This window comes from Equus przewalskii, chromosome 4, assembly GCF_037783145.1.
Source record: "Equus przewalskii isolate Varuska chromosome 4, EquPr2, whole genome shotgun sequence".
NCBI classification, from domain to species: domain Eukaryota; kingdom Metazoa; phylum Chordata; class Mammalia; order Perissodactyla; family Equidae; genus Equus; species Equus przewalskii.
Genome location: NC_091834.1, coordinates 61,323,031 through 61,392,973, shown reverse-complemented (window position 1 = coordinate 61,392,973; position 69,943 = coordinate 61,323,031). Strand labels below are relative to the sequence as shown.

The following is a 69,943-nucleotide window of genomic DNA, read 5'->3' as shown; positions in this document are numbered from 1 at the left end:
ACACACACCCCACCCCCCCCCCCCACACACACACGAAAGAGGACCCATGCCTCCCTCTCAGCTCAGAGCTCCAGAAACCTTGCTCTGTGCACCCCACACGCAGAACCCTCCATCCCCAGAGGTTGTGGCTTCCCCATCCGGCAGCCAAAACCCATTACTGGCACCCGGTTAATCAACTCTTCCCAGACAATAACTCACAGCAGAGGGGCAGGGGGTGGCCGGGGTGCTGAGGCCTGCCTGGATGCACAAAAGGGAGTTGGTTGAAGTGTTCTGAGCTGGGGGGCTACAGAGGCACATTTATCTCCCAGCTCATCTGCTTAAAGGGACAGAACCCTCTAGAATTCTGTGCCCCTGCCAGGGAGCTGGAATCTGCTCAGATGGAGTTGCTCCCCACGACCTGCCCAGGCAAACGTTGCTTTCACATTCTTGTTGGCGGGCAACGGAGGGACTGTAGTAGTAACAGCTGTCATCATGAAGCACCTACTATGTACCAGGCACTGAATTTCCATTACCCATAATCCCCACTTGAGTTAGGTGCTATTGTTCTGATTTTACAGACAAGGCAACTAAACATTGGTGACATGAAGAAAGTTGCTAAAACTCACACAGCTGGAGAGTGACCTGTCCACGTTGGAATGTAGCCCTCACCCCACATTATCATTACTACAATGGAACCTTCAGGTGTTCCTTTCCTGGGGCTGCTGTGACAAATCAGCACTAGCTTTGTGGCTTAAAACAACAGAAATTTACTCCCTCACAGTTGTAAAGCGTTGTAGAGAGTCAGAAATCGGGCCTCAGCACAGCTGTGCTCCCCAAGGCTCCTTCCTCGCCTCTTCCGGGTTTGACGGCTGCTAGCGATCCTCCCTGCGTGGCAACATAGTTACAATCCTGCCTCGGTCTGCACAGGCCTTCCCCTCTGGGCGTCGGTGTCTTCTCTTCTCCTCTGTGTCTTATGACACTCATCACTGGAATTAGGGCCCCTCCCGGCAATCCAGGACAATCTCAGCTTGAGGTCTGTGCCTTAATTACATTCACAAAGACCCCATTTCCAAATAAGGTCAAATTCAGAGGTTCCAGGGGCTGCTACTCAACTCACTACGCTTACAAGGGTGAGGATCTTGCCTCTTGATCAGCGATATTCCGGGAGACAGGCACAGGGCTGGATTCATCGTCGGCGTTCCATACAGACTTCCTGAACGAGCGAATGAGCGTGAATAAGTGACAAACTGAGAATCGAACCTGAACTGCCAGACTCTAAACCTCTTAAGTGAGGCTTCCTCGATTTCTTAGAGTCCTAGGCTTCAACAACTCACCATTTTTACTTTTGAAAATGACTTATTTCCTGAATCTAATCATGAGGAAACATCAGACAGGTCCAGCTGGGGCACATCCTACAGAATGACCGACCTGGGCTCTACAAAAGTGTGAAGTTCAAGAAAGACGAGAGAAGGCCGAGGGACGGCCCTGATGGAAGGAGAATGGAGAGACAGGACGGTTAAGGCAGCACGTGACCCTGGATTGGATGCTGGACAGGGAAAGGCAGCTCTAACAGACATTACTGGGACATCTGGTAAAATGGGAATATAGAACACACGGATTAGTTAATAGTACTATGTCCGTGTTACAGTTACGTTTCCTGATTTTAATAACTGCCCTGTGGTTATGTAAAAGAATGTCCTTGTTTTTAGGAAATGCAGGCTGAAGTATTTGGGGCATAACGTACACAAATATGTATGGATGTATGTAACATGTAATGTACATATGTGTATGTGTAGGTGTATACACACAAGGAATGAATGATAACATAAATACGGCAAAATGTTAACGTTTGATGAATCTTAGTAAAGGGTATATGGGAGTTCTTTGTACTTTTCTTGGAACTCTTCTGTAATTTGAAATTATTTTTTAAATGATAATAAATTTAAATGTCACATGTGAACATGTAACAAAACTCCAAAGGTAGAAGGGACTCCTTGCAGTCTGTCCCCTCCGCTTGGCCCTGACTCACTCTCTGACACCCAATAGGAGAATCCTCGGTAACAGCAGGGGCGGCTTCTCCAGGAGGGAAGAAGGGAAGGCCCAGCCCTGGAGGAGGCTGAGAAGGCCGCTGCTGTGGTTCTGGGAGTCAGAGGAGTGCATGGGACAGGACACGGGACCCGGCACAGCTCCTTGGCTGGCTCCAGGCCCTGCCCAGGTCCTGCCCACCACCCCCAGCCCCTGCTCCCACTGCTCCCCGAGGCAGCCAGCCCCTCCCAGCATGCCACTTACAGTTCCTCATCTGTGGTCCTCCACTTGGGTGGTACTCCCCGCTCCGTGGGGGTTTTCTCACTATCAAAATGCCCAGGGAGTGCTACTGGCATTTAGTGGGCAGGGCAAGAGATGCAGAAAGTCCTGAATTATTTGGGAAGATTTGCTCCCTGACTCTCACTCCATGTGAGCCCTTCAGAAACATAGTAACTACAGTCAGTCACTCCTTTGCATGGGCTATGCCCTCTGCCAAGAGTGACTTCCCTCCCTGCCGGCCTGCTTCTCCTGACCCCCCGTGCATGCACAGGAGGATTTCCAACACAGTCTACCAGCAGTTGGGAGCCATTGACAATCCTGGATCTTGGTGAGAGAAGGGGAGAGCCCAGCAGACTGTGGCCCAAAGTGTCTGCCCTTGGCTTTCCTGGCCCAGGCCCTTTGTCCTGGAAGCTGAGTCTCAGAAGGAGGAATTTTCATGAAAAGCTCACGGCCTCTCCCGGTTGTCTTTTGCTGAGTGGCCACAGTGTGGGCTCCGAGTCAATAAACTGCACAGGAAAGCCTTTCCAGGGAAAAAGCTCCATGAATCAGGGAAGTCTGCCAAATGGAAAACAAACAGAGTAACCTTTACCTGGGGCTCATTGTGTGTTCAGCCCTGTTTTTAGCCTATATATGTATCTCATTTAAGCATCACAGTGCTGGGGGTAAATACAAACAGATACATAGGATAATAATCCCACCATGGGGCCCCACCCTCCTGACCCCATCTAAATCTAAATCTAACCACCTCCCAAAGGCCTCATCTCCTAATACCATCACATTGAGGGTATCACACTGAACACGTGAATTTTGGGGGACACAAACATTCAGTCCATAGCAGTGTGTGTGCAATCCTTCGTTACCCTTCTGGCTGTCTCATGGGATTTCTCCAAGGAGGGAAAATGTGAGCAGGGCTTTAAAGGGCGGTCAGGGCCGTGAGCTGGGCTGGGAAGTCAGGGCAACATCTCTTCCTTCTCCACAAATCCATCATTCTGTCCCCAGTAGGCGGAACCCCCACATTGGCTAGAGCAACCCCTAGCTGCTGTCAAGTCCCATCTCTGCCTACCTGGGCAGCCTCATGCCGCATAGGCCCCTGGGCAGGGCTGAGCTCCCCATGCAGGGGTCGGGTGGGGGTGAATACAAAGCTCCTCTCCATGCTGGGTCTCGTTTCTATGGCATTGGGCTGGTGCCCCCATCCAGGGCTCACACAAAGGGAAGGTGGCAGGGAACAGGCTCACGGTTCCCTACGCAAAGAGCAGAACAAAAACGTCTTTGTTGAACACAACAAAGTGCCTTCACCCACCCGGGCCTCCAGAAGGGACCTGAGCTCCGTATGCAGCTGGGCTCCTCCCCAGAGCCCACCCGCAGGCAGCAGCAGCAGCGCGGGGGCACCTGCTCCCTGCCAGGCTCTTTCCCCAAAGAACCTCACGGCTCACTCCCTCACCCCCTCAAGTCTTTGCTCAAGGGTCTCCTTCTTGGTGTGGCCTTCCCTCATCGCTTTTAAACCTGCACCTCCTGCCCGTGCCTGGCACTCTCATCTCTCTCCCCTGCTTCATTTCACCCCATAGCACCCATCTCCACGCAACTTACCACCCCTTGACTTCACCACCTTGTTTACTGCCTGCCTCCCCCAACAGAATCTCAGGTCCATGAGGGCAGGGGTTCACCCCCTTCTGTTCCCCAGTGCTACCACAGTACCTTACACACAGTAGGCACTCAGTAAGTAGTTGTTGAATGAATAAATAATGTGTTTGAGGATGTGCCAGGCCTTACCACCTACATCCAAAATCCCAGTGATCTAAGTGGAAAGGAGACAGATATCCAGATGGAGGTGGAAACAGTTCTCATGGGAACCTGAAGACGACGTCGTGGAGGAGGTGGCCTCTGCCCCAAGCCTTGAAGGATGGGAGGATATGCTTACGTAGAGCCAGGGAAGGGGGACATTCCAGGCTGTGGGTCAACACCAGCCAAGGCCCTGCAGAGCAGAGGAGGGGCTGGGGACCTGAAGCACGAAAGTCCACTGAAGCAGGCTCACCCCTGGGGAGGGGTGACTGCGGGACTACAAACCAGGTTTCTGCACAGAACTGTAGGGGAAGGTATGAGGTCAGAGGCAGCCCTGGGGAGTCCCATCCCAGCCAGGCAGCCAGACCCCAGGGAGATATATATAAGCCGTGTCATCAGAGCTGCCAGAAAGATGGATTGCCTTCCCTGAGGAGGCTCAGAAGTGAGCATCACTACGTGCCCTCTTCTCAGAAACTCCGAGTTCTCAGCCCACGCTGGAGCTAGAGCGGGAAGGCAGAAAGCCTGCTGGGATGATTGAAGCCCTTCACCGGCAATGAATTGCACCTGTAAGTGGCCCCCCAGCCACCCTGCATGGCAGGGTGCCACCCGCTCTGAGCAGGGACCAGAGGAGGCTGCTGATTAGGAAAAGGCCTGGCTGTCAGGCCCAGCCCCACTCAGCTCCCACAATTCTGAGTTTGGTGGGGGGCACAGTGGGAGGGTGGCGCTCAGGAGCAGCCCAGCATGAGCCCTGGCTGTGGACTCAGATAGAGGTCCCGGGGTTCTGAACTTGGCTCTGCCACTTACTGGTCCTGGGCAACACCTGCAAAGTCCCTGAGCCTTGTCTTCCACATCTGGGAGGAAACCTGTCCAGGGCTGGACCACTCAGACCCTCTGGATTTGGAATTGAGATTCACAAGAACTTCGGGCAGCTGAGGACGTGGGGGCTGAGAGGGCCATCCTGGGGCAGCCTCGTGGAGTCCATGAACACTCGAAAGCAGGAAAAGCCGGTGTGCACAGGAGACCACGGTGTTCCCAGGGAGGCCAGGGGGACACAGCCTAAGTTTTTGATGGGTTTGCCAATCCGGACCTTCCCTCTGCTGCTTTCCCTGGCCTGGGGTTCTCTGAGACGCCCCGTGTCCTTATAACAAATTCTCCTCTTCTTTCTCAGTCTGGTTGGAGAGGATTTCGGTTGTGGGAGATGGTCTTTCTGAGGCACAACAATCTCTCCCAGCCCATCATGCTCTTCTGCAATGGGCCCTCACCTCTCCCCCTCCAAGAGGGGCAGTCGTTTGCCCTTCCCCCGCCCTGGGCCTGGTTTAGCCAATGGAGTGAGGTGTCAACAATATTTTGGGGCTTCCAGGAACAGGTGCTAAGAAGACCTGACAGCCTCCACTTTTGCATTCTGGGGGCAGCCAGCAGCCATGTAAAAAATGTCACCTTCCAGGCCTGCTGGCCGGGTCGGGTAGTGGTTAAGTTTGCATACTCCACTTTGGCAGCCTGGGGTGGTCAGTTTGGATGCCAGGCACCGACCTACACACCATTTATCAAGCCATGCTGTGGCGATGTCCCACATACAAAGTGGAGGAAGACTGGCACAGATGGTAGTTCAGGACCAATCTTCCTCACAAAAAAAAAGAGTCACTTCCCTGAAACCACCATCCTCTGAGGAAGGCTGACCTGAGCCACTTGGAGAGGCCCCAGAGAGATGCCCATCCAGAGCCCAGCTGATCCCACCAGCGCAGCCCAGGCTCCACACAGGTGGATGAAGAAGCCTTCTTGAATGTTCCATGAGCGAACAGCTCATGGAGCTGACCATTGACAGCTGAGCTGTCCCAGTTGAGCCCTGCCCAAATCGCAGAAGCATGAGAAAACAAATGATTGTTGTTTTGGGGATGTGCATTACGCAACAATAGATAACTGAAACAAGTTGCCACCAAAAGACTCGACTCCTCACTACACCCATCTATTGGATCCCTGAGTTCAGATTGTGACAGTTCCAAGAGTGAGGGACACCCGGTTAGAGAGAGACCCCATGAGCTGAAGAGGTCTTGGGTTCAGGTCCCAGCCTCATCTCTGATGGGCTGACTCTACTGTTCTAAGCATCAGAAACGCCTTCCTCACCCTGCACCCCACTCCCCAGGTCCCTTGAGCATCACTCCTGGACCAGCCCAGTGATCCAGAACCTCACAGAACAATCTCCCCAGAGCTACATTACTCTTCTCCTCCTTTAGCAGTATTTTGACTAAGCACCTAGTTCTTTCAAGGAGCATTTCCTCTACAATGGCCAATAACCATGTGAAAACATGCTCAGCCTCCTGAGTAATCAGGGAAAAGCAAATTAAAGCAAGAATGAGATTCACCTTCCTGTTTATCAGATTGGCAAAAGGAAGAAGGATCCTGACTGCTCTAGACACAGGGGAGGACGTATTGGGGGGGCGTTCTCAGGTGCCGGGGAAGCGAGCAATCAGGAGGGCAGTTAGCAGCATCTATTAAAATACAAAACATCTGTGCCTCCAGTTCAGCAATCCCACTTCAGAGTTTGCACCCCAGGGAAACACTTGCACATATTACACAAAGAGGCATGTGCAAAACGTTCTCGGCAGCGTTGTCAATAACTGAAATTCTGGAAGTGTAGCACCCCTCCATTAACAGGAGCACAGTACCCTTGCCCTGTGGCACAGGCTGCCATTATCGCAACTGATGTCTTATGCCACATTTATGCCAGAGCATAGATGACACACAGATGACATACATAAATGACGCACAGCACAAAAGTGCTGACACTGAAAGTCTCTAAGACACGTTGCTAAGTGAAAGAGCATCCGTACAGTGTATGTGTGTAAACAACCTCACAAAAAATAGAAATATAAAAATTCAATGTAAATGCAAAATTTAAGGTGTGGAAAGGAACTCAGGAAATGGATAAAAAGTGTTCTCTGGGGAGGCTGACGGTATGGGAAGGGTCAAGAGGGATGTCTGTCTCTCTTATTTTAATTTCTTAATAATGATAATGTATTTGTGTTTTTCTTATATTATTAAACATATTTTTTAAGATAAGTATTTATGAATGCCCATGGGTGCTTCTAAGTTGTTGGGGGCGGCTGAGAAGAGTCCAGGCTGGGGAGAGGAAGGGCTGGAGGATGAGGCTCAGACTTGGGGGGCTATGGCAGCACAGAAGTGGGGAGATCTCAGGGGGCTAGAATGGTCAAGGAAGGACTCCCCCTACAAAGGCTGGTCAGACCTGGGTGGCTGAAGAGGAGGAGCTGTCCAAGGAGAAGGTGGGTGCCCAGCCGCCAAGGAGCTACATAGGGAGCTTCCAGCCGGGCAAGAAATGGAATTGGGAACCTTGGAGAGTTGGTCCTGCCCCGGGCCTCTCCCGTGCTCTGATTTCTTGGGCTGCCCAGAAGTCCCTGATTGTTCTGAGGCTAGGGCGCCAGGGCACAGGACAGCAGAGATGTAGGACTTGATGTGTCCCAGTTGCTCAAGCCTCAGGACAATACACATGCACACACACACACACACACAGGCACGCCACCTCTCCTGCCCCACTGGAAGGGTTCCTGCTCATCCTCATATCCCCATGTTGGTTCATCTGTTTATTTGCATATTCTTTATTAGATCATCCATCATTTCCCACCCATCCAATAATGACTGAGGACTCACATGTGCCTAGGGGCCCAGCACCCTGCCTCAGCCATCTGCCCTCCTTCAGAAGTCTAAGCCCCTAGAGCTGGAAGGGCCCTCAGAGTTCATCTAGTCCTCACTTCACCCACTTTATAGATAAGAAGAGGAGAGTGACTTGCCCAGAGGCGCCCAGAAAGACAGGACCAGAACGAGGACAAGGAAAGTGTCACGCCCACCCCACCCCAACCCCCTGGCCATCTGCATCTTCCCTTCAACTCTGTCTCCCAGCACCCACACTGCACCTGCACACAGAGAGAGATTGAAATGCTCTGGTTCAACGAATGATGGAATAAATGAATGAAGGAGCAAGGACCAAGTGAAACAGAGGCAGTGCTGGAGTTCTCATCAGGCAGAAAGGAGGAGAGAGAGGCTGTCTTCTCTGCGGTGGTAGAGAGGAGACTTCTGCCCTCCTCTTCAGCCTGATGAAGCCTGGGCAGTGTGCCTGGACAAGTGGGGCCATGCTGGGAGGTGAGCAGACCCTGACCTGAAGGAACTTAGTTGAAGTCAATAGTTCCCAAACTTGAGCATGCTTCAGTATAACCTGGAGGACTTCTAAAGATGCAGATTGCTGCACGTACACGCCCCGCCCCCCAGGCTTTCTGATTCAGTAGGTCTGGAGTGGGGCGGAAAGTCTGCATTTCTAACAGGTTCCCAGGTAATGCTGACTCTGATCTGGGACAGCAGTGGTTCTCGGTCCTGGTTGCTCGTTAGAATCACCTGGGAAGCTTTGAAACCACCCAGCGCCCAGGCTGCTTCCTGTACCCATCACATTGGAAGCACCGCAGAGACCCAGGCAGCAGAGTGTCTCACACATCATCCCAGGCGTTTTCTCTTATTACTGTCAATCAATTGTAGACCAACACTTTCGAGAAATACAATAAAAATAGATTTCTAGAAAAAATGAAACACACCATAGAGATACACAAAATACACGTTGACGTTTTTATTATTAGATTCAGCAAGCACAACACTAACCTGCTTATTGCCTTAAAAGTTTCCTTATGCTTACTCTCGATTTCTGTACTTATTGCAGACCAGTAGCCAAAAGTTTACAAACTGACAGCATTCACGGACGCCCCCTCTGAGTAGCCCTACGCTGGACCCTCTAAATAACTCTCAGGGCCAGTCACAAGCCAGACAAAAATGACCAACAACCTGACTCTACCTTGCCCCAGGGAGCCCTCTCTCTCCCCTCTCTGTATGTCAAGTCCTCAAATCAGGATGAGGATCAAACCCTCTTTCCCGTGTCTACAGAGCTCATGCTTTATAAGGGCCAGAGTCGGGGGAATTTTCTGAAATATTTTTTAAAACTTTGCCGCTGGGAAAATCACTAAGAGGACGCTGGCTAAGAGAAATACCACCTCCTTGCAGTCAGATTCCTGGTAGGGAAGTCAGCAACTCCAGGTTCTGGTTTTAAATCTATCACCAACTAGCTAAGAGGCAAACAACATTTCTCTGGGCGTCCCTGTCCCTCCCTGTGAACTGGGCAGAAAGGCATCTCTGGACCCAGCAATGGCATGACTGTTGTTCCAGTGATCTGGAAAATGCATATTGCCCCACAGATCCAGTTGCCAATGTCTGGGACAGAAACCATGGTGAGATGCTCTTGGAACAAATTCCCCCGTTAATAAGTCACATAGCTAAGATGTCTGATTCTTAAACTGATGGCTGCTGTCCCTCCCTAAATGAATCCTGGCACCATCTCAGCATCAACCTTGCTAACTTGAGTTGTGTTTATCTTTTCCCAAAGGTGATCTGTTGATTCTTTGACATTCAAACCTACGATCAGGTCACAGGCATGGATAGAGAAACGAATATGGAGAAGCAGTGCAGCCCCCCATCCAGGTGGACTGAAGTTCCAGCTCTGACAGGCTCTCCCTGTGGGGACCCAAGTGAGCCCTTCCCCTCTTTGGGCCTCAGTTTTCACATCTCCGATGAAGGGAATTAAACTAGATGCTCTCTAAAGTCACTTGCAAAACTCTCTATTTTGCATGTTTGCCAATTATCGCTAGACTTTCATCATGATGCAAACATCTATAAAAGATTAACGTCATTTCCGGTCCACGCCAGCAAGAGCAGAGTGGCCAGGGTGACATCCTCCATCCTGGCCACATTTTCCACTCTCTCCCCCATGGAAAGCTTGTCACAGAAGCAGGTAGTCTTAGTTGAGGACGTCTGATGAACCAGGCACTGAACTAAACACTCTGCCTTGGTTAACCCACGTCATCCTCAGAACAACTGAACGAGCCAAGCACTATAATAGGTACTATTCTGAGCTCCACTTTACCAAGGGAATTGTGACTCAGAGAACTGAAGTCACTCGCCCAAGGCCGTGCAGCTAGAACGCAGCAGACAGCACTCTAACCTGGCAAGCTGGCTTGAGTCAACGTCTACTGCGCTCCTACTATGGGCCTATGACATAAGACCCCGCACAGCATCAATATTTGGGGACACCTGTGATGGTATTTGTGTCGTGTTCAAAAATCAATTTCCCCTTCTTCCTGAGCAGCCGGAGCAAACGCAGGACAATTTGACCTCCCTTTGTCAATCTTCTACATACTCGCCAAAGAGAACATTAGGGGATGGTGTGAGGAGATGCAGTTCTCTGCTCAGATCCTCCTATTATCGCCGAATCAATGGCTGCAGCGCTCATTTTGAGAGCACAAGCTTTCTTAAAGAAAGAAAAGGCTTTTGAGTGAAATTCCAATTCTCCCTTCACAAACAGCCTCCCAGGAAGACTGGCCGGAGGGGAGGGCGGTTGATGCCCAGGTGGGCTCTGAAACCCAGCAGGAGGGCTGGCTGGGGTACTTATTTTCATAGCAAATCGTGGGAAAATAAAAGCGGTCTTTCTAAGGACCTGCAGGCTTTAGGTGGCCCTTCCCACAGAAAGACCACCTCAGCATGGTGGTTAAGAGCATAGCCTGCTGACCCAGACTGCTTGGGTTCCACTCCAAGGTGCCCCACCTACTGGGTCTGTGACCTTGGGCCTGTTACCTATTCTCTCCATGCTTCAGTTTCTTCCTCCCTGAAACACAGGCAGCAGTAAGGTTTTACGAGGATTGTGTAAGTCCTACCATATATGTAAAGGGATTCAAATCACGCCTAGCAGGGAACAAGGCTGCATAGGCGGCTGCTGTTTTTACTACAATTTCAAGTAACTCACAAAGCCTGCTGTGTGGAAATGCAGAAGCCAAGGGTTGAGATGTGGAGTTTCACTTCCTCATTATAAATACGCTCCTGTCTAAGAATAGCACACGAACTTCCCTGAACACAAAGCAACAGAAATGACTTTCTTTCCCTGCTTCCCTGCACCGTCCAATCGCATCCATCTCCTCGTCTTCCTTCGCTGACTGTTCCAGCCCCCACGGCCTCCCAGCCCTCCTCATCACACCACAGCCTGGGCTACTCCCTGGCAGTGGTGAGGGGAGGTGGGTCAGCCTCCCTGAGAATAGGGTTCAGATTTTTTCCTCTGCTTCTCCTCCCACCCGCCTCATCCCCTTGGATTGGCCTGGGTCACCTCTTCCCATCCTCCCTGAGGAGAGCTGACACCGGGCTGGGCCCACAGAAGGGATCAAGGGACGGACTAGCTCGTACCAACTGACCACAGGGGATGAGGTCGCTGAGAAGACGTTCTGGGGTGCAACGCTGGCCACAGCCCATCTGCAAAGCCATCTAGGGAGCACGGCCTCCACTAGCCCTAGAAGGGCTGACCTCTTCTCCCTGATGTCTGCAGGACTCTGCACTTTGTCCTGATCTGACCTGGAAGTAGATCTCTCAGGATTCTCTCTCCCACCACTGCCTGGGGGCTTGTATGTGGTGGGGAGAAGGGTACCCCAGTCTCTATTAGCCCAGAGGCCTCACTCTCCCAGTGGCCTTCAGCCTCCAAGTCTCCAACTGGAACTGGAGCCCGTGAGGTTGTGCAGCGAGGTGGGGAAAGGTCCAGGCCCGGGAGTCAGGAGACAGTGGTCTCCTCCCTGGTGGTCTTGCTTGTACGTCCAGCCTAACCCACCCCACCTGGATCCAACAGAATAAGCCATAACCAGTCCCCACCCCTACCCCTGCTAAAGGCCAAGTTCTACATTTTTAAATCATTTTCTTCTTGCTATTAAAAAGTAATATAGGGGGCCGGCCCTGTGGCGGAGAGGTTAAAGTTCAGTGCACTCCACTTCAGCGGCCCAGGTTTGTGGGTTCAGATCCTGGGCGCAGACCTATTCTACTTACCAGCCATGCTGTGGAGGCATCCCAAGCACAAAAAGTAGAGAAAGGCTGGAACAGATGTTAGCTCAGGGCTAATCTTCCTCAAGCCAAAAAAAAAGAGGAGGATTAGCAATGGATGTTAGCTCAGGGCAAATCTTCCTCACTAAAAAAAAAAAGTAATAGATATCCTTGCAAAATTTTGAAAAATACTTAACAGCACAAAGAAAACAGTGTGAAATCATTGAGAATCCCATGACCCAAAATTATTTATATCTAACAACATGGTTCTATCCTCTCATAATAGACACATTAGATGTGTGAACTTCAGTGAGCCTCAAGGGAAGGAGTTGGGCACCCAGCCCTTACCCTCAACTAGCAGCATTGTGTGTTTACATGTGGTCTAGAAGATTCCCAGAAAAGCTCAAACCAAGCCCACATCCGGGGTTCAGACACACAGGCCTATTAGATAAACAGGCAGGGGCTGCATCATAGTTAGTGTTATGTGTCAACTTGGGTAAGCTACGGTGTTTAGATGTTTGGTCAAACACCCACCAAAATTTAGCTGTAAAGCTATTTTTTAGACGTGATTAACACTTCAGTCAGTAGACTCTGAGTAAAGCAGATTACGCTCTGTAGTGTGGGTGGGCCTCATCCAATCAGTTGAAGGTCTTAAGAACAAAGACTAGGGTTTTCCCAAAGAAGAAGGATCTCAGCCTCATGACAGCCACATGGAAGCCCTGCCTGAGTTTCCAGCCTGCCTGGGCTGCCCCACAGGTTTCAGACTCAAGGCTGCAATGTCAACTCTTACCTGAATTTCCAACCTGCCGGCTTATTAATGGATTTCAGACTTGCCAGTCCCCACAATTTCATGAGCCAATTCCTTAAAATCTCTCTCTCTATATATATATACATATATATATATATCTCCTACTGGTTCTGTTTTTCTGGAGAACTCTGACTAACACAGGCAAAAGTGAAATAGCAGGGCTGCTCTGAGACCCTTGAGGGAATGTCACATAGGCCAGAGGCCAGCAGGAGGGAGCAGCCTGAATGTGCCACAGTGGCCCTTATGTGAACTGCCTCAGTCTCCCCTCTCTGGTGGCCGGTGGGCACACTCATCCATTACAGGAGCTGTCCCATCAAACAAGCCCAGTAGCAGCCTGTTGTGGGGCCCCTAGCAGAGGAAAACCAGGAGGCAGGAGACTGCTCTCCCTCCCTCTCTCCCAGCAGACCGCAGGGACTTCAGTGGCCAGCACGGGGCAATGTTCTGGCCCCAGCCTAGTCTCTGCCCCCCAGGCCCGGGCAGGTGGGGCCGGGGCCTGGCAGAGGCGAGGTTGGTGGTGGCAGATCCAGTGCAGCTGGCGAGGTGCAGCAGGCTCCCGGCTCAGTGAGGTGGAGAACGGTCCTGTGACAGAGCTTCCACACAGCGGGAGTGGCTGCAGCCCGCTCCACCGTCGGGGGCTTGGACGACAGCATGTGTGGGTCTGTGCAAGCCGGAGAGAAGGGACAAGACAGGGATCCAGAGGCCAGCAGAAGCTGGGACTCTGACCAGGGATGACCATGAGAACATGAGCTCCCTGGAATTCACTGACCCTCCCCTGGGATGCGGGATAGCGTGCTTCCACCAACTTGAGTTAAATCTCCAAGGACAGCTGTCATCACAGAGCAAGAGATAGATGGGGAGCCGGGGAGAAAGCAGCCTCACACAGTGGGGACACGGCTTCCCTCCCCTCCACAGGCAGACACAGAGCTGCTGGAAGGCAGGGTGCCAAGCGGGCTGGCGTCCTGCTTCAGGCCTTTCTTCGAGCTTGGATTAGTTAAATGTCTCCTTGTTTCTGGCACATTTCTAAGCCCTCAGCACTCTTGGTGATTTTTGCATATCTCAGGAAGGTAAGAGGGGGTGAATCAGGAGGTGCTAGTTTTTAGCTGTTATAACCTCCATGTTCCCTAATTCGTACTTCTCAGGGCCTTGTCCTGTTCCAGGCACAGCGGAGGACCGTGAGGAAGAGTCAGAGGGGAAGGAAGTGGATTCTACCCCATGTCACTGACAGGCTGGCTCGGGCTGAGGGAGCAAAGCAGAGCTGCCACCCACCACCAGGCCAAGAAGGTTAACAGAGGGTGTGCCTGACAGGCCACCAGCCCCCAGCTCAGAGAGTGGCCAAGCAGAGACCAGGGGACTCTGACAAGGGGCCAGACCCCTGGGAGTCTGAATTTCTCCAACCTCTTCCCTCACCTGGGGGCAATGGAAGGCAGCCTGGCCACAGAGACAATGCTCATCCCCACTTGACAGGTGAGAAGCTCGAGGCCCAGAGACTGAAGCTTTTTGCCAGGGCTGACAGCTGGTGAGTTGTGCAGCAGGACTGGAACTCTCCCTCCCAGTCCAGGCCCAGGGCCAAGCGAGCAAGGCAGGGGACAAACTTTCCAGGCCCCTGGCCTCGCTACCACACCCCCCGCCCCATCCCAGAGGCCACCGGGAGAGCAGTCCGAAGTGGACGTGGCGTCCAACTCTGGTTTCCTCCAGCTCGTTCCTTTGTCCTCCCACAGCCCAAGAAGACTCCCTCAGCAAAGGCCACCTCCCTGCCTTACCAATCTGGCACCATCGGCCTTGGCCTTGTCCCCAGATCTGCTCATACTCCCAAGTTCAGTCGGATGCTCCCAAGCCACCCAGCCGCTGGGCCTGACCTTTGCCCAGCAAAGGGCTGAGTCCAGGCCCTGCGAGCCTCACAGACAACTCGCCTTTCACTAACCTGTGTCTCAGGCTCCTGCTCCTTAGGGGATCCACAAGTCAGCCTGAGACAGAGGCAGCCTGCTCCAGAAGAGGCAGAAGGGACACGTTTCCTTGGCTAATGTCACTCTGCAGGCAGAGGGGGGAGAGGAGTGGGCGGCAGAGCGGGCGAGGAGAAGCCTTCCGGGGGTGGCCCTCCTGTAAGTGTGAGGCATTAGGCCTCACGGGCCTTAGTTTCTTACCTGTCAAATGGGAGCAAAATTGAGTGACTGTTAAGGCCTCTTCCAGCTCCAGTGTTCTCTGGGGAGCAGCAGCAGCACCAGAACTCAGGCCATCACCGCTTCCTATCTGCAGCACCTCCTAACTGGTCTCCTGCCTCTGCATGGGTCCCAGCCGAGCCATTCTCCACCCTGTTCTTTCTCCAATGCCGATGTAACCATGTCATCCCCATGACTAATATCACCAGCCCGCATCCCTCCTGGCTGGGGCTCTGCCTGCTGCTCAGCCTCACTTCAGTAGTCCTGCCCCCATCCAGGATCAAATCCACCCCCACAAACTCCCTGCAGGTCCCCGAGCCAGTCTCCTTCTCACTCACCTCTGGGAGGCCCTCCCTCTACCCTGAACACCCCTCCACTGGCCTCTGCACTTCACCTTCAGCCAGCTGAGCATCGTGCCTCCTCCGAGACCCTCATGGCTGGGTGGTGCTGGTGACCCATACTCAGTGGCCCTCACAGCCCTTGCCTGTTCACTGGTCAATCTCCCTGACCACGCTAGGACCACTGCTGTGTCTTCTCTCCCCACACCCTGCACGTCACAGGTGCTCCATAAAAGGAGGCTGAATTCAAACTAAGGCCTGTCTTCTGCCTTCCCGCCCAGTGCTCTTGTAGGAGTCCAGGAAAGGCAGACTGGGGTGGGAACATCCAGATTCTACCCATGGTGCCGGGGGCTTCTCAAGTCCCTCTGTCCCTCACCACTCCGAGCCTCCTGCCCTGAGACTCCTGTGATCATCCCCATTATTCGTTCACTCGACAAATATTTATGAAGAACCCACTCCATTCCAGGCACCCACGGTCATGCCTCGCACAGGGTCTTGCACACAGTGGGTCCTCAATGTGTGTTGACTTTGAACTGGAAGAAACAAAATGACAACAAAGACACTCCCTCGAATTTCTGGGGAGTGGTTGTCTACACCTGTTCTCACCAGATCCTCATGGTGGCCCTCCATGCTAGGTGTTATTATTTCATTTTACAGGCAGGGGAACTGAAGGGCAAGGTGAAGGGAGTAAGACATGCACCACAAAGGCCACAGCAAGCACTCGAGCAGGGACAGAGGTAGGCCCTGCAGACGGGACACCTCCCCAGGGAGCAGCAGTGGCCGGTCCCGCACTGCCCTCAGGATCCCCTCCATGGGTTTCTGCCAAGCCCAGCCGATGGCGCCTGCTCCTGGGAGGAGCCTGCACAGGGGACGGGGGACAGCTGTGAAACCACAGACACGACAACCAGGAGCCAGACCCGAGTACCACTCTGTACTGAAGCCTGAACTGTTCCGGAAAATACGAGCCCCACAGCTGTTCTCCAGGCACCAAGTTCAAGGCTCCTTCAAGCGCAGGTAAAAAGCCTGCCAGAGCTGACTTAATCCCTATTAATCAAGCGTGATGACTTGTTTTCCTTTAGAGACAGTGACAACAGAGCTGATCATAGCTCATACTTGGACCTGGCCTCCCTGAACCAGGATTTTGGAGGAAAAAAAAAAGAGCAAGAGGCAAAGTGATATCCCACAGAACCCACAGAAAAAAATTAAAATAAAAAAGGAGCAAAATCAATGCCTGCTCTTTCAGCAATGCTATAAAATTGTGTTCTGAAATTGCATCGAACAGCATGCTTTGCAGTCTGAGGCTAAACTGATGTAACCACAGCTAAAATAAGGAGGTAGCCTCAGAAACCTGGGGACAAGATGTCACCTGGCCATAAGGAGGGGGAGGGGAGTCCCCCTCATTCTGCCATGGTGTCTGGTCTGAGCAGCCTCAGTCCCAGACGAGAGATGGGGCTAGTGTGGTAGCCATGCAAGACAGGACAGGGAGTCTGGCTGACGTTCCTTTTGTGGCACAGGCCCTGCCTTTCCCTCAGACCCCACTCCGACTGAGATACCATCTCATCTCCTGCCTGGGCTGCTGTACCAGCTGCTCTGTTTTCTCCTTAACTCCAGACTTGCCATCTCCAGCCCAAGATCATTTTGTTGCTCAAGAAAGCCTTCTAGCATGCAGATGCAACTCTGTCCCTCCCCTGCTCAGAGACACATGCAACCTAAGTGTCCCCAAGAACCCCCATTCTCCAAAGTCACCCTTTCCCTTCATAGCCACATACAACGACCCAACTGCCCCCAGCCCATTAGATTTACAAAAAGTCTGGGCTCTCCCCAACAGCTCTGGTCCCCAAACATAGGGATGGAGTGTCTTCCACTTTGCTGGTCACCTTTTACCATAAATTTGACTCCTGTTCAATTCCTGATCCCTTCTGTGTTGGTCGGAATTCCTAGGGTCATGAGACAGACTTCCAACTAGCTCCGGCATCAGGGGAGGTTCACTGGAGAGCTCCCTCACTGGGGCAGAGGCAGAGCGGGCTCCCGGCTGGACTGGCACCAGAGCCTCAAAGGCCTCGCTCTCTTCTCTGCTCCCCTCCGGAGTGTGGAAGCTCATTCCCTCAGCTTGGTTTTCTGCAGGAGGCAGCCAACAGCCCCGCAGCTGCTGCACTTGACATCTCTCAGCTTCTCCAAGAGAGAGGAATAGTTTCTCTCTTTGATGCAAAGCTTTAAAATCCTAGGGAAAGGCTCTTATGGACTTGGTTCAGATCAGCTGCCCATCTCTGCAGCAACCACCTGCGGTCAGTGGCGTTAGGGCGTCTCCTTTGTCCAGCCTGGTCGATTGCATTGGGCCCATCCACAGTGACCTGCTGCCAATCAAATCACATGGTTGGAGTAGAGCAGACACCCTCAAGGGGGCAACAGTGCCCCCAAGGAGGCAAAACAGTTGTTGGAAGGCAGAACAATCTTAGGTTTTATAACGGTTGATGACCCTCCAAAGAAGCACAGTATAACCAGAAATACTGTATTTCTGTGGTATTAAAATTTCATAGGGGGAAGGGCACCAAGGAAGAAAACCTAGGAAGCCTCCTTTGGGAGGGTGGTGATAATGAAAAAACCACTGGAGGAGAGGATGGAGCATCTCTCAGAAGGACAGTACCATTCTGGACAAAACAAAGAAATGTCCAGTACATCCTCCGGCCTCCTGCAGCCGCCGACCCCTCGCCTCCCGCAATCCACACGTGGGTGCAGCGCCTCCTCCTCATTCCGCAAGCGCCCGACACGGGCTGTGGTGTACCGTGCTGGAGATGGAGGAGAGCAGAGGATCAGCACAGCCCTGTTGCTAACGTTCACACCTCGGGGAAGCCCTTCCAGCCCATCCCTCCTCAGACCTGGCCTGCCCTGCAGTCCTTGTCCCCTCTTGTCTCTCTGAGTCCCTGGGACAACCCCCAGCCCAGATCCTAGCCCTTCTACCCCTTTGCCATCTTGCATGCCAAGTCAAATCTATGAATTTCCACCCATTTACTTTACAAAGCAAATCACCCACCTCCCTTGTAGACCACCCTGTGTTTTGGTCTTTCATAACCAACAAGGGCCATGAAAGCATTTCAAAAATAAAAAGCCTCCCCCGCCCCCGAGGCACACAAAGCTGATAAATGACAATTTTGTATTCGCCTGCCCAGATCACCGCTGTAGGCAGGGTTTCTTCCACCACCAGCAGCCTTGGAAAGCCAAGAAGGGCTGTCCAGAGGTCACCCCAGGGCCTCAAGGATTTTGTATGTTTTTCATTGTTGTTATTGTTTGTTTTGAACCTCTTGCTTTTAGAGGGGCCAAGTCTAGGCTTCCCTGACCTTCTAGGCTCCCTTCGGCCAGGTTTCCCAGGGTGAGATGAGGATGCACCGGCCACGATTTGTAAAGGCAGTGTTCCCAGGAGAGACCAGTAAGAGAGGGAGCAAAGCAGGACAGAGAAAGGAGATACCAAGCTAAGTCCCATCCTTTCCTGACCCCAGAGGGCCCCCGGGTGTTAATTACACCTGGAGTTCCTCCACCTGCGGGCAAAGGAGCACTGGCCGGTCAAGGGCTGAGCACGCCTTTGGGGGTTGGGGCATGTAAACTCCTGGGTACCTGGGGATCCCTCCTAAGAGTGTTCTGGGTTGGAGGAGGGAGGGGATGGATTTGGAAGCACAGGGAAAGCCTTGCCAGCAAGGAATCGGGCTGTCACCTATGTGCCTGCTCCGGAGATCTTCCTAGAACTAGATCCCTTCCAGCCTGTCCCCAACTCCTGGCCCTACACTGTCCCAACTTCAGCCACGCCCCCAGTGGAGCCAGCCTGCCCTAGCCCAGCTCTTGCGTCCTCCCACCCTAACTCCTCCATCCGGAGTAAAAGGTCTCCCCTTCTTCACCTTAAGTCCTTCAAGGTGCTCCTGCAGCATTTTCCCCCCTGAGGGCCCCTCCCTCACTGACCTGAGCTGCCCCAGCACTTGTACTCCCTCTCACCTCTCATCACAGTTACTTGTGCCCAGATTTCATGGGCTCCACATTGCTTCCCTCAGCTGGCACACTCCCCACAGGCTATGAGGTTGGCTCTCTGGAGATGCTCCAGGAACTCGTGCTGAAGAGAACTGTGGGACCTCATGCTGACCCATCAACTCTCTTTCTGAACCTACTCATCCATCAAAGTCCTGCTGAGTAGTCCTCTCCTGCTGGGAGCCTCTCTGATGGATACCAGCTCAACACAAGGTTGACATGAGAAAAGCCATATTGTAGAAAAGAGACCATATTGTAACTTTGAATGAGTTCTGATGCACTAACCCTGACTCACCAGACCCTTTGAATCTTTGCTTTGATTTGCCTAGAGAAGTAAGGGTCTGTCTCCTGTTCATGTGCAGGCCCTGTAGATTTTATGGACCCTCCCAGCTGCGATAAGATGATAACATTGTTCTTTTGAGTTCTCTAGGAATGTGATGGCCTCTGGACAGAGATTCTATGCTGATATCCCTTACAACGGAAAGATCTGATGTGCCAACTCGCAGTCTGCAACACCAGGGGGTTCAACATTCCTAACCCTATTCCTCCCCTATAACTCTCTGGCCTATAAAACTGCTTCAAGATTCTGTGTCCCCCTTCAGATGGTTCTTTCAGACATTAGTCAGCCATCTTCCCTCTTACTAGCAAGCTGTAATAAGTCCTTTCTCTCCTCCCTCCCTGCCTCTTGACTATTGGCATGTCTTGTGGCGGGCAGATGACCCCCCTTGGGCCATAACATCATCAAGCCCATCTAACTAGGTCCAGTAAAGCCATATCCTGTCTCAGCACTTGGGATGGGGTCCCCTCCTGTCACCTTCAAATGAATGAGGAGATCTGGTCAACTCTTCCTCAGCTTTTCCCATAAAGATTCCCTTGCATCACTGGGGCTAGGCTCTGTGCAACAGAGAAGGGAGGGGGGAAAATAAAAAGAGGAGGGAGAGAGCCGGACTCTGCCCTCAGGTGTGCCTCCCCCACCTAGCTGGTTGGACCCCAGCCTCATCCAAGGGTCAGTTGAGAACAGTTCACACGGGTGGTGGGCAGGAGGGGATATGTGGGAGCAATCAGGAAAAGCTGCTTGGAGGAAGGGGGTGGAGGGGACGAGGACCTGGGGAACAGAAAAGTGTCCCCAGCAGGAAGACCAGTGTGAACACAGTGTCTGTTTCTTGAACTCGGGCTGAGTTCCCCAAGGTGGGTACCCACCTTGTCTGCACCCTCCAGGAAAAGCTCAGTGCCTCACTAATCGCATTCCTCAAATGCTTTCCCCTCAGATCCCAGACGCTGGAACTGCGGCTTAAGCTTGTAGGCTCATCTGGGGGAAGAGCTCCTGAGGCTCCCCCAGCTCGGGCCTCACCTCCTGAGCCCTGATCCAGCCCCAGGTTGCACCTGTCCCCACCAGAGAGCATCACTGCTCAGCCCTGCCTGACATTAGGATCCCTGGGCAATTTACGGAAACACATCAGTGCCTGGGCCCCATGCCAACCCATGTAATCAGAATCTCCAGGTGGGCCCTGGCATTGCTGCATTTGTTGTCGCCATTGTTTGGGGTTTCTTTTTTAAGCATTTTATTTCAAATTTATAGAAAAGTTGGAAGAATGATCCAAAGTATACCCACATACCCGTTGCCCAGATTTACCAATTGTTTCTTGCCCCATTTGTTTTACTGTTCTCTACATCTACACACATGTGTGTGTGTATTTCTGAACCATCTGAAAAGAAGGTAGAAACACAGTGCCCCTTTAGCCCAAAATGTGTGGTTCCTAAGAAAAGAGACATTCCCTTACCTACCCACACTGCAGTTATCAAAATCGGGAAACTGAACACTGATACACTACTCTTATTTAGTCCAGCATCCACATTCAACTCTCAAGTATCCTGGTGGGCCTGCCGCCTGGTGTAGGCTCCCCAGACAGTCAGAATACCCCTGCAGGGCTGGGACACCTGGCCGGGATGAGACCCACCAGGCCCACTCTGTGCTCTGGCCACAGCCACAGCAAGGCTCCTTGCTCCCTTTCTCAATTCCCGTCTCCCCGCGGGGGATGGCTACAGCCCTGGCAAAGGTGGCTGCGGATAAAAGGTATTAACCCCTTCTCTGCAGGCTGCAGGCCGAGTTCGGCCCCTGGCTGCTGGGGCAGAAGCGGCTGCCCAGCACCCGCTATAAATAACCTGGAGGGCACGGGCTGTGGGGCGGTGTCACCGCCGCCTCGGGGGCGGGGGCGGGGAGAGTCCCCCCTGTGCCCTGGGCCTTACCTTGGCCTGCTCGCGCCGGTGGGAAGGGAGGGGACCAATGCGGCTGTGGCCCGGGGGAGGGGCGGGCGGGGCGGGACAGCCGCGCTGGGAGGTGCGCTTCCGTCCCTAGCCGCTGCGGGCATGGGGGGTCCCACCGGGCCCTCGCGCCTCCTCCACGCCCCGCACCCACTCCTCTGCCTGCTCTGCCTCCTCCCGCCGCTGCTCCAAGTAAGTGCGGGGAGTGGGTCGGGTCTCAGGGTGGGGGTGCCGGGAGCTGGGGCTCCGTGCTGTCATCACTAGGGGCTGGCAGAGGGTCTTCGTGCTCACTTGCTGGGCTGTTTTTCCGCTCAGCCCTGTTATGAGTTGGGTGGGGGAGGTCTCAGGGCTTGGCGCCGGTTGGGGCTGGGATCCCTGTGTGGACGCTGGGATGCCGCTCTCTGGATGAGGGGCGGGTGGAGGGGAGATGGTGCTCTAACACTGCTGGGACGGGACAGGGAGGCCTCTTGGATCAGCAGAGTGTTCTGAGTGCCGCCCTAGTGTCCAGGACATGCCCTTCTTCAGGTCTAGAAATTCCCTGTGCCCTGTCCCTTCCGTCCCAGCGTCCATGGATCCCCCTTCATTTCCCCTACAGAAGCCTCTTGTCCCTTCCTCATCCCACCCCTGTTCTGGCCCTTTCTCCCAGTGGACCCCCAGAGAGCTGACCCCAACTCCTGCACCCTATCCCCACCCTCTTCTTGGTGCCTCCAACCAGGCAGCCCCAGTACCAAGTGAGCAATGGGACAGAGGGGGCACTGGGAGGGTTTCTCAACACTGTGGGTGCCCTTTGGGCAGAGTTGGGGTCTGCTGGCAGGGGCTGGGGGGCAGGGATGGAGAGGAGCTATAAAGAAGGAGCTGAAGAAGTGGGGGTGAAGATAGCAGGGGGAGATTCCCAGAAATAGATGTGGGAGGAATCTCCCTTCAACCCTTTCCCCGTTTTACAGATGGGGAAACTGAGGCTCAGAGAGAGAGAGCAACCTGTCCTAGGCCACACTTTTCCTGAAGAGCTATGGCATTAAAAGGGTTCAGAGGGCAAAGAGGGGCCCGGAGGCCACCCAATGCAGGTGGACAGAGCCAGGTTGGGAGTCAGGAGGCTTGATCCTGTCCCGGCTCCACCACAGACCAGCCTAGGAGACCATTTCCCAGGCCTCAATGTCCCCATATGTACACAGAGGACTCATTCACTCAATATTCATTCAACAGATAGGTAGCAAGCGTCCACTGACTGTGGCAAAGTGGCTTTGCTAACAGGGCTGTTTTAACTCCCTGCTTTGCTGCTTAATGTGTAACTTTGGACAGGTTACTGAAATTTCCCCAGCCTCAGTTTCTTCATTGGCAAGATGGGGGTGATAATTGGTGCTTCCTGAATAGGGCTGTCATGAGGAACAGTTGAGATGATACAAGGAAAGCTCCTAGCACCATGGCCGGCACAGAGTAAGCACTTGGTAAATGCAGCCATGGTCTGTGCCGGGCACTAGACATTAGGTGTGACCACACCAGGGCCCTGCCCTCCCAGGGGTTTGGTCAGGTGGAGGGGAGGGCTGGGCACCACACTGAGGTGTGGTCAGTGTCCCGATGGGCAGACAGCCCCTAGACCTGCCGGGTCCTTGTAATGACACTGCAGGGTGTATTTGGGATGGCTGGATGTTGTGGAGGGGGTTCACGTCCACCCCCACTCCTCACCCCCCAGGTCCTGGGCTTCGAATTCTTTTTGCGCCCTCCCACTCATTCCTGGGTGGGTGCCTTCCAAGAGAGCTGGGTGTTAGGGCCCGGGTTGCCCCTTGCTCTCCCCTCTGGGGGCCATGATGCCAGCCGCCCAAGCTGGTTAGATGGAGAGTGTTTCTGGTGGGTCTGCAGAGCCAGGCCAGGTGGAGGGGGCGTGTGGTTGGGCACCCCAGGCTCTGGAGATGTCAGAACCGGGAACCTCAGCAGCAACAGTCTGCACCCCCTTTACAGTCAGCGCAGGCCCTACCCCCAGCTCCCTCCACGATCCCAGTCTGAGACAAGAAACTAATGACACATCATATAACCAGCTAGAGAGGAGCTAATCCGTGGTCTTTCTGGCCCCAAAGTGCAGCCTTCCTTGCTCTGGGCCTTCATGTAATGGGATTTATTTCTGGGTCCTCATCCAACTATGCCAAGATTCCTGCTCCAGAGCAGGTGGTGGGGAGGGGAGGGGACCCAGGAGGGGCCTGGCCTCCAGCCCTCTCATTTATTCACCCCATACTTAAGGAGGACAGTGGTGAGGACACGAGAATGAAAACACCCGCTCTGTGGAGTTACAGCGTAAAAGGAGACCAGGGCAGGAAGAAAATAATGGCAAAGAGTAAAGTGTGTATTTACAAACTCGGGCCACTGGAACTAAGAAAAATGTGCGCGGGTATGACAGCCTCTGAAGGACTGTGGGGAGATCCGCTGGGAGGTGGGCAAGATGGCAGGAGCACTGACAGGGTGGTCCTAGAGGAGGGCAGAGAGGAGAGCAAGCAGTGGGAAGGCCCCGGAGCCCCAACCCTGACAGGAGATGGTGTGTGGCTGCAGGGGGTGTGGGGGGTCCCCACTGGGATCTGATTTCTATACCAAGGGCATGGAGCTCACATCGCAGGGGAAGGGCCTGTGCTGCTTTGCAATTGGGAAAGTTCCAGCAGGTGGCTGAGTGGGGCGGCCACCCTGCACCCGGGCCCCGCCCACACCGCAAGAGCCCAGAGGAGCCAAGCCTTGACCCTGATGCTCCCAGGTCGCACTCTGAGGCCTTTGGGAAGCTGCTTTGTGGGGGGCGTGCCGTAATTGTGCAGGCTGCCCTGTGCACCCAGCACTGTGCTCAGCACTTTACTGAAACATCGGGAAGACGGAACACATATTTACAGATGGAAACAGAGGTTCAGTGGAGGCTGAGGAATATGGCTGCTGGATTCCAAAACCTTCCATTCTAACCTTTCGAGCTGCTTGCCCCCCGCTCTGAAAAGACCCCAGCAGTCTACCAGCCCCTCTTGGCTGGGTCCAGCCCCTCGGACCTTTGGGCACCAAGATACTCCCCCTTAGGGTCTCAGGACAGTGATTCTGTGGCTTCTTGCCCCAAATCCTGGCTTCTGGGGGAGCTATCTGTCCTGAGAAGGCTCAGCAAAAAGAGAAGTCCCCCCACCCCGGGGCCCAGGCCCCAGAAGCCTGGACGCTCCCTAACATGCACAGCCCTCCACACACAAGTCCACAAAGGGGGCAGCTCAGGGGCTGTTTGCCAGAAGTTAATTCATCTAATGACTTTTCCCCAAAATTCAACTACTTTCTGAGTGTTTTCTAACCTAATCAGCCAATTTAGTCTCTCTGTTTTTGCCATTTTGTTGCTGTTTAAGTATTTTTTAAAAAACCAATTTGTCTGAGGGCACGGCCTACTTAATTTTGTATTAAGTAGTAAATCTCCAATTTACAGCACTTTACGAATTACAGGACCATTCTGTATCCTCTTTGCTGTCATTTTCTCCTTTATCTAATTTTAACCATTTTTAGGACTCATCAGCCAGTTTGTCTAAAGTCACTTTATTCAAAATTCTAATTTTTTAAGATGTTGTTTCAAATCCACCAGAGGGAGGGATAGATTATTCAATAAGCTTATTTTGTTTATTCTATTTAGCAGCTATGCAGGCCTCCCATGTGCCCGGCACTGCTCTGACCACTGACATACATTACCTATTTTAGCTTCACAGTGACCTTACGGGCTAACACCATCCTTAACCCCATTTTACAGATAAGAAGCTGGGGTGAGGTCACGTGCCCAAGGTTACTCAGCTGGTAAGTGGCAGGGCCAGGATTCAAACCACACAGCCTGACTCCAGATTCCCTTCTCTTAACAAAAATCTAATTAGGACACAGACAAATGCCAAAACAAATCAGAAAGGGATGGCTTTTCGGCAAACTGGACATTCGGTGAGCTGATAATTGAGATAATTTTAGGCCTGGTGACCTGTTATAGGGCATCCTGCTGGCCAGCTCCCACCTTTATTGGGTCAACGTAGTCGCTCCCCGCCTCCTCTCTCTCCCTCTTCCCCTCTGCTCTCCCTCCCTCAGGTGGCTGTGTGTGTGGGGGCGGGGGCGGGGGGGCCCAGGGCTTGGCACAGGTAAGGGGAGAGGGACAGAGGAGAGAGGAAGCCCCCCGCTTTCAGAGATGACAGAACACATGGAAGATAAGCAGAGGCCTGGAAGTACCTCCAGGAAAGATGGAGGCTGAATTAGGACTGGAAGGGAAAGTGGGGCATTTTAGGAAGAGGGACCTGGTGGAGCAGAGACTCAGGGATGGGAGAGCCTGCTGGAGGCTGCTGCAGGCTCTTGGGGTCCTCACTCAAGGTCCAGCACCCAATAAGTGAGAACCAAGTATCTGAGGTCTCCCTTTCAGAAAGCCTGCCCGGACGCTTCAGAAATCCTTACCTCCTTCCTTCATATGACTTCCCATCCCTCACCCTCCGCCTCAGACCGCCTCAGCCTCCTCTGTGTCTGCTGAGGGCCCAGACTCTGCCTCCTCCTCATCTTCCTCCTTCCTCCTCCTCCTCTCTTTCCTTTCCTTTCACCCCATCCTCCTCTTTCTCCGCCTCCCTCTCTCCTCTCCATGGTCCCCTCTCGTCTTCCTCCTCCTCTCCTTCCCTTCCTTTCCCCCATCCTCCCTTTTCTCTCCCTCCTTCTCTCCTCTCCCTCCCTGTCCGTGGTCCCCTCTCCTCCTCCTGCCCTGCCTCCTCCTCCTTCCCCAGAGCAGGGCCTGAGTTTCTTCCTCTTCTGTCCCTAGCTCGGGCTCAATGAAACCAGTGAATGAAAGGAAACACTGGGGAGGAATCCTCTCCCTCCAGATGAGTCCTTCTCTGACCTTGGGCAGAGGGAGGAGGCGGGGAGGGAGCTCACCCCATTCCCCTCCGGTTCCTGGCAGCCTGGCCACAGGACCTGTGGTCCCGTAAATCTCCCAGGCCCAGACCAGGGGCTAAATTTAGACAAAGCTTTGTCACCAGCCCAGGAGGGAGCACTAGGCTGGGCCAGACCTCCTGGCTCCAGGGAGGTGGCACCTTTAGGGCCTGCCTAGCCCCTGGGGCACAGGTTCTGCCTGGATAGAACCCAGGGCAGAGGAAGAACAGCTGACGGGTTGGCTCTGCCCCACTGCCTCCTGCCCCTGCCAGGCTCCCTGCCCTGCCCTCTTCCAATTCCAGGTACACAGAGGCTGGAACCAGGACCTGGGCTGACCTCAAACCAAAAATTCAGAGAGAAGGAAATCTGACAAGGAGGAAAAGCCCAGAACCTGAGCTCCCAGAACTGGGGGCTGGGGTGCAGCTGTACCTAGCCGAAGGGGCCGTGGTCTCATCCATCCATCTAGTCAGCCAACAAGCATTTATTGAGCACCTGCTGCATGTCAGGCTCTGGAGCGGGAACTGGGGACACAGATGTGAACCAGACGTATGTGGGCCCTGAGCTCCAGCAGCCTGTAGTCTCATGGGGCAGGGGAGAGGTGGGGCACACGGCAGCTGTCTGTCCCTGGGACAGCCAAGAGCTGATCAGTAGAGAAGTCCAAGTTGTCTCCCTCAGAAGAGAAAATAATGAGGTCTCCAGGGGGCTCGGAGGGTATAGAACCCAAACTTCTCATCTCCCCTGTGCAAGGCCCTGCTTGGCTGGCTGGGTCTGCTCCACTCCTCCCCTGACCCACTTTCTGCCTAGAGGTGCCCCCTCCGCTGTGGTGAGAGTGGCTTCGTACTGGAGTGGCTCTCCCGAGCCCCACAGCCACCCTGTCTGGGGCTGGGGTCCTCTCAGCATCCGCGGACCACAGGCCTTCACTTCCTCACCCCAGACCAGCTCTCCTGTGTGTATCTGACCAAGCCACAGTCTACCAGACTGTCCATCAGTCCTGCTTCTCCCCATCACTCACTCTGTGGCCTTGGGAGGTGATTCACCTCTCTGGGCCTCAGTGGCCCCGTCTGTAAAATGGGGTTATTCGCAGCTACCTCAGGGGCTGCTGTGAGGATTTAAAGGAGCTGTTGTCAAGCATGTAGAGCTGTGTCTAGCACACAGAAAGTGCCGACTTCACATCAAAGAAGCCTCTCCTTCCTACCTGTCTCCCTCCCCAATGGCACCCCCAAACCAGAGGCTTGCTGCTCCCTGAGCAGGCCTTATGCCTGCCTCCCAGCCTTTGCCTGGCAGCTCCTGCCCCGGGACCCTTCCTGCTCTTCTCACCCTTCGCTCTGCCTTGGACCACACCTTCCTGTCCTCTTGGACTCAGCTCCAGTGCCCAGTCCTCTGGGGAGGATTCAGTTTCCTCCCCCAGCATCTGGTGAGCAGCGAGCCTGGTGAGGGGGCACCGGCTGCGTCTTCAGGGGCTCAGCGTCCACAGGACGGATGCTGAGGGCTGAGGGGAACCTGCGCTGGCTGGAGAGTCGGGGAAGGAGAAACACGGGGTTTCTAGGAAGCTTTTCTGGTGGAAAAGAGTTTGAGCTGGACCTTGGGACTCCCACAATGGGGCTTGAAGCCCCCATCTCTGAGCTCTCTAACTGGACCCCTCCGAAAGTCCTTGACAAGAACCACCATTTAACTCTTGCCTTCTACCTGCCATACAGTAATTTGTTTACCAGTATGGGGTTTGGATTATCCCCACTTTAAAGATGAGGAGACAAAGGCTCAGAGAAGTTAAGTAACTTAGCCAAGGCCACAGAGTTAAGAAGCAGCATCCCCAGAGCCCTAACACAGGGATGTTTGCAGTGTCCCCACTTTGAGATCTCGTCACCCAGGTGTTGGGGTGTAGTTACGCGTGGCTGTGTCTGCTCTCCCTGGCCCGTCATGTGCTTTCTGAGGGCAGCGGCTTCTTCTTCCTCCTCCCTGCCCACACACCCCCACCACCAGCAGCGGCTCTGCCCACACTGGGCACCTCCAGGGTATATTGTGGGTTTGAACTGAGTCAATCCACCCAGCCAGCCCCTTGAAGAGAATGAGCATCTTTGGCTGTGCCGGCTTATTGGACCAGCAGAGAAGTTACAGGAGATGGAGCCCAGATCTGGGAGTTACTCCAAAACTGCTCCTGCTCTGCTTGCCCATTTTGCCCAGGCCCTAACAGCACGCATCGATGCTGAGCACAGCACCCTGGGCCTCAGCACTTGGCTCAGCAAGGAGACTCAGCCACAGCCTGAACCACAGTGTCTGATGCAAGGACAGCCCAGCAATGCCTGAGTCCTGGGATAGGGTGCCCTGGCCCCACCCCTTGAGTTCTAAGCCAAATGTTCAGAGCCCACCCCTGCAAGGTTGCACATGAAACACCTGAGTGACGGGGTCAGAGTACGGCAGTGGGGACGTCGAGAGAAGGAGCTTGCATCAAAGATGCAGAGTCAAGTCGGCCTGAGGGTCCACCATCAACACCGCATGCCTCTGGGCTAACCATTGCCTCTGCCGTGACCTCCAGAGGCTGGCAACTCACTGGGAACTCGGTCCCCCAGGGAGGGGGTGAGTAGCTGCTTCTTGAACAAGAGGAAGGGGGACTGGTAAGGGGGTAAGGAGCCAGGCCCAGGGCCCACCGTCTCCCCACACCCAGCTGGGTGGGTCTCAGAATTCTTCTTGGAAGATCCCAGGACCCAGAACATCTCCTTCCCTCCCCAGCCCACCTCACCCCTGGCAGGTGGCTCCCTGGGCCAGCAAGGCCTTCCTGATGCCCAAGAAGCTGATGCCAAGGAGCTCCTGGCAGCCCCAGGATATGTGAACAACAAGACCGGGGCCCCCAGCGTCTGTCCTACAAGCCAGGAGGCCAAAGCTCCCGCTGACAGCTCAGGAAGCCCCTTACAGCGCCCACACACAGACACTACACACAGACACACACACTGTACATCCTGTACATGTACCACTCACACACACAACCACACACATAATCCACACCCTACACATACACCTCACTCACACACAACACACCCCCTGCTTCCCAGCACCTCCTCCTGTACCCTACACTGTGGGCAAGAGTTGGCAGACTCCAGGTGCGTGAGTGCCTGTAAGTGGTGTCCATGCTGCCCTAGACTCTCCAGGGTGCAGGAGCCAGCGTCGCCGCTCCGACCTGGTGCAGTCATTAATTAGAAGGTGCAGGCCTGTGTGGCGCGGCTGAGCATGTGGCCTCCAGCCTCAGCACAGGAAATGGACTGAGCCCGATGTGGGGAATGTGATGTTCGAGGGCTCTCAGGCTCTGGCCCTGGGGACATCCTGGGGCAAACATTGACCCAGCTGCCAGGGAGGGAATGTCTGACAGGCAGGGAAAGGGGAGGGGCTGTCCACTGGTAGGCCGGTGCCTTTTGGAATTCTAGAATCAGGAATGTCAAGGTTGAGAGGAGATGAAAGTCATCTTGCATATACGTGCACTAGTGAACAAGTGCACGCACTCATGCACACACACTGGCCACAGAATAGGAAAAACAGTGGTCTTGGGAGGAATGGGGACAGGGTTAGAATTGTAGAGTGCATTGCTCTCATTCAGTCTCACACCATGCATTTTCCAGCCTCTGCCTTTGCATGTGCTATACTACCTACCTAAAATACCATTTGTGGCACCACTCGTATCCACTGAGTAAACCCCTATTCATCCTTCAAAGCCCACATCAGTATGACCTCCTCCGTGATGCTACCCTATTCGTCCTCAGCAAATTGTATATGTTGTAACAAGTTGGTCACTCATCCATCTTTCCCACCAGAAGATGGTTTCCTCAAGAGCCGAGATAACCACATCTGCTTTATCCCTCCATGCCCAGCACCTACTCTCATGATTTTTCAGGAGATAGGATCCCGGGTGTTTTTTGTGTTTTGGGTGGGATTGCCATTGCTGCAACAACCATGTCTGTTCCCTGATGAGTGCCCACACTGGCACAGTGGTCCCTTCTTTTTCCCCTACTCATCCTTCTGGCTGCCTCCAAAGTGTCACCTCTTCCAGGAAGCCTTCCCTGTTTTCCCAAGTCCAGGCTAGGAATCTCTCCCATGTGTTAACCTAACACGTTTGTTGTAACCTCCTGTTTACCTGTGTGACAGGGAAACAAAGTTCAATCATCTGCTCTCCCCCACTGCCTTCTGCACCTTCTAAATCTGGGGCTCCTTACCTGGCCTGACACCATCTGAGTACATTCACTGGGGCCCCCAGCCAGGACCTGACACACAGTGGGTGTCTTAAAAATATTTATTGGGGGAATAAACTGCTAGTGGACCCCCACCCGCTTTGCAGGACACAGGCGCCATCATAGGGGCACATCCCATCCTGAGTTGGAGACCTTTCGGGGCCGAGGGATGGACAGAGCAGATTCCTGCCTTGGAGGTCAAGCTGCTTCTAAGAGTTCCAGCCTGGCCAGGCTGCTGTTCTGCTGTGTGGCCTTGGGCATTTCCCTCCTCAGTTTCCCACTCTGTACACTAGAGTGAAGAGGAGTAAGGGATGAGTGACAGAACAGGGCAGGGGGCACAGACATATGCTGCCAATGGCTAGCCAGGGCCTAACCTCTGACCCTCATCCCTCCTATCCCCTAGGCAGCTGGACTGAGCCAGGCGCCCAGAGAGCAGCCCCTGTGGACACTGCTGGAGCAGTACTGCCATGTGGTCACGACCCTCGCCAATGCCTCAGGTATGCAAGCCCCCTGCCACCGCCCTGTGGCAGACCTCAGGAGATGAGGGTGGGCCCAGGGCCTGGGAGGAGGAAGCAGCTCTCCTGGGCCAGCCCAAGCTCTGGGGGGGGGGGGCAGGCCAGGGAGAGAGAACAACATGGGCCTTAAGGACGGATACAGTCTCTGGCTTCTGGTCCCAGCTCTTGTCTCTGTCTCCGGCAGGCCCCTTCCCCAGGTGGGGCTCAGGCTCTTCACTGGTGATGAAGGGCTTGGCTGGGAGTCCTCCTCCAGCTCCCTGCTCCCTGCTCCCTGCTTCTGCACACAGAGGAGCACAGCTGGGCTGACACTTAAGAGCCTGAGGAGAGGGTGCCCCTCTGCTTTCAAACTTGAGCAAGACCAGCCACTTTCTCAGGTTGCCGTAGCTACAAGTGTCACCTCCTGGTTAAGGACCTGTGAAGCAGCAGCCCAGCCCCTGAGTTCTGACCTCTCAGGGTTTTCTGGTGACTGATTCAGAGTCGGGGTCAGCCACTGCAGAGCTCAGAGCAGCCCCGGGCTCTCACGGGCTCTGGGCTCCTGAGAGGCGTCCCCAGGGCCCCACCCAGTGTCCTGGCCTTCTCAGGTCTGCATCCATAGAAGCAGCAGGGAAGGAGGAGGGCTGGGGGTGGGTGTGCCCTGGGACCTGGAGCTGCTGCCGGGGCTCAAGGAGAGGAGGGTGCTGGTCAGCACTGGGACCCAGCACAGAACACAGCCTGAGTCGGGCATCGAAGAGGAAAGCCCTGTTGCCTGCCCTCCTTACAGTGGCATGCTCAAGAGCTCAGGTGCTGGGGTCAGACAGACCCGGGGCTGAAGCCTACCTCCTTCATCGAGCAGCAGTGTGACCTGGACGAGTCGCCTGGCCCAGCTGTGTTCGTTTGTTAGGGCTGCAGGAAAGTACCACAGACTTGGTGGCTTCAACAAGAGAAATGTATTTTCGCACAATTCTGGAGGCTAGAGTCTAAGATCAAGGCCTTCTGAGGCCTCTCCGCTTGGCTCGTGGATGGCCGTCTTCTCCCTGTGTCTTCTCGTGGTCTTCCCTCCGTCTGCGTCTTTGTCCTAATCTCCTCTTCTTAAAGGACCCCGGTCACATTGGATTAGGGCCCCCCTAATGACCTCATTTTAACTTAATTATCTATCTCCAAGTAAGGCCACATTCTGAGATATTGGGGGCTAGGACTTCAACATATGGATTTTGAGGGATACAATTCAGCCAATAATAGCATCTGAGCCTCAGTTTCCTCATCTGTTAGGAACGGGGCTAATTTGACCTTAAGGGTTTACTATGAAGGTTGAACAAGAGACCATGGAGACCCCAGCATGGGTCATGTCAAGCAGCCATCAGGCAGGAAATGGAAGCCCCCTATTTCAGGAAGGCCCCAACTTCCCCCTCACCGGAGCTCTTTGCTCTCAGAGGCAGCGCTGGTTCACCAGCAGGCCCGCCACTTCTCCCCGCCCTCCCTCCCCTCCAGAGTGTGGCACAGACCCTTGCCTCCCCATGATCCCTGGTTCATGGTACTCCATGCTCCCCTCCTCTGAGTCCAGCCTCCCCTGCTTGCCTTGTAATATCAATCATCTATTGACAAACAGGATACAAGTTATACACATATAATTTGGAAAAAATATTTTTAAAAGTGAAAGAAGACAAGAAGTGCTCATTATCCCATAACCCAGGAATTTTTACAATGTTTATATCCCCTAGGAGTTTATCGATCCATAGAGCCTCATGTTTTTTCTCTTTTTTTTTTTTCATTTCCTCAAAACTGGGATGATCCCCTGTTCACAGTTTTGTAACCTGCTTTCTCCTCTTAGAATTCACAGTCATTAAATGTTCCCCATGTCATTAAATGTCCCTCCACCACATTGTTGTCGATGCTGCCCGGCAGCCGCCGTGGGAGCACAGCATCCTTTATTAACCGGGCCCCTCAGGTGGGATGGGCAGGCTGTCAGGATGCCTTTGGACTTCAGGAAGAGTTTCTCAGGTCCCCACGTGGAAGTGATCTCCTTTTTAGAGTCTACCGATTGAAAAAAATGCATAATGACTGACAAAGTTCAAAAACAAGTAAAACCAACAATCTATTGTTTAGACATCCATCCATCCATCTGTGTGATAGAACTGAAAAAAAACTAAGAGCAAGGGAATGATAGACGCGATATTCAAGAGAATGTTCCCTCTGGGGCAGGAGCCTGTGGATAAATATGTGCCTAGTAATGGTCTAGTTTTGGACTAGGTGACAGATTCACTATATTTACTACAACATACAATCTTCCATAAGAGGCAAGACTGAAATACAATAAAGTTGGGCCATGTGTGGGCTAATGATGACACGGGGTCATGAATCAAAGACTGCGACCAATTAAATTGTGTGCCCCTGAGGTCCAAATAAAGGAAAAACACACATAATCACAACAGACTCCGGGCGGGCTTTAAATGGGTTATTTCTGTTTTGTTGATCACAGAGGCATCTAATAGGACATATATTGCAAGACGTATTAGTTATTCGGTCCATAGGCAATATAAGGGTCTGAATGGGCTCAAGGATCCCTTGAAATAACTCCCCAATCCAAAACACACACACACACACACACTTCAGGGCTGGTCAAATGGAAGACAGCCTTGGCCTGGAAGACAGGGCTGCTGCCAAGGCGTTTCTTCTTTCAGTAATGACTCTGAGCACAGGCGGCCTGGAACATTCTGATGGTGCTGGGGCCATTTAGTGAACACACCAGCCCTGCCCTTGGGGAGTCACAGGCTGGCAGAGGCAACAGTGGAAAAACCAACAACCTTGGTGTGACATAGACCAGCCCCCCCAGCAGATGGGGCACCAAGGAGGGCCGCCCCACCCAGATGAGACAGAGGAGGTGAGAGCTAGCTGAACGGTTGAAGGACGAGTGGGAGGCAGCCAGGCTAACTGGAGTATAGAGCCTTGAGGCCCTTCCCCCTCTGGTAGAGGGAACAGCACATGCAAAGATGTGGGGGGACAGAATGGTTGCAGGGAATGAGGTTGTTCCCAAGGGCATCTCAAGTTGAGCAGGAGGGAGAGGATGGAGGATGGACAACCATGAAGAATGTTCTTTGCCATGCTAAGAGCTGGGCTCCAACCTGAGAGCCATGGGGAGCCACTCTTGTGAGGAGGGTGACGTGATCTTAATTATAGGAAAACCACTGCCCAGTGGAGGAGCCCAGGAGCCCAGCTGGGCTGCTGCAGAGATGAGGATGGCCCAGGATGGGCTGGAGCAAGGATTCCTCTTCCTCCTCTGGGCCTGCCTTTGCCCATCTGTAAATGAGAACACAGGATTGGAAGGTCACCACGGCCTCCCCTCCCCGGTCCTGCAGCCTGGTCCCATGGCTTGATATGAGCAAACCAGGCCATATCCCCTGTGCAGAGGTCAGGTAAGGAAGATGTATCTGGCCTGGGCACACCATCCCCAGTGCCATAAGGCAAGAGTGGGCACCTTTAGGGCTCTCTGAGCCTCCATGCCCTCGGTGGCCCCACTGTAACTCCCAGCAAACCCCACAACTTTGTCCCAGCTCTGTGTACTCCCTATCTATTCAGTCTGACTGAGGACAGCCCTTCAGAGATGTAAAGACAGACTCTGTCCCCTCACATCCTGTTTCCCAGCTGACATTTGTTGGGTGGTGTGACGAACAAGAGAATGTGTATGATGCGGTGAAGAAGTGTGACTGTGTGTGATGCTGTGTGTGTTTCCATTGTGTTCTGCATGTCTGTTTGGTGCCGGGCATTATTAGGCTGTGCCCTGGAGGACCATGATGTGTGTCTGAGCTTGCCTGGAACTGTCCACTGCCACTGCAGCTCCCATCAGGGGTGGGCCAGAGGCGCCTGCCTCATCCCATACTGCTCATGACACACTAGCATCTTCCCCAGCATCTGTCTCACTTCTGGAACTTATTTGCAACCTGTCCCACCAGCCTGGGGACACACAGGCTGCCCAAATACCTCTCCCCCACTGCCTGGCTGGAGGGCCCACTTCCATCCCAGGGACCGCCCATCCACCTCCGCTTCCTTAGTTAGCAAAAAGGCCCCAGACTTTGTTTATTTGGAGTTGGATTTAATCTAATTGAGGAAAGTGTTTGCTCTCTCTCATATCTTCCTCATTTGCCTATTTGCAAACACTAAAGTGAGCTGTAAAATCAATTTGTCCCAAAGCTGCCACCTTTTATAGCTTCCTCTTGGTCACGTCTAGAATGACAGAGACTCGTGCCTATAACGATCAGATCCATGCAGAAATGGCCCTGCATCCTGGAAACCAGGGACCTTGGGTCTGTGGGTCTGTGCTCCAGTCAAGATGCAGAACAGACTTTGGCTCTGCCACCAAAATGGTCACTTCCCAGAAGAATCTTTATTCCATGTGCTCTCCCAGTTAGGAGCAATCCAGGTTCCCCAGGTCAATCTTCTGTTCTGCAGACAGCTGCATGTGAGACGAGAAGTCCTTGGCCTCTGGTACTGGGTGCGCACCCCCTATACGGCGGCTTCCCTGCACAGAGGCGCTGGTGATGAGCAAGTGAATAACTCTGTGTGGCTTGCTTTCTCTCTTCCCCTGTGCTGTGATGGGTGTGTGGAGGGCCCTCCTTCATGCGTGGAGGCTATTTCCCACTGAAGACATGGATGGACCCTGCCAACCACACTCTAGCCTCTGTGGGACCCTATGGGGCAGGACTCAGCCTGGGACCGAGGACAGGACTCAGATCTGAGGCTGGGGTTGGGACTCAGCCTATCTTCCCTGCTGCCAGCACTGGTTATGGTGGAGACCAAGGGACCTTTACGTCTGCAGCTGCCCAGCACGGAGCCAGGGGCTTTAAATGTCCATTCAGGAGGCAGAGGACAGACCTGGTTGGCTGGTCTGCCCCTGGTACCTGCCAGCCAGCCGGCCCTGGAGCTATTCCAGTGCTCAGCCCTCTCCCTGGTGCTCTCTGGCTCTGCCTGGGCAGTGACAGCAGCATTAACAGGGAGGCTGGTGAGACTGGAGCCCACAAAGGCAGCCCAGCCCCCCTTTCCCTGCTCAGGGCGTGGTGCTGGCTCAGGGTGGTCTCAGGCTTCGGTGGCAGCTTTGGTTCCCAGTGGAGGCTGGCAGGGGGCACAGGCCTAGTTCCCCTGGGGCCTCCAGCCCCACTGGGACTGGGTCCCAGCTCTCCTTGCCCTCTAAAGATAGAAACACACAGCACACACACTCACGTACATCTTCCTCAGGCTTTGCATCTCATAACTCAGGACAAGAGACTCTCAGCGCAGGGAGGGGCCTCAGAGCATTTCACTGACGGAGAAACAGTCCCAGAAAGGAGGACAAGAACTGGGTAACATGCAAGAGACAGAGGCAGGAGCAGAACCCAGACTGAGCTGGGGCATACCACACCCCAGGCCCTGTGTCCTGAGCCTAGATGCCCCCCGTCAGCAGACACTTGCTGTGGAGTGCGATCTCCATGCCCCCCCAACCCTGACGCACACACACATACACACACACACACACACACACTGATGCAGAAACCTGTTTCAGGGGGCCCCACCTGAGCCAGGAGGAAGAGAGACAGGTTCTCACTTCTCACTTTAGTCTCCCTGGAACCTGAGGCAGTAAGCCCCGGGTGTTGGAAGTCCTGTAGATAATTTCAGCCAATTTCTCCCCTGGACTTCTCCATCTCCTTAAATGGCAACACTATACCCCCAGTCACTGAAGCGGGCCACCTGGTGTCATCCCTGCCTCCCAGCTCCTGCTGGAAGCCACCCACCCACTCCTCTCTCCAGTCCCTCCTCATCAGGGCTGGCTCTCCCTCCGAAACCCCTGTCCATCCCAACCCCCACCGCCTGGTCCAGGGCTTCGTACATTCAGGACACTTGCTCTCCCTAGACTTTTCGGTGGCCTCCCTGCCTCTCTTGAGGCTCCTCCAATCCACTTCCTTCCCAGAAGCCACAAAGGCTTTTCTAGAGCACAGATCTGCACATGGGCTCTCCGCTCCCCCTGTCACGCCCCTCAGTGTCCTCGCTCAGGGAGAAAAAACTCAGGCTGCGAGCTGCCCAGTTCCGGCTCTCGGTTAGGGAGGCTGCAGTGGGTTCCTCGTGCGGGCGCACTTGGCCGCCCCCTGCAGCCCCAAGGCTTGATATCCTCGGACGGGGCTTTCCTCCACCTCGCGCCCACCCTCTCCATCCGCGCTGCCCTCCTTCGGACCGTGCCCGGGCTTGAGGAGGTGCACTCCCAGCAGGGCAGAGGGACCGGGGGCTGGAGGCTGGACCCGGCCGAGAGGAGCCGCCCGGCCCCGCCCCTTGGCGCCGCCATTGGCCGCCACCGAGCTGGAGAACCCGCTGCTCCCTGCGTTCCGCCGCTCCTCTTCGGGAAGGTCCCGACTTGGCAGCTCCCGGCGACCCGGCGCAGCGCTCGGAGGCTGCCCGGCAGGTCGGGACTGGGCGAGCAGGGGCCAGGACCCCGCTCTCTCTCGGCCGCTCACCCTCGCACCGAGTCCCTCGCAGCTACGCCGGGCGCGCACTCACACTGCCTCTTGGCGCGCGGCTCCGGGGCGCGATGGACGCAGCACTGCTCCACAGCCTGCTGGAAGCCAACTGCAGCCTGGCCCTGGCTGAAGAGCTGCTCTTGGACGGCTGGGGGCTGCCCCTGGACCCCGAGGGTAGGCGGGAGGCGAGCGGACCTGGGCGGCGTGGGCTCCCTCCTTGGCGCGCTAGATGCGCCCTGGAATCCGCGCTCCGGGCGCCCCGCGCCCTGCGACCCTCGGCGCCCCTTGACCAGGGCGACCCCTCTGAGCCCCGCTCTCTCTCTCGTCGCCAGGTCCCTACTCCTACTGCAACACGACTTTGGACCAGATCGGGACGTGCTGGCCCCGGAGCGCGGCCGGAGCCCTCGTGGAGAGGCCGTGCCCAGAATATTTCAACGGCATCAAGTACAACACGACCCGTGAGTGCCCCCGGACCCTCCGCCGCGGGCTCTGCGACTGCCTCCCGGGAGGACGGTTGAGGGAGGGGGAGGGCCCCGAACCCCCGGACCCAGCGTCGGAGACCTGAAGAGGGCCGCGGCACCGGCCTGCCGCTGGAGTTAAGGACCCCCTATAGCGTTGGGGGCGCCCTCTCCGCCTTGACGCCACTGTAGCTTCAGACCCCAGTAACGCAGTGATTTATTTGCCCACGATTCCCGTGCTCCGTGCGGTGAGAGCCTAGAAAGGGGAGAAAGTAATACTTCCTGCTTTTTGAGGGCAAACCTCTTTCCCACGTTGTAAGCTCTGGGTGCCTGAAGTTTCCCCACTAGGGCTTCTTCTGTTTAGCCAATGCCCCACCCATGGGGGACACATACACTAAGTTCCCAGCCCCTAGGCTGAGTGCGATGATCATACTCTTTCCTACCGGAGAGGAGGAGGGCAGGAGTCAGGAAAGACGAGGTGAGCGCTTGTGTTGGAGGGGTGGGGCATGCAGAGCATAGAGCCGCAGGGCAGAGTGTGGAGTGTCGCCTTTTCTCTACCCCGATGTCCCCAGACTGGTCCTCTGGCTGTGAGTCAGGGGCTGTGGGCAGCGTTACTCCCGCACCCCAGGTAATGCGTAGTGTCTGAATCAGGACCAACCCCCACCTCCTGGGGAGAAACAGCCTGTGCCCTCCTTCCTCCTGGCAAGTGCAGCCTGGCTTGACGCTCTGGGGAAGACCGCTGCAGAGGCTGCCAGAGTCACAGCAGCCAGGGGGGGTTGTTGGCTATGAGCTCTGGTTCTGGGGTGCCTGAGTCTATGCCATGTGGAGTGTCCGATGGGAGCTGGGTGGGAGTGTCTTGTGAGGCTGTGGGACCGCAGCAATGGCTAACCCACCCAGAACGCCTCTCACATCTCCAGCCCCAGCCCACCAGCAGAGAGCCCCCTGAGACCCTGTGTGTGGGGGGCAGGGCTGTTTGCCTGAAGCCCCTCATCCCGGAAACATCCTAGCAACCTCCCTCTGAATATGTGTCTGAATAGTGGCACAGCTCCCCATCACCTCGCACACGCACGCATGCACACATACACATGCCTGTCCAAGCCCTCAGAGGCTAAGGGCAGAGATGGCTCGAGGGCAGGACAGCAGTGCCTGCAGCTGACGCTAAGCGACGATCCCCTGTCTGCACCAGCGGAAGGCTCTGGTGGGCTCAGGGAGCTGCTGTGCTCCGAGGAGTCCAGCGGCAGAGGTGCTCCTCATGGAAGGGGGTGGGAGAGATAGTGGGGCTACTGAGGAAGATTTCTCCATCATCTGAGGACGTGCTTCCTCTCCGTGATTAAAACAGGAAGGGTGCAAGCAGAAGGAATGACTTCCCTGCTTCTTCTAAGTCCTGAGATTTTAAAACTGTATTTGGAGGATCCCGTGAGCTGTGTGGGGTGAGGCAGCGGAGATCAGGGTCCCTGATTCCGACTGGGCCCAGAGACTAAGGGCTGAGTGAGATGATGAAGCATCTTGGCCCCACAGCAGGTGGACCTGAGGGAGCTCTGCTCTGGTTCTTACCCCAGCCTGGGCTGTCTCCTCTTCTCCCCAACCAGCCTGGAGCTCCTCGAGGGCAGGGCCTGCATCTCTTCTTCACGGCATAGCAGAGCACAATATTTGTTCAATCAATTTATTAAACACCTACCATGTGCCAGCCCCTGCACTGGCTTTGAGGCCCTCGCTCACAATCACAACACACAAAAGGAATACAGAGTGATAAATGCCCCGACTCGGGAGGTAAGGAGGAGGAGGCGGGGAAGGGGAGGCAAGGATGACATCCCAAAGGAGGTGCCGGAGCCCAGACCCCAGACCACTCACATCACATCAAATGAGAAGCTGAAAAAAAAGCACCACTGAGGTTGGCACGTGTGCCAATTAGCCCCTGGTATGTAATGAACAATTTTTTTCATTTGGACCAACGTGCTGCCCGCACTGTAACTGCTAGGGAAGGGGCGGGGGAGCATTGCCGTTAACCAGCGCCGCCAGCTGAGGTGGGAAGAAAGCACAGAGGCAGCTCCTGGCAGTGGAAATCTGTGATTGATCTCGCTCCCCCCCCATCCCGCCCCCTGGCCGCTGCTTCCTCCTGCTGTTTGCCTTTTCAGTGGGATCCTTCCCTTAGAAAAAAAGACACAGAGAGGAAAACAGCTCCCTGAGCAGCCTGGGGAGGAGCAGCAAGGGTCCTGGCTCCCCTTCCTGCTCAGTGTTGCTGTGGACAGCCAAACCCTACTGAAGCCTCGTTGTTCAGTGGGCAGGTGCTGCTCGGGTGGGAGAGCAGCAGCGGCTGTTAAGTCCCCGCGAGCTTGCATCCACGCCGCTGAGCACAGAGAATCGGCCACAAAGCTACCAAGAGTGGATCATTTTCCAGGTGCCACCAAGAGAGCTTTGCACACATGATCCCACCCATCCTCACCTCCCTCAGGCCCCCTGAGATACGTACTGCTTCTGTGCCCATATTGCAGACAAGCAAACTGAGGCTCAGAGACATGAAGTAACTTTTCAGGGTTGTAATCAGCTCCTATGCACCAGTGCAGACAGCGGAATCCACAGCCCTCACTCTTAACCACGGGGCAGCACTGCCTCCATGAGAGACAGTTTGTGAGGCGAGCTTAGAGGGACAGAAGAAGACTCCTCCTGTCTCCTCCCTGGAGTTTCAGGGAGGGCTTAGCCGTCTGAGCTGGACTTCTGGAGACAGGCGGGATTTTAGCAAGTGCAAGTGTAATAGGTACAGAGGAGGGGAGGGGACCATGCTTTGTGCCTCAGGACTGGTGAGTGTTGTGTGGAGCACAGGTAACAGGAGGAAGAAACAGACGAGACCAGACAGGTGGATGTTGGTCAGAAGATGCCGAGCATTGCAGAGACTTCTCTGTCAGTGCGGAGTGGGAGGGAACCTGCAGGAGCTCCTGAGCAGAGGAGCTCAGCTTTGGGGCACAGAGTCTCTGGAGGCAAGAGGAGGGGTTAGGAGGCGACTGCAGCTGGCCCTGGTGGTGGTCCGTGGTCGTGGTCAGTAGGTAGAGTGGAAGATGTGGGAGCAGAGGGAAAGATGGAGGCAAGAGACCTCAGGCCTCTGTAATTGACAAGACTGGGATGGGATGGGGAAGTGGGAGGAGTGAGGGATGACACCAGGAAAATGCTGAGCACAGTTGGGGATCTGTTGACTGAGTTGCTGGAGGGACATCTGAGTGGCAATGTCCAGGACACAGTTGGCTGGGTGGAGAAAAGCCCAGGATTGCGCCTCGGGCTGGAGACAAGGCATTCTCAGATGTGTGGTTAGCTAACAGCCACAGGTAGCAAGAGTAGGAGGCTGGGTCAGAGCCCTGATTATTCTCACCCAGAGACTATTGCCAGATGCAGCAGTGGCCAAGGGAAGGGAAGGACTTGTCCATGGTCACACATGCTCGTCTGAGGCAGAACCAAGTTAAGCGTCCATGTGTCCGAGTACCCTGGAGGATCCTCCCCACAACCTGTGCTGCAGCTTCAGTGGCCCAGATTCTGTGTGTCTGTGCTGTCATTTGACCCGTGTTAACTCATAAATCCTTACACATACCCAGTGACAGAGACATAGTATTATCCTCATATTACACATGGGGAAACTGAGGCGCAGAGAAATTAAGTGACTTTCCCAAAGTCACATAGCTTGTAACAGAACAGGGATTCTAACCCAGTCTCTGCTGCCTCTCAGAAAGCAACTCTACTGGGTTAAACAGAAAAGGGATTTGTTGAAAGGATTTGGGGGAGCTTATGGAATCACTGGGTGGGCTGAGGAACCAGATTTGGGACCCGCAGCCAAGAACTCAGGGTAGAGCTGGCCCAGTGAGGGGACCTCCATTCTCCCTGAGTGGGCCCTGCCAACACCACCAGCCCTGGCTGCCAGATGGGCCACAGCCCTGCTTCCACCACTGTCCTGGGATCTTCAGCTTCCTGCAGTGGCCCCCAGGAGGCTTGCTCCCCACCCCCATTGTGTGGGCCCCCAGTTCACGATTTCTCTCTGGCAGGTGCCTCTGATGGGGTGGAGGGAGTGTGTGAAGCTCCAGGTCACACACTCCAGCTCTGGCTACAAGGGAGCCTGGAAGGTGAGGACCTGACATTTCAGCTCAACGGCAGGAGGTGTCCTCTGTGTGCCCCCAGGTTTCCCTGGGCCCATATGGGAAGCAAGTTCAAATCTTGGGCTACCCAAAACTGTCCTAATGTCTGTACACAGCCTCACCTGGGGCAGGTCCCATCCCCTTCCTGGGCCTCAGTCTGCAGGGAGAAGGGGAATGGATGAGCCCAGCCGTGGTCTGGCCAGAGGTGGGTGCTATATTCCATCTCCTTCCACCTCCCACCATTCTACACAGACTCCTCTGAGCTCGTCTCTGTGTGTGTGGATCCCTCTGCCTCTGTCTCTGTTTCTTTTTCTATGTGTGGTTCTGTCTCTGTCTCTGGGTGTAGTTTCTCTCTCTCTCTTTCTATATCTTTCTGTTTCTCTCTGGTTTTCTGTCTATGCTTCTCTCCCTCTCTTCTTCCTTCTCCACCTCTCTTCCTCCCTCTCTCCCTCCCGACCCTCCTCTCCCTCCTCCTCCCTGCCTTCTCCTCTGTCTCTCCCTCCTCTCACCCCTCATTCCAACTGCCTGACTCTGGCACCTCCTCTTGCCTGTCTCTGTGGTCCTCGTGGCTGCACAGGAGAGTCCTGCTGTCTCCTCCTGGACGAGGTCCATTTTCCTCCAGCAAAATCCCTAAGCCCAGCCCAGCTTAGCCTTGGCTCCTTGATCTCAGGCTCCCACTCTGTCCTGGTGGTAATGGCTGGGCCCATCTGTGTTGAAGCATCTGCCAGGACAGAGGAAGAAGAGACACCCCATCTATCCCGACCCCGTGGGGAGAACTGGGGCTCTCCACTTCCAGAGATGTGCTGAAGCACTGGTTGTGTTAAAACGGAAACAAATAAAATGAACGTCTCTAGCCAGAGGGGTCTTCCCATTGGGTCTGCCTGCTTGTGCAGGAATCCCCTCTTCAGCCCCGAGGGGGTGGGGGTGATAAGAAAGGCTGAAGGAGCCCCAGGCTGCTTAAAGACCAGACTCACACAAATCAACAGTCAGGGATTGGAAAGGGGCTTGGTGGGCACGGGGCCATTCCTGGAAGGCTTCCTGGAGGGGATGGGAATGGGCCTTGAAGGTCTTGGAGCAGTGGGGATGTCACACTTGGGGAGGACAGGCCTGGTGCAGAGGTGGAGCCACAGGGAGGGCCCCAGACAGACCCTGCCCTCTTGGTGGAGGAAGTGGAAGTTGTGAATTCAGAGACTCAGGTCTGCATTCTCAGTCCCGGTGAGACCTGATCACACCTTGACCCTGCACCCAAGGACTAGAAGTTACCCTCTGTGTGAGAACTGTTTCCCTGCTGGGAGAGTGGGCAAGTGGGATATGCATGGCTGTCACCGAGCGTTTGGCTAAAAGCAGGAGGGAGGAGAGTGAGCAGAAGTGGATGCACCTCTGGCCCTCCAGACGCCCCGGAGCTTCCCAGCTGCAGGGCCTTCTGTGCTGAGCCCAGCCCCCCCTCTGCTGCTACTTAAGGGTGAGAGATGACTAGCCCAGAGGGGAAAAGACACGTGCCCTTTGTCCCACAGCCAACCTGGGCCCTGCATGGCCTCTGCTGGCTCTGGGAGCCCTTGGTCCACGCTCTAGCATCTTTCACCTCTTCATGCATGGGGCCCAGGCAGCCAAGAAGTGGAAAGGTGGAGTTTTGGCTGTCCTTCTCCCTAAGGACCCTTCACCTCAGGGAGGACCAAAGGTGCAGCCCCCTCCATCCTCCCTCCCTCCTCTCCAGGACTCCTCCAGCTACATCACGGCCCTTTTCCTGCCCAAGCTCACCTCTTATTGACTTTGTGGGTGTGTTGCCCTCTCCCCACTAGAAACGGGCTCTTCAAAGACCCTGCCTTCCAGGGGCTACTGTTCCAGGGAGAGAGACAGACAGACAGACTCTTAAAGAGAACTTTTTGGTATTTGCTCTTAAGTGAAATAGCACAGCCAAGGCTGTAGGAGCACATGGGGGGAGGCTGATTCCAAAAGGAAGGGAAAGCTGGGAACACTTCATGGAAGAAGTGTTGAACAGGGCCTTGAAAACTAGGCCAGTGATGTATCAGGTGGAAGGAAGAGTAGGAACAGAGGTGGAGAGGAGAGGTAGGGAGAGGGAACAGGGCCCAGATCGTGGCGGTCTTAAATGCCAGACCAGGTCATGGGCCTCCTTTCTGCTAGCTTTAAAGCCCCGGCTGCTTGTCTGTAGCCCCGTGATGCAGGACTGGAATGCTCTGGAAGCATGCTGCTTGATTTTCAGGGTGTACCATCTAAATCTAAATCCAGGCTGGCTGAGAGCTTTCGCCTTGGCCCTCCCCTGCCCTCTCTCCTGCTCATTAAGTCAGAGCCTGCACCATCCTTCCTTGCCCACTCTCCCTCCCCACCCACAGCAACTACAACAGAGTCTGGAATTCCCACAGCAAAGCTCCCAGGGACTCTCAGGGACAACCCCAAAGGGCCCCAAGTGCAGCCCACCAACCTCCTACCAGGTCCTGCGGAGTCTGGCCAGGAGCTCCTTTCGTAGTGCCTGGAGGGGTAGGGAGTGGGGTGAGGAACAGCTGGAGGATCCTGGGCCCAAATTCACGAGGGTGCATCTAAGTCCTGGTGTGCCATGATTCACTAAGTGACGGGCAGGTCCCCCTCATCCAAACCTCAGTCTCCTTATATGTGTGAAGGGCACAGAAAATATACTGACCTCGTGGGGCCCTGTCACGTCTGCTTGGGGCTCCCCATGCACAGCTAGGGTATTGTCAGCAAGGGAAGTGGAGGCTACCCTGAGGCCTGGAAGCAGGAGCAGTTGTATCCTTGGGATTATGTCCTTGAGGGTCCTGCTCACGCCAAGGATGGTTATCCTCATTCTTGGGTGGTGTGGCCTTCTGTTGCCTCTGTGATGCACCACAACTCCATGGCCTCTAGACGGTGTATTGGGAGGGGGCAGTCTGTCTACACTAAGAAGGTCTGATCCCCAAAGGCCTCTGGAGAGAGGTATCCCCTTAGTCCCCCAGAACCCCCATGTGTTAAACAGAAGACGTAGGATTCTGCCAGCCAGAGATGTCTTCATGCCACCCTACTTCACAGAAACTATGGTTGAGAGCCTGGTCTAATTCTGGCCAAGCCACCAACTGCTTGTCTCACCTTTGGACAGGTTTTTCTCCTCTTTGGGCCTGAGTTTCTCTGTTCTAGGTAGGGGGCAGACTCGATGAGTTCTTATGACCCCCTTCCCCTGGTGCTCCTCCATTCCATAGCAGCCTCTGCCTCAGGGGTTCCCCTGTTCACCTTCTCCTCCCCGCCTTCCTCCGTGGGCTGGCGTCATGGTGACAAGCCCATTGAGCGTTGCTAAGGTTGACTGGAAGGAGGGAGCCCTGCACAATAGAGGCTGGAGCAAGGGGTAGATGCCTCCTCCCACCTTGCCCCTCCCTGGGGAGGGCTGCAGTCTCACACAATGAGCTAGATTCCAGTCACATGCCTTCCCTTTTTCATGGGCCCAGCGTGGTCTCCATTAAACTGCTCTTTGCCTCCCTGACTCAGTTTCCCCACTGTCTGCTGTAAGTATGTACATTTACCCCTCCCATGCTCACTCAAGGATGGAAGGGCATCATGAGTGAAAAGTCCTTTGGAAATAGGGAGCTGAAGGTTTTTGGAGGTCCAGAATGGACAACTGGGGCCCCAAGAGCAGTGTCTACACAACACTGAAAAACTGAAATAGAAGTTCCCTGTCCCTCATCCCAAAGGCCACAAGGAGATGGCAGCCCTGGGGAGGCCCTTCTCAACCTGGTGACTGATGTGGGCATGGCAAATTCCCAGTCTCTTATCCCAGCGCTCCTTCTAGTCAGGCTGGTTCTGAGCTTGGATGGCATCGCCAGCTGCCCCCACCCACAACCCCACCAATGTGCTGTATCAGATTGAGACAGGGAAGCTTCAAGCTGCACCCAGAGCCAGCCAGCCCTAGTTAATGCAGCTGCATCTCAGAGGTGCAGGAGTGCTAACTCAGAGACACACGCATTGTTTGGAAAGCTTAGGGGGACTATGCTGTTGGTACCATGACCATTTGAGACTTCCCCAAATGGTCTCAACTGGAGGTGAAAAGAAACTGGTTATTCCCCATAGCATCATTGCCCAGTCCAGGCAGTGGAGAGTTTTCCCACGGGAGGTAAGAAAGGTTACACAAGGTGAAGGCCAAAGATTTCCCAGCAAGGCCCCAAGCCAGACAGAAGAAGATAGCTAGGTCTGGAGCAGCCCACCTCCAGGGAAAGGGAGTAAGAGGACTGAGGGTGGGTATCTGGCCCCTAAGGCATTTTCTACTCTGGGGATCTAGACACTAAGTGGCTAAGACACTGCAGAAGGGGCACAGCTGGCTGCATCTTCTGGAACACAGTGTAGCAAGGAGAGCCTCACCTTTCCTGAAACACTGACTCCAGGTTCCCCTTTGAAAAAGTGTCCCAGGGGAGAGAGAGCTAGTTCTGACTCTTCATTGCTGGTGACCGTGGACATGTCATTCTCCCTCTTTGGGCCCCTCCAGAGAAAATGAGGGAGAAGTTGCCTCCCCCTCTTAAATTCCCAAGGAGATGCCTGCTGACCCAGTTTCCAGTGCACTTTCCTGGGAACAGTTGAAGCTTTCTTGCCTGGAATCTGGAGGATGCTGACCACAAGTTGCTGTTTTAGACTGACACCCCTACTCACCATGGGGCTAGACTTACAGTGTCAGCAGTTCTGGAAGCGGGGCTCAGCCTACCTATGGCATGTGTGTGAGACCCTGGATGCCTCCTGCAGGTGTGACTGTTTTGCACTTGCTGTGCAACTTGGCAGAGCCTGGGCATCCAAGGTGGTGGACTGTCTTCTCAGCCCACTCCAAGCCTCTCATCTTCGTTCAGAGTTCTCCAGTAACCTAGGCAACAGCACCACCTCGGTCCATCCTGAGCCCCTGTGTACTCAGCTCTGTGTAGTCCTTAAGAAAGTGCCAAAGGAGAGGGCGACCTAGGCCTTGCCTCCCTGGGCCAGCTGGGAAAGCATAACCCCTTTACAGGGGTCAGCAAGAGAGCAATCCTGGCCCAGCCTAAGCTAGGAGAAGTGAGCAGCTGAACCCTCAGTGGACTGGAGTGTCATGGAAGCACCTGGAGGAACTAGGGCTGAAGCTGGGCCTTAAAGAGGAACAGGAGTTAGCTTGACCTTCTGGGGCTGAAAGCAGGGTGGGAGGGCTGCGTGCTGGGAGCTCTCCAAGGTCCCCCACCTGCATGTGTGGTGGGGAGCGATGTCATTCTGCTGTCCGTGGTGCTGAAAGTTCTGGTCGTGCACAGTGACCTCATTCCTTCAGTAACTATTGCTTCTGGTCCTTCCCACCCCTCTGCCAGCACCTTCCTGCCCCTACTCTTGTCATTTTATTTCCAGATATCCAGTGACCACATTGTTGCCCCACAATCCCACTCACTCACCGTGCCCAACTTGTCTCTTGCACTCTTTCCCCCATAACTACCACCAGAAATGGTCCCTCATAGTCCCTGTCTTCCATACCTTGCCACTTAAACTATGAGAGATAGAAGTGCCAACCTAGGGAGCACTTGAAAGTGATGTAAGGACATTTGGAGTTGTCACAATGGCTCAAGTGTACTACTGGAATTTAGCAAATTGAGAAATCTCATACAACAAATACTTGGCCCACCTCAGATGGAGTAGCATCATTGAGAAACAATTTACATTACTTTTTATGAGAGAGGAAACTCAGGCCAAAAGAGAAGGGGCTTAGCCAAGGTCACTTAGCCAGCCAGATACAAAACTACAAATAGAATATGGGCCACGATCTTCTCCCACCCAGGCTTTTGGATCACTCAGGTGACTGCCTGAACCAGGAACTCTTATCAAAGTGTCAGCATCTGTAAGGGGGGAGCCCACTGTAATGGGGGCTTTTGACAGGCTGGGGCCACTCTGGAGGCAGAGTCCTGGAAAACTGCTAGGGATAGAGTCCAGGCTTCCCAGGCCACAGAGCCCTGGAAGAGAAGACCCTGCCTGTACCATCCAGACCCTAATGCCCATGGCAGGCCACATCACACACCATCAGCATCGATCTTCAACAGGGGTACCTGTGTTGCCGTGGTAACAGGTACCTACCTCACTGCATGCATCCCTGAGATCCTGGCCTAGCCACCTGGCCTCAGACTTTCCTTGCCCATCTTCCCATGGTTCCTGGGGAACTCTTCCTGTATTACCCTCTCCTGTCCAAAGCTGTGTCTGCGGGCTCAGTGTCCTCATTAGCCAGTTCCCCTGAAGAGCTGGGAACATCTGTCCTTCAGTCCCCAGGCACCTAGTGTCTGTAGCCAGAACCACACCCCCAGGCATGGCTGGGCCCCCAGAGGGGTGACCCCTCCCACCACTACATCACACATCTCAGACCCTGCTTTCCAAGGTTTGGACAGATCTGAGTCGAATTGATTCAGCCTACCTGTACTCAATGGCTCACTTCTGAGGGAGGATCCAGTGACCTCAATATGATCTCTCCCTGTTTGTCTGTCCCCAAGCAGCTCAAGTTCAGTAGCAAAGAAAAGAGGGCTCAAGTCCAAAGAGATGAAGTCCATAGTGAATTATGGCAAATGCTCTAAAAGAGATTTTTGTTTTTCAAACCATGGATTGTAGCACAATAGTGGATTGTGAAGTCAATTTAGTGGGTCATAACAAGCACTTGTATATAATAAATAGGATTCATTAGAATATAATAGAAAGAAAAATATTATAGCTGCGGTCAAAACAAATTTCACTTTGTGAAACTGGATTCAGTAAAGTGGTGCGTGTGTACTGGGTTGTGATAAGAAATGCATGTGTTGCTGTGGTTCAAGGGCAATAGAGTGTGAAAGCCTGTGCTCAAGAGATGGGAAGACATAGAGAAGGTGTTTAGAGGTAAAAAATAAGAGATTGCTTAATAGCTCGGGTGTTGGGGAAGCCTCCAGGAGGAAGTGGCATATGAGCTGGGGTTTAAAAGATAGGTAGGAGTTTGTCAGTGAGCAGTGGGTGAGAGTGAGGAGGATGTTCCAAGGGGTGTTTCAGCATAGAGCCAGGGATGCAGCAGGCCTGCTAGTGCAGAAGTCACCTGCCGTTAGAGTGATGGAGGTGAGTGGGGGAAGTTAGGCTGGGGCCCGAGTGTTGAGGGCCTTGAATATCACACCAGGAAAGTTGGACTTTATTCCCAAGAGCAATAAAAAGCCCCTGATGGCTTTTAAGCAGGAATCAAAGTGATCACTCTGGCAGTCGGAGTAAAGGATAGAGAGAGTCGAGGGGACAAGAGAAGAGGCAGGGAGGCAAGATAGTAGGCTGTTGTGCCAGTCCAGGCAAGACAACCAGAGAGAGCGTGGAGGGATGGGCAGGAAGGAGGTGGACTCTGGAAAAAGAAAGAGGAGACAGAATCCACAGAACTTGGTACCCCAGGGGCACTGATGTAAGGACCCAGAAAGATCTCAGATTTGCAGCCTCTCTGTCCTGAGTCCCTCCCATTCACAAACCCACCACAAAATATCATACTTGGGAAATGAATATTCTGAGCCCCTGTCCTCGGGGAGCCACACGCTGATCAGAGAAAGCAGACTCACACACCCGAACAACTCAGGCCAGGTCCTGAGCAAGGGCTGGAGTGTGGGGCTCAGGCTGTCAGGACTCCAGGGTGGGGAGTAGGGGTCTCAGGAGAAAAATTGGTGAGATGGGAGCAATCTGGGAACCCCTCCCAGAGGAAGGGGCTTAGTACTGAACTTCAAGAGAGCTAGATAACGTCTACAAACACATCCCCAGAAGATCAATTTTTCTTCCGTTTGAACCACAGCTGGGATCAGGATCTGTTCACTTCCCACAGGCCTGTGGAGAGGGACTCTAAACCCCCATCAGAAAGGGATTGTTCACTTTACAGAAGGACCTGATACTCCCTAGATACCTTGACGTGGGGTCTTCTGGCTTCACCCTACACTCTGTTGTTTAGTTCAGTAACGTCACTGACCCTATGCATCAAATTGTCTTAATACACAACTTTTCCACAGTAAAACAACTCTGAGGAGGAAGAAAACCCAAGCGGGGAATTGGGCGCCCTGGTCAAAAGCAAAGAGCCTGTGTCCTCACGTTGGGGTCAGAATCCGTGTCAGACTGTCACTGGCCTGGTCGTCACACCTTGGCCAGGGCCCTGCCAGAGGCTGGCCACATGTTGACAGGCCCAAGGAAGCAGGAACAGGCGCGTAACATCCCTGAATTTGAAAAATCTGTGAGCTCAGAGCACCAAATTAAAAAACAATTAAGCTAATAGACTCTCCCCCTTTGTTTCTGCTCTTCAGCAAGTGCTTCTTAATAATTCAATTGCTTTTAACTCACTGTCGGTTCAACGGAAGTGGGTTTTTTAAGTAACTTAATTATTTCACAACTCACTGCTTCCCAAAACCATCTAAGCTTCCCCCTCCAGCTCTGTGAGCTATTTATTTTTTTGGCTTTATACTGTATATCTAACATAGGCCCCAAAGAAAACTCCACAAACAGCTGCCCATTAGCCAGAGAGCAGAACCCTGGTACAAATCACCCCCAATGATGGATGGTTTAGAATTTGCAGTCCAGTGGGAGAGGTAAGACACAAACTGATGGTGCTAGGCAGAGAAGAGGCTGGTGAAGGGCTCTCAGGTAGGGGGGGTTCCTCCTGGCTGGAGGTTGAGGGTGGGCTACCTGGAGGGGGCGGCTTAGGAGCTAGACCTTGATGTCAAGCTAGGGCTTAAAGACAGGTAAATAGGAGCATCCTTGACCTTTGTACATTCCCCTTCAATAGAACCTGCACTTTTGTGCATCTGACACGGGTGCTCTGAAATATCTTTTCACACTTCCCATTCCAACTTTAATACAGAGGCTGGTTCTCAAACATTTAGAGACGTCACATGGGGGTCTCTCAGGCAGCCGTAGCTCAGGGTCAGCAGCACGGTCCTGTTTCCCCAAATTTCTCTCATTGCTGTGTTGCCACTGCTCCATCGCCTAGGGATTAAGAACATAAAACCTGAAGCCACACCTTCTGGGTTTGAACTCTCTTCTCATCTTTGCGTCTTTGGTGAGCAGCTTAATCTCTTTGTGCCTCAGTTTCCTCCTCTGTAAAATGGGTTGATGTTAGTACCTACTTCCTGAGGTTGCTGTGAGGACTGAATGGACAAGCATAGATAATGCAGTTTAGAAAAGGGTCTGGTATACGGGAAACCCCTGCTATGTAAATGGGAGCTATTATTAAAATGGAAGTACTGCTGCTGGTGGGGAAAAGGATGGACCTCATAAGCATAAAGTGGTTGAGATAAGGATGGAGGTTGTTTGGTCTGCTGAGAGCAGTGAAACTTCAGAACCCAGGGCTCACAATTGGGTTTGGTTTCAAACAAACATTAAAGAAAGTGTACAAAATGCTAGTCAAAGATTGTATCAAAAATGGATTTTATCATGCTTTTTAGTTACCATGAGTGGTAAGCCTTTTGTGCAATTTTCACATGACTTTCACATGAACTTTCACATGAACTTTCAGACATGCGTTGAGTTTCCTGGCCTAGAGAGGCTGAGGAGCATGGACCTTAACCTGTGGGCACCTGGGAGCCAGGGGGTGTTCTTGAGGAGGGGAGTGACCTGCCTTTTGGTCTTTTGTAGGGAATGCCTACCGAGAGTGCTTGGACAATGGGACATGGGCTTCACGGATCAACTACTCACAGTGTGAGCCCATTTTGGATGATAAGGTGAGTGGCCCCCACCTGCTCTGACCTCGATCCTTATACAGGTATTAGGACTTACGTTGAGCAGAACCAGTCTTTGTGCAACCAAACCACTCCTTTCTGTATCTCTTGCCCTTGCCCCCATGTCCTGCCCTGTGCTCAGTGACACTGTGCTGGGTAGAGGAGGGGGACATGGAGCCTCACCCTCAGGAGAGCTCCGGCTGGTGGAGGACACAACCAAGGTGGCATGTGCCACAAGAAGAGAATATCTTATAACCAGAGCCCCAACATCTAACAGTCTGGGTGAGCTCCTTCCTCCTCCGGGCCTCAGTTTCCTCATCTGGCATTCTGAATCTATGACTCCACATGGAAACAAGGGCCACCCCCAGAAGGGCAGTCCCACGGGGAACTGGGTCCCACTGAGACCTCACCAGCCCCCCTGGCTCTAACTGGATTCCGTGCTGCCTGTGGTGCTGGCCGCCTCACCTTTGAAGCTGCACCTCATTCCTGACCCAGAATGATACGTGCCACTTCACCCTTCCTCATTCACCCGGGACAGCCCCCAGTGGGTCCGGAGCTTTTCCCCAAAAAACGTCCAAGTTCAGAGGAAAAACGTTTGTCTACTCTGAGAAAGTGATTCTACAAAATGTGAGCATAAGGGGGTCTTGCAGTGAGGGCCACGGGAGTGGCAAGCGGGCCGGTCCCCTCCAGCCCTCTGTCCTCACCTCCCCATCTTTCTGAGCACTGGCCAACCAAAGTGGGGGTGGGGTGCAGTGAGGGATAGTCGGCCCTGGCAGGAAGGAGTACTTTATCACTGCCTCTGTTTAGAATTGCTAGCACATGGTGATGATAAAAAGTAGGCTGGCTTGTAGTTGATTTTAATGCTGTTCTTACATTCTCCCCCTCATTGCTGCACCCAGGGCAGGCTGATCCCAAGGCACCCCCCAGACCTCTCATAGGTCCCTGCTTCTGAGCAAAGGAGGGCAGGTTGGCTCCATTGCACAGATGTCAAAACTGAGGCCCAGAGATATAGATCGACTCACCTGCAGTCACTCAGTGAGCTAGGGTCTGAGCTGAGACTAAACACAGGGGTGGCAACTCCAGAATTAAAAAGAAAAGAAAATATACACACCCACACCTCTGGCACATCTCAGGATAGGCAGTGTACAAAGCTGCCCGGAGTTGCATGTTGGGAGGCCGGAGCGTAGCCATTTATGTCAAGAGCCACCCAGGGCCGATAGGAGTGAGCTCCCTGAGCCAGGCGTGGCGATGACATGCAGAGCCACTTCTGCCCCAGGTCAGGACACGACATGGCCACCGCTAGAGAGCCCAGCCCCACCCTCCTCATGCCCCATGCCTCCGTCTGCCCTGTGTCTGTCTGTCTGTCCAGCAGAGGAAGTATGACCTGCACTACCGTGTCGCCCTTGTCGTCAACTACCTGGGCCACTGCGTTTCCGTGGCAGCCCTCGTGGCTGCCTTCCTGCTTTTCCTGGCCCTGCGGTGAGTCCACATCCCACCCCCTGCTTTCTCCCCGCCCCTCCTCCCATAGCACCCCCTTCACCTCTCCTAGACTTGTCACCTCCCTCCAGGGGCCTGGGGCCAGTGGACAAACGGGGTCCAGGGGAGGTGCCAGGGCACTGACTGCTGGCAGACATGCAGGATACAAAAGGGGAGCTGGCTCTGAGAGGGCCACTACGAGTGGGAATTTGGCTCCTGGTGCAGCCCTGCCTTCACCCCAGGCTGAGCCTTCCTGTCCCAGCTGACCCCTGACCCCAGCTGGCCCCTCATCCCAACCCCAACTGAGCTCTGACCCCAGGTGGAGCCTGTCCCAGCTGAGCCCTGACCCTGGCTGACCTGGGCCTCCCACAGGAGCATCCGTTGCCTGCGGAACGTGATCCACTGGAACCTCATCACCACCTTTATCCTGAGAAATGTCATGTGGTTCCTGCTGCAGCTCATCGACCACGAAGTGCACGAGAGCAACAAGGTCGCTGGGCGGAGGCTTGGGGCTGGGCTGGGGGGCTCCAGGGTCTGTGGGCACCCGCCTTTCTTGCCCAGCCCTCAGGTGCAGACCCAGAGCTGCGCTCACCACCACCCCAGTCATTGCCCCTCCAGAGCTTGGGCCAGGGGTGCGTCGAGGACTGCCAGGCCGGGGTCTTGGGAGCAGCACAAACCTGACGCCAGACTTTGGTTTATCCCATTCCACTCCCTGTCTCAGGAATTCAGAACCTCCCAAAGCCCATTAGAGAAAAGCAGGCTGGAATTAACCTCTGCTGAGCTTTATCTCACTTAATTCCGGTGACAGACCTGTTGGAATTATTTTCCCCATTATACAGACATGGAAACTGAGGCTGAAAGGTCAGGAGACACTGTAATGATGCCTCTCTATCTGGGGCCAGCAGGATCTTGAGCAGGCCATCCCACGTGTTAGCTGTCCACTCCAGATTTGTGTCAACTGCTGTTGTCCTGTGTCCAAATCATTGTAAAACTGGAGACTGGAATGGGGCCAAGCAGAGTCCTTTGGCACACCATTAGAGACTTCTCAATACATTTTCTTTGGATGGCTGGACCTGAGCAGACACCCAGCCTGGTGTGACCCCTGACTTGGCCCCACACTGAGCCCTGCCCCAGCACCAACTGAGGTAAACCCAATTTGGGGTGCCTGCAGCCCAATATTTGCTTGTACTGATAAGATGTCACTTAACCTGGAGAAAAGCTGGGGGGGGGGGGGTGGGATCTTTGGCTTCCCACCTCAGCAGGACTTTCTCAGGACAGAGGAGACAGATAGCCATGTGGGGTCCAAGATCAGGCCTGGGACCATGGGGGAAAGCCACGGAGGCAGCGGTCAGCTCAGCACGGGAGCGTGTCTGACAGCCAGGGCTGTCACAGCTGGACAGAGAGAGGTTGGGGCGTCCATGGAGCAGAGAGCTCCCCATCACAGGGCACCACTCCCTACACCCCAGCCTTAGCTCTGAGGATTCCTAGGGGCAAACTCCTGGGGAAAACGGCCAGGTAGGGTCTGTTGAGAAGAGCTCTGGCCTGGAGGCCAAAGACCTGGCCGTGGCTCACTGTGGCCCTGGGCAGCTTTTCCTCTGCCCGCACCCTTGGCTCCCCTCTGCAAGGTACTTGGGAGGGTAGCCTTGCTCAGAGGGGCAGGGACCAGTTCCCTTCTGCTGGGGAGGCAGATGGCAACAACACTCATTTCTTGGTGCCTGCCTTTGCCCTCCTTCATCTCCTCTAACCACCCGATAAGACGGCATCATTATTTTCTCCATGTCACAGTGAGGTTCAGAGAGGTACAGCCACTTTCCAGAGGCCTTGGAGCTGGCGATTCTCCCTCTGGAGCCAGCGGTGATCATACTAAACCCAGAATCTCCCCAAACCAGAGACTGTGGAGAGTCGCCGCCACGGCTGCAGTTCACTCACATCGGCCCTGTACAATTATTCATAGAACAATTTTCTTTTAATCGACTCACTACTTTTTTCTATGTGAAATTACATATTCCATCCCTGAATGGAAAGCAGTCTGATTTGCTGTGGATTGAAGGTGACCCTCAAAAAAAATAAGTGAAAGCACAACGGCGTTGTTCAATTCTAGCCGCTTCTGCAGAAAGCTCAGAGCCAGACTCCTTTCTTTATTAAAAAGGGAGATTAGGAAGCTCTGGGGAGATGCTAAAGACACATTAGCACCCGCAGAGACTGGCGCCTTAACCTAATCTAGAACAGTGAGAGAGAAATGACGAGGGATGAATTCCCAGAATGAGATTGGGGGGTGTTTAAGGCCATGTCCATGACCTAAAATGACCTCCCCTCCGTCAGCACCCAAGCTGCACCCTTGGGCCCTGGCCCCAGGCAGCCCCTGACCGCCGCCCGCCCCGTGCAGGTCTGGTGCCGCTGCATCACCACCATCTTCAACTACTTCGTGGTGACCAACTTCTTCTGGATGTTCGTGGAGGGCTGCTACCTGCACACGGCCATCGTCATGACCTACTCCACCGAGCGGCTGCGGAAGTGGCTCTTCCTCTTTATTGGATGGTGTGAGGGTCCTGGGGGGCCGGCAGGGCCTAGTGGGGAGGGGGTACTGCTGACAAGGTCACTTCCCTTCACCTTGGGTCCAAGGACGGGAGCGCAGCCCTGCCCGCCATCCCCAGGACAGTGTGAGGATGCAGCCGCTCCCCTCCATGCTGGCAAGGAAGAAGCAAATGGTCCTCCAAAGAAATTCCTCAGAGAGCCCTCCTCTCCTTGCCTGCAACGGCCAACCCAAAGACCTTTGTCTCTGGCTTCGAAAGAGAAGCTGGCCAGCTCCACTTCTCTATCAAAGAATCTCAGTGAATCACCTGGTCCCCTCCTCTCTGACCAGCTTAGAGGTGATGGCTGAGAGTCGGGGAGGGATGGGGTTGACGTCTAAGGACAAGGCCCCCAGGTCGTGGATAGCCCACAGTGGGACAATTGGAAACATGATCCCAGGCCCTTGTGGTCCTCCTACCTGTATTCTACAAGAGGGGCCCTGTCCATCTGTCTGTCCCCTGCAGCCCGTGTCTGTCCTTCTTTCAGGCATCCCCTGCCCCATCATCATCGCCTGGGCCGTTGGCAAACTCTACTATGAGAACGAACAGTAAGTGGAGCAGGCCAGCCACGGGGGTCAGAGGGATGTTAGGACAGGTCAGCCATGGGCTGCAGCCAAGCCATAGGGCAGGAACTGCAGTCACGCCAGGACAGATTCACTTTCCTGCTGTGCTTAAATTGAAAAAGTATCCCTGGCACCCTGGACAGGTGTCAAGTCAACTTTGTTCATTGAATTGAGTTAGGAATCATGGTTCCTTGAAGGGCCCCAATGCGTGACCCCGTTGGCCTTTGGTAAGGCTTCCTCCTCAGAGTGGAATGGGGCAGGTCCGCCCCGGGGGCCAGGGGCTGGAGGCTTCCACAGACGCCCGGGCTGGGGCAGTGGACACTTGTTTCATTCTGGAATCTCAGTCTCTGGTGGGGTACAGTGTCCTATCCTGGGACCCTCCTTGTACCAGAGACTTTGATACACTGAGCCACGGCCCAGATGATGGCAACTCTGGCCATGGACCAGCCAAGGAGCGCCTGGGAAGTCAGGTGCCACCAGCTGAGGCGAGAGGGGACGTGAGAACATAGGTGTCTGTATACAAATCTGAGGCTGAAGAGAGCTGGTGGGATTTGGGAGCAGGGGCAGGAAGGGGATGGGTTCCAGGAGCTCACCATTAGGAAGAGATCCTAATGATAAAAGCTGCCCAAGAATAAGAGGGCTGCCTTGGGAGTGGTAAGCTTCCCGTCAAAGGGGGTGTTCAAGCAAAGACCAGAAACCTCAATGCTGGGAGACAGTAGGGGAGATTTCCTGTTTGAGGCAATGTGCACCAGATGATCTCTGAGGTTGTGGAGGACACAGTCAATTTCCCAAAGTCCGTGTGGCCCTTCCCGAGGTCCAGTAGGAGTTGCTGGCATAGCCAGACCAGGTGCTGGCCCAGCATTTCCCTGGACCCTGAAGCATCTCCACCCACCGTTCTCCTCAGAGGATAAGGAAGCCTCTGGTAGCAGCAGGCCCCCTTCACTGGGTGAATGAGGCTCAGCTTGGAGAAAGGCCAGGCCTTAGGGCAGGATAAGGCTCCCCATCTGCTGCTTTCAGTGGCTGAGTGCCTGTCACATGAAGCAATGAGTTCTGAGCAATACAGAAACAGGTGGCACAGGGTGATTTGGCCCTGGGCCAGCAACGGGGAGCCCAGCTCTCCCTTCACTTGTGAGCCTCCTGCATGCCCAGCCCTGGGCCCAGCAGTCTGGGATGGGGTGAGTGAGTAAGAAGGAGGAGGAGGAGCCCCAGGGCCTGCCCTCCATCCAGCTGGGGAGACCAGACCCTCCATATAAGGCAACATGCAGCCCAGGGGTAAGCAGGATGGTCAGTGGGGCTGGGGCTGTGCACCCAGGCTTTTTGGGAAGGTGCAGCCCTGGAGATGGGGTCTCAGGAAGGGTGAAGCTGGAGGACCCTGGGCCCAAGTCTGCAGTGGTCGTCAGGCTCCAGCTCAGCGGGTCACTTACAGCCTCTCCATCTTTGCAGGTGCTGGTTTGGCAAGGAGCCCGGTGATCTGGTGGATTACATCTATCAGGGCCCCATCATCCTTGTGCTCCTGGTAGGTCCTAACTGGGGACTAGGATGGGGATGGGCACCAGAGGATGAGCAGAGATGCTGGCGAGGGATGTGGCCTGGAGTGGCCCCCTATGCACACTCTGTACATATCACCCCGCTGCCCGGCACCACCTTCCTGGCTCTCTCTCCCCCACATTCCGTGCCCCGGTATGGCCCCCTCCCCTCTCTGGCCCTCGGGATCTTTCTCTGGGCAGAGAATGGGTCCAACTGGCAGATTTCTCGTGCCTCCCACATCTGAGTTCCCTTGCCAGGTACGATGCCGAGATACCCAGGGGAGGGGGCCGCTGATGGCAAGCGAAGGGTATGCAGGCCTCTGTTCAGCCCAGACCTGCATCCCCCTCTACTGGCAGGGACCCCGTCTGGGGCCCAGCCCACCGCCCCCAGCGTGGAATAGTGGTACCAGAATGAAGCATAATGAGCAATTGTTCTTGTCCAGCTCCCCGCCCTTTGCCAAATGTATTCGCATCTAAGGTATAATTGCCGCCACGTCTTTAATCCACAACGAGCTTTAATTAAGGTAGAGTTTAACTAGAGGCTGCATTCTGCCAAAATGAATCCATTATATAGCATACATTTAAAAAAAGAGACATACAAAAAGCCCCATAAGAAATTGGCATTTACGTAAGACTTATTTCAGGCTCGGTAATTTCAGGCTTTTTTATGTACTAGCTTCCTTAAAGGGCCACCCACCCCTTGTGGGGAGCACTCCATCCTCCTGTTGCACACAGCTGGTGCTTAATGGGGCTTTCTTTGGTTGACCTTGGAGACAATTACTCTTTATCTCTTTTGTTTCCTGACTCTCCTTCTTTTCGTGACTTCTTCCAGGGTTCATTTGACCCCCATCTTTGGAGTGTCCTTGATGACTAGGAAGGTTTTTACCCACTGCCTGAACTTCCACCATCAGGGCTCCATTCATTTCAGAGGCAGAAGCCGGTCCTTGTCACCAGTCAGTGGGGGAAGGATTGTCCTTGGAGTCCCAGCTGCAATGAGTCACTCACCCCCTAGCATGAAGGGAAACTCCGTGAGACCCATCTCCTCCTTGCCAGCTGCTGAGAGCCCATCCTGGAGGGGTAGGGCTTTAGATGAGCCTGGGACCCAGCCAAGGAAGAGGGCCTGGCCCGGATGGGGAACCACCCATAGCGGGTAGCAAGCCCGGCTGCAAAGGATGGATGGCAGTGAGGAAATGAACAGAAAAAGTGAGGCGTGGAAGGCTCAGTATCGAGACCCAACTCCCAGCCCCCTCTCCCTGCCCCCTTCTCTGGTTCCACCCTCCCCCCTTGGCTCAGGAGCACTTTGATTGTCTTTCCCTTTGGCCCAGCCCACACCTGGCTATTTGCACTGACAGAGCTTCCAGGTTCCAAGCTGAGCCCTTCCAGAAGCTCTGTCTTCAGTACTTCCAATCCTCACATCCTTGATACCTGGAAGTAGGGATTATGCTCCTCATTTTACAGAGGAAGAAACCGAGAGAGACGAAATGGCCTGCCCAAGGTCACCATTAATAGCTAACGGAGCTGACACTCAGGGGCGGTCACCCACCATGTGCCTGCCGTCCTCTAGGTGCCCCCCGCTGCTCTCCCCCAGCGGTTCACAGCTGCATTTCTGCTGCTGAGAGACACACACTTATTTCTGCGTTCCGGGAAGTGAGTTGGCTGGTTGAGTTTGCAGGGGGCTGTTGTGACTGCCGTTGTCATGGGAAAGGCACGTGGTGTTTATCGGGCTCTGCCCTGGACCAGGCACAGGGCTAGTGCTCTTCAAGAGGGTTTTAAAGTGCTCCCACCTTCCACGCTGGGCTCTGTGGCTATCTCTCTTGGGCGGGTGAGGAAGCAGGAGCTCAGAGAGGTTAATTAAGCAACTTGTCCAAGGCCACACAAATGCCGGTTGGAATAGCTAGAATGAGAGCCATATGACCAGGACTTAGCACCAGGCATTCTTTTGGGAGGTGGTCCTGGGAAGTGCAGCGAGGGGTGGGAGCGGGAGACGAGCAAGGGAGGAAACCCACAAAGGGCGATGATGAGCAGGCTCCCCCGCGGCAGGCACATGGAAGAGCCTCAGAACTGCCCCCCGAGGGAAGCTGGGTTACTTATCCACACACTTCATGCCTCGTGGGTGGAGGTTGCCCGGGGGACATTAAATCCCCACATTTCCAGGGGCCCCTGTTTTCAGGTTGAGCTAGCTCCCCTCGCACCAGAGAAAGCCTCAGGCTGGAAACTGTCCCCAGCAACTACAGGTGAACACAGGGGCCTGGGTGATCCAGGCTGGGCACCTACGGTGGGTGGCACGTCAGGTCTGTCTGGCTAAAGCCTTGGCTCTTCATTCCATGGATAGTATCTCCTCGCTCATTGCTCCTCCAAGCAACATCCCAGCTGCCCTGTTCCAAATGCAGATTCCAGGGCCCCGACCTACCCCTGGGAATGTCCTGGGTGGGTCCAAGATCTGCATTTGGAACAAGTACCCCTGGGAGTTTTGATGTGCACTGTAGATGGAGAACTCTAGTGTCCCGGGGCCTGCCAGGATGCCCATGTGTGTCTGGGCTGTGTGTGTCTGGGCCTTCCACATGGTCCAGCCAGTGCCCTGCACACAGTAGGGCTCTGAACTTGGGGCCTCAAGACTTTGCCTGCCTCAAAAATGCCAACAGGGGGAGAAAACTGAGGCATCCAGTGAGCACCAGGCTCCCAGGGTCCATGAGACAGACTGGCCACCAGGCTGTTGGGGGCACCCCCAGTTCCATCTTGTGGGACTTTCTGGTGACAAGTCACCAGGCTCCACAGACCCAGGTGGGACAGACTGACTGACCATGTTACTTGATCTGGTGAATGTGCCGTACAAGAAGCTGAGAGCTGGAGAGGGGTGACAAGAGGGCCCTGAGGTGTAATGGCAGTGCCCCAATAACTGGAGGGGAGCAGAGGACATCCCCAAGGGCTGCAACCTCCTCCCTCCCTGCCTGCCTGCCTGCCTCTGCGCACGTGCAGATGGTGGAGGGGATCCCGTGAACGCCGTGACTTAGCAGGTGCCCTCGCCCTCACAGGGGTGGGGGAGGGTGAATGGCAGTTCACTGGAGGTGAAGAACCAGTGAGTGGGGCTGTCTGTTTTCTCTGCCCCTGTGGGAGGCCATGGGCTGTGTGACGTCATGGAACAAACAGTGGTTGGAGCCACCTGGGATTTGTGGTGAGATCCTGAGGGCGCTCTTTACCCTCTTGGAGCCTCAGTTTCCCACCTGTAACACGAGGATGCCAGTCCCTGCTTCGTGGGGTCGCTGTGGGCTCGGGACTCATGCTAGTGGCCCTGGGGCTCTGCCCTCAGCAGTTCTCCCAGGACCTGGTGCCACAGGTTCGGATCCTGAGCTGACAGGCCTTACAGTGCTGTCCTGAACTCCCATCACCCACCCCTGGCAGTGTGCACAGTGCCTTCCCTCTGGTTCCTTCTGTCCAGCTCACATTTCATTAACTCCTGCAGGAGCAGCAGCGTGATGTAGGGGTTGGGAGAAGGATGCTGAGGCAAGCTGCCTCTATTCAAATATGACAGCAGCCCTCCCTACTTCTGTGGCATGGGCAAGCGATGTAGCTTATTTGAACCTCAGTTTGTCCATCTGTAAAATGGGGAGGAATAGTCATGAAGTACTTGGGACAGAACCTGGAATGATGTGAGTACTGGATCCACATTAGGGACCAGTAGGCCTCCCATGTCTGTCCAGGTAGCAACTGTGATGTCCAGACCCCCAGTCAGAAGATCACATGGTGGCCTGATGCCCACCGCCACCTGCCAGGCCTGGGCTCTGACCAGGCTGGGGCCCTCACCCCCACACAACCTCGTTAGGGATGGAGCTGGCTCCCCTGAGGGACTAACATGCCAGTGGGGGCCTGAGCCGCCAGCCTCAGAGTGCAGGAAACATGGGGTAGCTTGATGCAAGGCTGGACTTCTCAGAGGAAGCTTCTCCAGGGCTCCACCCTCAGCCTTTCACTGTGCACCCTCGCCCCTCAGCATTCCCAGAGCCCCCCCTCCCCCACTGCAGGCTGCCCTAAGAGCATTCCAGACTGGGTGGGCCCCACGGGGGTTGTTGGAGAAGGAAGTAGATTTCGCTGTTTCGGCTCACCTTAGCCACACTGCCGCCAGCCGGCCTGTTCCCCCACCCCAGGGCTTTCTCCCCTGGCCTTTTCTCTGCGTGGAACACAATCCCGCACGTTCCTTCAGTTGTCAGCCCACGTGCCGTTGCTCTAGGCCTTTCTGACCCCTCAGGAAAGATGCAATGCCCCCTCCCCCCAGACCACAGACCTTCTGGAAGCAGGAGCCAGGTCAGCCATGTCCACTTAGCATTGCTGGTGCCCGTCTCAGAGCCTGGCACATGGCGAGTCGGTTCACTGAATGAATGAATGAATGAATGAATGAATAAAACCAGAAACCAGGTTGGACAAGATTAGGGTACAGTAGCCAGTGCTCACTGAAGAGCTGGGATTTTCTTGGTGAGGGGGAAAGGGGAGTCCAAGAATGGAGAGCTCAGTGTGGGCTGGAGTGGTCAGTGGCTCCCTGGAGAAGGGAGGAAGGTGCCTGCAGAGGCTGAGGTGGAGCAGATGTTGGAAAGAGAGAGGCTGGGAACCTCACTCATAAGGAGAGAGGGGCTTTCAGGCTGCAGAGACCCAGCATCACTAACTGCCTGCCTAGTGCGAGGAGAGAAGATAAGGCCTTGTCTCCCAGACCCTGCCTAGTCTGCACACTAGACCCTGTCCTGCTCTAGCATCTGCACATTTAACAGGGCCCTGTAGCCCAGAGGAGCTCAGCAGCTGTTTATTGACTGGATGGATGGGTGGGTGGACATGTGTATGTTACCCGTTAAATAAATGGGTGAGTGGGTAAATAAATGGATTAGTGAGATAAATTGATGAATGGAGTGTTGAGAAGATATTTAGATAGATGGATGAATATATGGATAGATGGGTGGATGGATGTTACACATTAAATAGATGGGTGGGTGGGTGGGTAGATAAATTGATGAATGGATGGTTCAGTAAACATTTAGATGGATGGATGGATGAAGGGACGCATGGATAAGAGTGGGTGGATAATTGAATAAATTGGTTAGTGGGTTGCTGGATGATGGATGAATAAAATTTAATGGAGGGAAATATGGCAGAAATGAGAACATATTTTGATTCCAACAGCCCCTACTCTCAGAGAAGTTAGGAAGAATCAGAAAAAGTCAAGTATTTTGCATCAATTTGTATAAGAAAATTAGGATTGACCTATGTGTTAAGGCGACCTCATGATCCAAGGGAATATACTAGAAGCCCAGGAGCTAGAAATTAGATGAGAAATTAGATGAAAGGGTGCGGCAGGCCGTGGGCAGCCCTGGCTGAAGGCTTCCCCCTCCACCCCTTACCCGGGGTTCACTAGGCCATGGCACTGTGGGCGTGAGAGCAGCAGGCTGTGGTGGAGGAGTCTGAGCCCCTCAGGCCCACAGAGCATCCTCAAGCCTAGGGGTCATCCAGGGGCCACAGGGATGTCTGTCCCATAATGTCTGCCTGTGTACCCCCACTCGCAGCCTGGGATCCAGAACTTAGGAGAGCTTAAGAAGTGATGGATCATCAGGACTAAGACTTGGGAGGAGTTGTGTGTATGTGGGTGTGTGTGTGTACTCACACATGTGCACACACATGAGCCAGCAGACACCCCTGGGCTAATATGTATCTCCCTCTGACACATGGGCACTTTCTTGGGAGAGATTCCTAGGGTGTCAAGCTGACACACATTCATTCTCTTGTCTGCTCACACTTGGAGATGGATAAAGAGAAACAGGCATGCCCATGTTCCCAGATACACACTCACACGTGAACACACCCTCCAAGACAAACACACTCACACAGCACAGAGAACAGACCCACAGATGCAACCCAGAGCATTTGTAGGGCAGCCCACTGCCACACAGACAAGCAGACACGGATTAACAGGCCCACAGCGACCACGCACAGCATGAGGCTGCCACTCAGGTGGGTCTCTGGGAGAGGCTGGGTACGCAGGCTCTGATGCTGAGAGAAGGCACAGAATGAAGATAAATGAGGCCCTTCCAGGAACCTCCGAGTCAGCACAGCAGCCCATCCATCTTCATTGCCTCAGCGGTGTCTGCAAAGGTTCTAGAGTTTTCCTGGGCCCAGGGGATGCATGGTGAGAGATTAATCACTCCTTCAGCAACTGCCAGGTCTGCTCCACTGGCAGGTCTGTCCTCAGTCAGAAGGGCCTCAGGGAGACCCTCGATCGACAAATGTGGACCCTGCAGCAGAGAGGGGAAGGGGCCCAGTATATCCCTGGGCCCAGCTCCTGTGGTGTCCCCTGAGCCGGGCTGGTGCTTGGGGACTTTCTGACGACTCGTGCTTCAGCAGGAGTCGCCTTTGTGCTCTTGTTCATGGTCTCCAAGGCTGCTTTTCCTCTCTCGGGTCTAGGGGTGGGGAAACCTTCAGGAAGGGAACTGAGCAAATGGGGGTGTCTGCCTGTCCCGACAAGGGAGGAGGAGAGGCCCTGGGGCCCCCGGCAGGTGCTGGGGTGCCAGGCAGGACAGGCGTGTGTGTGGGACATGGGTTTTCAGTGGGCTACAAGGGGAGGTGGCTGCCTCTCAGCTCATCCCCACCTCATGATCCTTCCTGTTTCCCTCTGCCTCCCTCCCTCCAGATCAACTTTGTATTTCTGTTCAACATCGTCAGGATCCTCATGACAAAGTTACGAGCGTCCACCACCTCAGAGACCATCCAGTACAGGTAGGTGATGGTGTTACCGCGCCAGGTTTGTTTTTGCCCGCCACTTGGAAAGCCAAACACCAAGACTATGAGATTGCAGCAGAGAGAGGGTTTAATCACAAGGCAGCCATGTGAGGCAGCAAGAGCAAGAGTCTCAAATACACTTCCCCGAAAACAGGGACTCAGGGATATTTATGGGACACGGGGCAAGGTGGTCTGCAATGTGGAGAAAGGTGATTGGAGGTGAGGAGAGGTGAGGTAATTGATGATCTATGCAAGCGTAGTCAGACTTCATGCCTCTTCATAGGACCCATGTTCACAAAATGGCAGCGTGAACATGATCTGAGGGTGGAGTTTTTAGCCTCTTGACGTAAAAAGGTTGCTTATGGGACATCTGCGTGGGCCCAGTTGATGGGTTGGTGGTCTCAACTGGCCTGGAGTGGACAAGGAGTTCCAGTTCCTGATGAATAGCTCAATCACCCATCACCATGGTGACCCAGGCTCCAGGGAGATGTTATCTATAGGAGCCTAGTGGGAGGCAGATACCATATTGCCTCAACAGCACAGTTAACAATGGGTGGGTTAACCAGCTAAAAGCTATAATTAGTAATTGCAAAAAGGAAAAAAATCCCTTTAGTTCCCAGCTACTTAATCATCCATGGCGAACTGTTTGGGGGTTTCAGTGGGTGCCTTGACCCCCAGCGGGGGAGAAAGAAGGAGGCCATCTGGGCCTTTCTCCTGCCTCCAGGGAGCTCGCTCAGGCTCCCAGAAGACGCAACCTGAGTGAGGCCCGGCCTGCAGCCCGGGCTCAGGCGGTCTTGTCTCACCCGCAGGAAGGCGGTGAAGGCCACGCTGGTTCTCCTGCCCCTTCTGGGCATCACCTACATGCTCTTCTTCGTCAACCCCGGGGAAGACGACCTGTCGCAGATCGTGTTCATCTATTTCAACTCCTTCCTGCAGTCTTTCCAGGTGGGGGCAGGACCACATGGGGGCTGCAGTGAGCTTTCCTGACCTGGAATGTTCCTGTGCCCATGCCCTCACAAGGATGGGCACATGGGACTGGCCCACACATGGTTCACTTATGTACACACTAAATATAAGCAGATGCACACATTGAACCTGAGCCTGGTCCCTGACACCCCCAACCCAGGGCCTGGGTGGGTCCAACCCCAGACTGGGTCTGGGTCATCCTAGCCTGCACCTGCTGCTGGCCCAGCACCTGTTCTGAGGGTTCCTGGCAGCCTATCACTCGCAGTGGACCCCCGTACACCTGCACCATGAGGGGTGAGGCCCCAGCCAGTTCTGACCCCCTGGGGTCCTGGGCCAGAGTGTTCCCCAGCGACCCTGTTCCCCACTCCACCCCTCCAGGCAGCATGATTCCCCGGGCAGGCCACTGACCGCTCCCTCCTTCCTTTCCAGGGTTTCTTTGTGTCTGTCTTCTACTGCTTCTTCAATGGAGAGGTATGAGACCGGGCCCTGGGGAGGCCTGGGCTTGGAGGTCCTCAGACCCCACTCTGGGGCTGTTCTAGCTGAGCTGCCCAGCCTTTCGGGAGTGCAGGTGTCCCTCAGCTCTGCCCTGGAGGAGGGAGGAGAAGGCCGGAGAAACCAGCCAGGGGGGACAGGAATCCTGCCTGAGGGACTCAATTGAGAAGGCCCATGTGCAGGGCAGAAACACCATGCCAGCACTCCCCAAATGTGCTCGGAGCGCTGGGTGGGCAGGGCGTCACAGAAGAGAGAAGCCAGAACAGAGGTGGTGAAAGGAGAAAGCTCCCAGGAGCAAGTCAGGTGTGAGCCATGCATCTGGGCCTCTGTGGACTCAGGGAGTGGAAGAGATACCAGCACATTCCCCCCCCAACGCAGAGAAGACCACACACCTCTGGGTGGGCTCTGGGTGAGGCACCAAGTGAGGCATCCGGTGAAGCCTGGCTACCTCACAAGGCCCAGAGTCCTAGCGGCCACCTAGGGAGAGATGCTCACTCAGGCCTGCGGTGGGAGAAGGCACACAGTGGGTTCTGGAGCAAAGAGCAGACACAGCCCCCAGGGCCTGGCAGCTTCCAAACCCTCAAGAGGAATGCCAAGCCTGGCTCAGGTGACTTCCCCTGCCCATGCACAGGGCAATGGCGGGGTGGCTCTGCAGGCCTGGGGCTCTGTCAGTCAAACAGGCCCCGATGGGAAGGTCCAGCCGAGGAGGCCGGCCTTGGCTGGAGGGCGGGGAGGGAAGGAGCCTCTTCTCCTTCCAAGCAAACAGCATTCGCTCACGGAGCATTGATTCTGTTCAACCAGATGCTAGGCTAGCACGTGGGGGACACCATCCATTCTACAGGAAAATTCCCCAATTACGATGCGAATGAGAATAAAATGGCACCAGCGACGATCAGGCTTTGAAATGACTAGAACGATTAGCTTTCTAGCTGGCGGTGCATGTTATGGCAAGTGAGGCGGGTCTCTCAGGAGGTGGAGGTCAGGGCTGCGGAGGAGGCAAGAGGAAGGTCACTCAGGAGGGAGAAGGATGCCAGCCAAGAGTGGAGCACAGATTTCAGCAGGTGGCCGGGAGAGCGCAAGGGGCGGATTCACGAAGCCGGGTCCTCTCGTCCCACTGTGGTAGATGTGAGGTGGCACAGCAAGCCGGGAAGGGAAGGCAATGAGTCCAAAGGGAGTCTGCATGAGGTGGAGCTTCTCCAGGAGAGGGAGGCAGGAGGGGCACTGGAGAGACGCTGCAGAGGAGGCGAGAGCTTCAGGGCCGTCAGCAGCAGCGGAGGGACCCCGCTTTTGGAACCAGCCAGTCCCTGGGTGTGGGTGGCTGTCAAGAGGTCCACCCCAGCCTCCCTTTTAATGGCCCTGCAAAGGTCAGGGAGCTAGAGGGAGCTGTCCCGGACTCCAGGATTGGCCCCCACAAGCCCAGCTGAGCCTCTACCTCCCCCGCAGGTGCGCTCGGCCGTGAGGAAGAGGTGGCACCGCTGGCAGGACCATCACTCCCTCCGAGTCCCCGTGGCCCGGGCCATGTCCATCCCCACGTCACCCACGCGGGTCAGCTTCCACAGCATCAAGCAGACGGCCGCTGTATGACCCCTCGGTCACCCAGCTCACCCATCACTCCATCGGGACACCTTCCCCATCCTCCTCCGCTGCCTTGCTCTGGGTTCTCCCTGCCATGCAGGCCCTGGTTGGGGCAGGAAGGAGGGGAGAGACCAGCTCCCCAGCCTGGCAGGAGAGAGGCTGTGCAGCAGCACAGTGGCTCCAGGGAACCAGGGCCAGCCAGGGGCCCAAGAGTCAGTGCAAGAGGAGCAGAGCGGAGAAGTCACAGGAACCCCCGAGAAGAGCAGGTCATGTCTTCAGGCATTTGTGCATACCAGCCTCTTGCACTAGAGCCTCACTATAGTCCCATTCACAGATGAGGAAACTGAGGCCCAGAGCCAGGAAGGGCCGGCCCAAGTCACACAGCTAGTTCGTGGCGGACCTGGGGCTCCTCTGCTCCACTCATGGTGCAGCCCTCTGGCAGCAGCAGTGTAATAGTTGGCCCTGCTCCCTGCCCCCTGCCCCTGTGCTCAGTGGTGCCCTCTGCAGTTGGGCGTAGGTACAGCAGCTGGAGTAAAGCATTAATTCAGCTGGGTTCATCCCAGGGACTCTCACCTAGAGAAGCCTCACTTACACCCCACCCCGACCCCACCATCCCTGCACCCCCTCCCAGCTGTCCTGCTGCCCCTGGGGCCCCATGAAGGATGCTGTCTCTCTTCCTGGGAGACGGCTTCTCAGCTGAGGCCGCAGATTCAGGGACTTGGGGAGGGGCAGGTGAGGAGGAAGACATGGCCAGGGCAGCCATACACCCTTAGGCCAACCGGATACGTGGGACAGGACGGAACAGGGAGAAGAAGCCTGGGGGACAGGTTGGGAGAAGGAGTGGGGTAGAAACAGCAGAAACCGAAGTATGTCTTTGGTGATTGGAACTAACCCCCCAGCCCCCACCGAGGCAGCTTCAGCCTCCCCTTCAGATCCAACATCTCTGCTCTCTGTGAAATAAACCATGCCTCTGTGCAAACGGCCTCCTCTCAGGTCAAGTGGACCAGGCATCCGCAGGGGTGCTATGAGGCAAGAATGGTGGGCTGGGTCCATCCTCGTTTGCAGAGACTCTGGCCCTGGCCAGGGGCTGGTTCTCCCTCTCTACCCTGTGTGCCTGCAGGTCTGTCCCTAATTGTCTGCCCCAGCCACTCTCTGGCCCTCCTCCCCGACAAAGGCAGTTTAATTCAGCATGGAGGAGAAGTGCAGCTCACCCAGCACTCCACGAAGGCCAAGGTTCTGGAAACTGGAGGGCAGCGTAGACAAGACCCGGCCGTGAGCAACAACCACAGGGCGGTTTCCATCTTGTCTTCCATCCCTGCTTCTCTCCAGGAAAGGGTGGGTGTCGAGCGGCAGGAGGAGCCATCCAGCCAGGGTTCGAAAACGGTTTACTCTAGCGATGCCACCACCCCCCCCCCCCAATTTTTTAAATTCTGTATCCCATCTTGCATGTTTTTAAGTTGACATCTAATATTTTTTACATAAGTTCTAAAACTTGCAAGAGATGTAATTTCTGGCATTTGGTAAATATCTACATTTTAAAATAAAACTGTCACAACCATTTACATCATACAGAATTCAAACACAACAGTGGTTTAATACCTACCTTCATCTACCTTAAAAAAACACAACCTGCTTTTTTTTTAACAGTTGGAAATTTTATGTTGTTCCTTTTCTCTTTGAACTTGTATCTTCATCCCATTTCCCCTATAGAATTTTCTATGAATGCAGTATTTTTTATGGCTGAAAGTGTGTTATTGCTCACCTTATCATGCTTCTCTGCCACAAAATATATTTAGAAATTGAAATACTTAATTTCCTGATTCCTAAAGCTTCTAAGGGTTTTTAAAAAAATCTTCTGTATTGAGTAATTACAACTATTTTTTGTTATAAAATATAGTACACAATTGATTAAAACAACAGAGATACCAAAAATTTTTACAAGTAATTGTTAAACCTGAAAAGGAAAATTTATTGAAAACACATCTTAATGAAATGCATAGGAATTTAATTGTTCATGAATCTATAGGTGAATATTTATTACTAGAATGAATCAGGACTCAGCATCATTTCTTTTATTTTTTAAATTTGTTATAGCTTTGCATGCTGAGAAGCCTGTTCCCATAAAGAAGCAGATGTCACATAAATAAGTAGATGTCACGCACTTCTCTGAACTTCTTCTGAACCAA

The 69,943-nt window shown here is 54.4% G+C and overlaps 1 protein-coding gene across 4 annotated transcripts; it reads left to right on the top strand.

The window, feature by feature from the left end:
• Positions 1 to 21,440: 21,440 nt before the first annotated feature.
• Positions 21,441 to 69,569, top strand: CRHR2 (corticotropin releasing hormone receptor 2). 4 transcript variants are annotated; one of them, XM_070616148.1, is made up of 13 exons: positions 21,441 to 21,728; positions 31,032 to 31,125; positions 37,931 to 38,056; positions 51,757 to 51,842; positions 53,209 to 53,318; positions 53,688 to 53,805; positions 55,702 to 55,855; positions 56,373 to 56,433; positions 57,892 to 57,964; positions 64,636 to 64,721; positions 65,534 to 65,669; positions 66,120 to 66,161; positions 67,626 to 69,569. In XM_070616148.1, exons 1-13 carry the CDS (start codon positions 21,642 to 21,644, stop codon positions 67,764 to 67,766), a joined length of 1,314 nt encoding a protein of 437 aa, XP_070472249.1. In that variant the 5' UTR covers positions 21,441 to 21,641; the 3' UTR covers positions 67,767 to 69,569. The 4 variants fall into 4 exon arrangements, with proteins under 4 accessions (XP_070472249.1, XP_070472250.1, XP_070472252.1 ...); XM_070616149.1 differs by having other exon boundaries at positions 21,462 to 21,728; positions 53,212 to 53,318; XM_070616151.1 differs by lacking the exons at positions 21,441 to 21,728; positions 31,032 to 31,125 and adding an exon at positions 37,424 to 37,772.
• Positions 69,570 to 69,943: the final 374 nt, after the last annotated feature.

What these genes read in the sequence shown, in the direction of transcription:
- CRHR2 (XM_070616148.1), top strand. Translation starts at nt 21,642, where the DNA reads ATGGGGGGTCCCACCGGGCCCTCGCGCCTCCTCCACGCCCCGCACCCA. An exon ending in AGCCCATTTTGGATGATAAG is followed by an intron (nt 51,843 to 53,208) that starts GTGAGTGGCCCC and finishes CTGTCTGTCCAG; the next exon opens with CAGAGGAAGTATGACCTGCA. An exon ending in CCATCATCCTTGTGCTCCTG is followed by an intron (nt 57,965 to 64,635) that starts GTAGGTCCTAAC and finishes CCCTCCCTCCAG; the next exon opens with ATCAACTTTGTATTTCTGTT.